This window comes from Diadema antillarum, unplaced genomic scaffold, assembly GCF_040938485.1.
Source record: "Diadema antillarum isolate AM-2024a unplaced genomic scaffold, OU_Dant_1.0 seq00000615_RagTag, whole genome shotgun sequence".
Taxonomy (NCBI): domain Eukaryota; kingdom Metazoa; phylum Echinodermata; class Echinoidea; order Diadematoida; family Diadematidae; genus Diadema; species Diadema antillarum.
In genome coordinates this window covers 82,972-155,060 of record NW_027271539.1, presented here as the reverse complement: position 1 = coordinate 155,060, position 72,089 = coordinate 82,972, and the positions used below count along the sequence as shown (strand labels likewise).

Sequence of the window (72,089 nt, the reverse complement as noted above, 5' to 3'; positions counted from 1 at the left end):
TTTGCATTAACATGCCATCTGAAAGGGCACTGAAGAGGCTTATCATGACCACACATAATGTTAAACATGTACAAGGTAATAAAGTTTACTAGATTAAGGGAATCGTAGAAAGTAAATACAGTTGTATTATACAAATGATGCACAGGATAGAACGAAATAATCCTGTGCTGTGCATCATTTGTTTTATAAAATGGGTCGAAAATTCGAAAACTAACAGCATTTTTCAGCGTTTTTCACGTACCTTTGTGGGTCAAGACGTCCGAAGATGTTCGTCCCAAACATTTACGCACGTCGCACTCGGAAATCCCGCACATATAAAAAGTATGATGGGGGGTTGGGTTTCCGGACACTTAAGTTCCCGCATGAAAACTTACTTATTTTACATAGAATATGCACCCTTTACCTTAAAGACTTGATATAGACTCCTCATATAGGCCTACTAGACAACATACTCTGAAAACGGCGTGAGAATTAACCTGCTAAATCGTTGGATTTGCCCTTCAAAGTGACTCCATGTACGCGTCCGCTCCCACAACGCTTGGTCTACTGTACTGTGGCGAGAACACCCTGAAATTCATTTTTTTTTGAACTTGTATGTGTACATGCCACTACAACGAGACATGGATAAAGACTATGTATGAGTTCATTTATACTGACCTATGCCTACTCGTTAGATTGTGTACGGTACGTAGAACTTACGTGTGTACTGTGTATACGAACCCTTACACTGCGAGTCCACAGATACACTGTATACACTGCTGTCACTCGTACAGCACATGAATCTAGGTTGCCTTGTCTATTAACAAGTAGGGTGGTAATAACAGTTAATATACGGAGGGACGAATTAGAGATTTATATTTGTAGGTACTTACCTGTTTTTTTTGGCATCTTTTCTGGTGATAGTTGTCATAATTTGCAGTCCCTTTTTGTATTGTTAACGTAACTTACGATAATTCTTCTTCATAGTTGCAAGAACCCCTATGTGTGTAATGAATCAGTCCATATGCAGCTGTGAGAAGGAAGTTGCGCTGAAGTAGCGCTGTGGTAGCGCATTCGCGTTACACTACTAATGAAGAAGTAAACAATACGCGTAAATAGTGTAGAGTACGCGCTAGAGTAAAGGGGCCGACGGGTATAAAAACGCGCATATGCAGACGACTGTTTACTCGACACAGCTGATCTGTTATAATTCAGAAGTTACAGATTTGTTTTCCCTTTTTATACTCGGTGAATCCCAGCAACGTGAGTAAGAAGATGTTAGGATTTATAGTTGGTGCTGATAGCTAAGAGATAATTAAAGGCCCTTTAGGTGTTAAAATAATATATCTGAATGGTAAGGGATTTTAGTTCACGCAGAACGGGAATATTTATTGGGGTGAACATCTTTTGGGTTTGCTGTTGTTGTATAATTGCTGTATGTTATAATGTGGGTTGCATAGGAAGAGTGAGGGAAGATTTGAAAAAGGGGGTTAGAGAACAAAAATAAATGGTAAAATATAGAATTGTTAGATAATTTGTGGTTATTATGATAGGAAATAATATTCCGGTTAAGATGATATGTTGTTTGGGGGAATTTTATATGAAATTGCAGAAATTATGATTTTTGGCTCTCTTTACCATGTTTTGGGAAATTGTAATACACAGTGGCATATGGAGTTGAAGAATAAAAATTTTAATTAGTACAAATTGGGGGTAGAACTGGAGCTTAGATTGTTCTACACAGTATGCTAATTGTAGTAGTACATTGTGTGTCTCATATCTCTGAGTAGAAGTGGATTTATTGATTTTTGAAGCTCTTTACCAGGTTTTGAGAATTAATTGGTGATTTGATGGGTGACCTTTCAAGGTCCTATACAAATTTCAAGAATATTTCAAACAGAGTTATAATTCATATATAGGAAGATACAGCTGGCTTTGCTGAATTTTATGATGTATATTTTGTCTAGAATCTTCTTTGCATACTCCAGTTAGGGATTTTTGGAGCTCTTTTCCATGTTTTTCTAGAATTATGATCTTTGGTAGATATAAATGCCTTTTGATGGATGTTTTAGAGAAGAAATATTTGATGTATTCCCGTGACCTTATTAGTTGATTTTATACTCAAATATGCAATATGGAAGTATAACAACAAATAGAATTATTCTAGTCTTTCTTATGTTTATTTGCCAGTCGAACCAGATAATTGACAACATGGAGGTGGAGTGGAGGGAGTACCCTCCACCTATTACATAGTATGTCTTTGAAATAAGCCAAGCGTACCCTCGATAGGTATACAATGTATTTATAGGGTAATCATTATATAATTTTGTAAATACGTGCACTGTTGTGGTTATTGATCGCTATAGTAAATTGAGCACAGAGATGCTCATCGTGTTCTTTTTATGATGTGTATACCCTTTTGTGTAAATATCAAGATGGATGCTTAATGCATCATACCAGCTTGATGTCGAAGTGACAGTTATTGTGTAATAGGTAGTAAACATGACCAAGGTTCTAATAAGAAGTACATGTATAAGATTTTAAATATCAATAACTGGTTTGATTATTTAATATGAGGAAAATATTAAGTAATACTCGAGTGAGGGAATAGGAATTGCTTCCCCACCCTTCCCCACTCCCCTCATCCCCTGCAACCGTGGCCACTACGTGGATGAGCTGGGAACTGAATGGACTAGCTGGCGGACCAGGCGAGGCCTAGGAGAGAGTGACAATGTCAGGGTTTGCAGCCAATAGAGAGGGTCTCTCTGGTCTGGTAATGCAGTCTACACCTGGGGAAAGCCGCGAAGTCAACAGATGGGTGCTACTGTGCCAGTGTCTGAGGGCTGGTGTCCACTACCTTCCCCTACCCCTTCCCTTTCCCTTTCCCCCCCCCCCCCCCTTCCCTTTGGAGTGCTGACACCACCCACTGAGGGCAACAGTGCCGGAGCTGTGTTTACTTATCTGTATCTGAGGGTTCATGGTGACAGACTAGCAGGCCTACTTGCTGCTGGACTGAGCTGGTGACACTGATGTCTACTGGGGAACGACAAGAAGCTGTTTACCAGACTGAGTCCAGATCCTTTACCATCCCCCCCCCCTTCCATCTCTTTCAATTTCCCCACCCTCAGTTAGTAGCAAGCTCCATTCCTAAACACTTAAGTAAAGGTTATCTTTCAACTTGGCCTGTTAGTAATTAAAGACTTATAATAGTCAATATATAAGAAAGTAAGCTAATTTGTTGAGATAGCAAAATTTCTTCTTTTTGTTTCAAGAAAGTCGCGGGACGAGTCATGAGCAAGTCGACGTGCTTAGAGGCTTAATGGAAACACTGTAGAATTTTGTAGGCTTTTTGGTGGCAGGGGTAATTTGGGAGTCGTTAGAGACTTGAGGCCAAATTCTGCCGGTGAAGACAGACAGCGACGCGTGGCCACCGACATCGTGTGTGGGGCGCATAATGCTCTTTTGTGTGGTGCAGCAGTTTTATGTTAAGGATTGAAATCCCAGAGGGGTGACCGGAGTGGTTATGAAAGGAATTTATTCTTTATTGCTTTATTCTTTATTCTATTGGAGAGAGTAATGTGCACTTACTTAGAGATGTTATTCGGAAAGAGACGGGTAGGAAGACTTGGAGTCTAAGTGGGTCTACTGTCTACAGGAGTTCGCTAGTAGGATGAGGTTCGCACAGGTTAGCAGGAACAAAAGCACGGAAGAAATTTCACTTTCTGACAACAAATTGGGTCTCAAAATGAGATGTCTCTAAATAACATTGTAGTGGAGTAGTATTTCTTACATAGTAGTCTCCATGATAAAGAGGCAGTCATTATACTTAATTATGGAGAATTATATTTACAATATTCATGTGACTTTGAATGTAACGAGTGGTCTAACTACAGTACCACGTCATATGTGGTACGTTCTGAGCTGGGATATTGTACTCGGTCTACAGCTTTAATGAACCTTGGTCAGATTAAGCTGGGAAAATATTCAAGTTGGTTTTTGTCTCTAACAGGAGATGTTTGAAATGTTGTAAATGAAATGATTTGTAAATACCTGTACAAACAGAATTTAGACTTATTAAAGTCTAAAAGTTACAAGTTAAATTCAAACGTTCGGACATCAAGTTTGTAGTTGTACTGCCTGGATGCTGGAATGAATGCCTGTAGACGATACGTGAACAGTGATCAGTGATTGAGGTTGTGGATATGAGATTTAATTAAGTATTGTAGATTAATAAAGACACTGGACAAATCTTTGCACCACGTTCATATACTTTGAACAAACGAACCGCACATCGAAGCCTTTTAAACACGTTACCAACAAACGCGAGGTCCTAGAACTCATTGGATAGCCTTGGTGATTGGAGGGAGAGTGAGTGCCCGAGATGTTTGGTATCTGTGTGTGTACACGCATGTAGAAGTCTAGCAATGACAGTTAGAGACTGAGGCTCTACTTTAAATGCTCACTTACACATGATTTATGTTAATTTGGATACAGAGAAGGTTAGAAGAATTCTGACTCAGCTTACCCTAAATGCTTGGTTGATTTTTTGAGGTATTTCCTCGTATAATAGATGAATAAGATGAGTGAATGATTGCCGATGCTAGTTTGTGTGGGCTGTGTTAGACTGGAGTACTCAACTGAGAGTGGTGCACATGCTCGAGTGGCGCGAACATGAGGTATGCGCGCATGTGAGATGCAGTGTGTGCGTGCGCATTCTGTACTGACACTGGTGATGATTAATTATAGGCGTCAAGGTTATACGCAAGAGGAATACCAGTATGTAATGTACACATGCAGCCACAACATTCTTTAGCATAGACATTGTTTACATATAGGGACTCACTCAAGTTACAGATCTCTCTCTCCAAACACGTTAGCTGAGGAAGTTAGTTCTCGACTTCTCAGCAGGGAGTGGTACACCCAAAAATTACCTGGTGGCAGCATACTACAGGATTAGGAGATGTGGATATTCTCAGATGCTCAGTCTCTATTTATTTCCCCCCCCCCTTCTCGCGTTACATTTTTGGTGGCAGCGGTGGGATTGGTATTTTGTCCGGTGGGATGGTGTTTCACATTTTTTTTTTACACTGTATGAGCATATGTTGTTGAAATGGTATTCTATGCAACCAGGCAGGTACTATAAGGAATTTTTCTATTGAATATGAGTATTTCAACGAAAATAGATAGTAAGACGTACAAAAGAAGTGTTAGCAAATTGCTATCATCATGGATTTAGTTTCCATGGAGAAGTATCCATATGTTGTACGTAATATGCAGTTAATATTTAGCTATTTATATGAAGTCGTACTTCTTACAACATTGTAAAGGGTACGCTTGGTACAAAACAAAACCAGATGAAAGACATTATTGTCTATCATTATACACATAATATGGTAGACCAGAGATGGAAGAAATTGATGCAGTGAGTCCTAAAGTTTTCTGAGCAAATGGCCGCGGGTGATGGTCATCATGACGACAAAAATACAGACTCGGTGGGCTGTTGACTCAATCCGACCCGGAGATTGCAGTTAGAGGAGAATTTGGAGACGCGATTCCAGCTGAGCGACGTCAGACGTACACATCACAAGGCTACAGGCAATCACTGCGATATACTCCAAAACAGGCAAGCTACTCAATCCGGCAGTGGCGTGATGAGAGTTGGAAGCTGTCCGCGATGTCGTGCCAGAGAAATATGGAGGGAAGATGCCCTGGGGCTGATTATAAGCGACACTTTGAAGCCTGTTTGCAACTTAATGGATGGTCTGATTTGGAGGCTGGTCAATACTTGGCTACACGACTACATGGTCCAGCACTGAAGGTGTTGAATAATCTTTCATCTACTACCTGCATCTCTTATGCTGAGTTAGTGTCACAGTTAGAGAGAAGATTCGGACCTGGGGAACAGGCGGAGAACTTTCTGATGGAGCTCCGTACCCGGCGTAGACATAAGGGACGAATCACTACAGCAGCTTGGGCAAGCTATTCGTGACTTAACCGGTCTGGGCGTACCCGGAGATGAGTGCCTCTGCTCGTGAGCGCCTTGCAAAAACTCATTTTTTCTGAGGCGATAGATGAGGGCTGAGATCAGGGCTGGAATTTTTTCGAGCTCATCCCATGACGCTAGACGATGCCATAAGTGCTGGATTGGCGACAGAATCGTTCCTCAAAGCAGGAGAGGGCTCGAGAGAGAATCAGGCCATCTCGACTTGTTCGTGCCGTTGATAATATGCCGTCACCCAAGCCAGAACCTGCAGATGGTGAAACAAAGAAAGAAATTGCTGAGCTGAGAATGGCGTTGCGACAACTCACATCCAAGATAGAGAACATGGCATCACAGTCAAATTCGGTTGTCTGCTACTGCTGTAATAGGAATGGTCACATCGCTAAGCAGTGTCCCTACAGAGAGAAGGTGGGAAACGAGAACAGGTCTTCCCAGTGGGCGAGGGCAAGGCCTCAGTACAAGTAGGGCCCGTGCCGCTGGACCATCAACCTAAGAGGAGAGCACAAATTTGTACAGTAAAGGAAATCAAACAAGGACTCTTCATAAAAGGGATAATTGATGATGAGAGACTGGACCTGCTAATCGATACTGGATCTTCAATTACTATCATATCACATCGAGCTTTGTGTAGAATGACATGTAAATTAGCTGACTCGATGGAGGAGTGTGATATCAGACTGCTACAAGCTGACGGTACACCAATTCAAGTGTATGGCGAGTCTAATGTGAGCATTCAAATTGGGGTGAAATCATATGACATCAATGCTGTCATAGCTGACATCGACCATGATGGTATCCTGGGGATGGATTTTCTTCAGCGTACTAATGCATCAATCAACTGTGAGATGGGAACTATTGACATCAATGGTGAGAGGATCCACTGTACAGACATATATGGTGCGCATGAGCTAGCAAATATCCAACCATCTCTGAAAATGGTTCCTGATCATCTACAAGACATCTATAACAGAACATTGGAGAATGTACAAGGTCATGAGGAAGAGATATCAGCTTTGCTGGTAGACTATCAAGATGTCTTCTCACCGGGTGACCACGATATCGGCAGAACGGATGTTACCCACCACTCTATTCACACTACTTGCCCTGCACCCATTAGACAACGTCCTCGTAGACCTCCCATGGGGCAGCGAGAGGAAATAGAACGTCACGTGAATGACATGCTTCAACGTGGTATCATCAAACCATCTAACAGCCCATGGTCAGCACCAGTTGTACTAGTTAAAAAGAAGGATGGGACTATGCGATTTTGTGTCGACTATCGTCTCCTGAATGAGCACACTATTAAGGATTCTTTTCCCCTTCCCCGTATCGACGAATCCATTGATGCACTCGACAGAGCTGTATACTTCTGTACACTCGACCTTGCCTCAGGCTATTGGCAGATTCCACTTGATGAGGATGCGAAACTAAAGTCAGCATTCGTAGTGACTGGGGGGCTCTTTCAGTTTGAAGTTATGCCGTTTGGATTGTGCAACGCTCCATCTACATTTGAGCGCTTAATGGAGACTATAATGGCTGGCCTGCAATGGAAGATCTTATTAATCTACTTGGATGACATCATTGTTTTTGGCCCCACAGTGGAAGAAGTACTGAGAAGACTAGAGATTGTGCTGCGGAGGCTGCAAGCAGCAAAACTCAAACTCAAGCCAAAGAAGTGCTTTCTGTTTCAGAAGGAGGTCTTGTATCTGGGACATAAGGTATCGGCAAAAGGCGTGAGTACTGATCCTGCCAAGATTGAAGCTGTGCAGAAATGGCCACGACCTACCAATCCCACTGATGTGCGAAGCTTTTTAGGATTAGCGTCGTACTACAGGCGATACATCAAGGACTTTTCGCGCATTGCTAAGCCACTGACGGCTCTGACTGAGAAGCATGCCATTTTCTTGTGGACCACAGAGTGTGAGCAAGCTTTCGAAGTCTTAAAGGAAAAGTTGACCTCTGCACCTATCCTTGCCTACCCAAGACTAGGAGACGAGTATATACTTGACACAGATGCAAGTCAATTCGCTATTGGGGCAGTATTGAGTCAAGAACGCGATGGGCTTGAACGAGTTATAGCTTATGCTAGTGGGACATTGAACAGGGCTGAACAAAACTACTGTGTCACGAGACGTGAACTACTCGCCGTGGTGAACTTCTTGAAACACTTCCGGCATTACTTGTATGGTCAGCGAGTCAGGGTGAGAACGGATCACAGTTCACTGAGGTGGCTGCTTAATTTCAAGAATCCGGAAGGACAGATTGCAAGATGGATCGAAGTGATAAGTCAATATCAACTCACCCTCGAGCATAGAGCTGGACGGATCCACTCAAATGCTGATGGACTGTCTTGCAGGCCCTGCTCACAGTGCGGCAGACTGGAGGATATCTGCGAAGACAATTAGTAGATTTAAGTGTAAGACATTTGGAAGCATGGTGTGAATGTTGATTTTAATTATATGTGTACATAATTTTATACTGTTTTATGTAGTAAGCTGACGGAAGGAAGAATAGAAGTGTCAGGCTAAAGATGGATGACGAAGCTGAGCTCGTAAGAAGACTGAATGCAGTCACTGTTTCACCTAATACTACTCCTATGGAGATAAGGAGAGCTCAACTGCAAGATGCAGATATCAAGCACATATTGAAGTGGAAGGAAGAAAGTGGGGAAAGGCCATTATGGGGTGCTGTGTCAAACTTGTCATCTGCAGTGAAGTCGTATTGGATAAATTGGGGTCTTCTAGAGGTAAAGGACGGTGTTCTCATGAGAAGGTGGGAGTCAAATGACGGTAAAGAAGTTAGGTGGAAAACTGTGCTACCACGCTCTCTGCGAAAAATTGTGTTGGCTGAATTCCATGCTGCGAATACAGCATGCCACCTGGGGATAAACAAGTTACTTCACAAAGTTCAACAGAGATACTGCTGGGTTGGACTAGCTGCAGATGTTAGATCAACAGTGCGAGAGTGTACAGTCTGTGCACGTTTAAAGAACCCACCTAAGAGAGCAAAGGCCCCTCTACAGAGATATCAAGTAGGTGCACCACTTGAGAGAGTGGCCATGGATATTTTGGGTCCCTTACCAGAGACTGACAATGGAAATCGCTACATCCTAGTAGTGGGGGACTATTTCACGAAGTGGATTGAAGCATACCCCTCACCAAACCTAGAGGTAAACACTGTCGCTCGAGCTTTAGTGGAAGAATTCATTTGCAGATATGGGCTACCTAAGGAACTGCATAGTGATCAGGGCAGAAATTTTGAGTCAAAGTTGATGCAGGAAGTATGTGAACTTTTGCATATTAAGAAGACAAGAACATGTCCCTTACATCCCCAAAGTGACGGATTTATAGAGAGGTTCAATCGCACACTGCTGTCGATGGTAGCGTCTATACTAGATGCTGACAGAAATCAGGCAGACTGGGATGAGCGGGTTCCGTATGCTATGCTGGCGTATCGTTCTTCCGTTCAGGAATCAACTGGTGAGTCTCCTGTTATGATGATGCTCGGGAGAGAGATCACGCTTCCAGTAGATGTCACGATCAGTCAACCTGAAGTATCAGAAGAAAATGAAGAGACTGGAGATTATGTTCAACAACTGAGGGATAGATTGCAAGACGTACATGAAGCAGCAAGACATAAATTACACCTAGCTCAGAATCACCAGGCCAAGCAATATGATCGCAATTCTACACTTGTGAAATATGAAATTGGAGACTGGGTCTGGCTACACAACCCAACTAGACGGAGAGGTGTGTGTCCTAAACTTCAAGTGAAGTGGGATGGTCCATTCATGGTAACACACAGACTATCAGATGTGGTGTATCGCATCCAAGCTTCACTGCGTACCAAGCCTAGAGTTGTACATTCAGATCGTTTGAAGCGCTACACTGGACCACCACTTCGTGATTGGCGTCAGAATGTTCGGCGAAATCCTGTTAGAGTTAGATTACCACCCAGGCGGTTCAGAGACGAGTTGTAAAAGAGGGCTTCCCAGCCTCAGTCATCATCTCTGGTTTACAACAAGAACAAAACAGTAACAACAACAAAACAAAAGCAAAACTTTAGTCGAAGCAGTAGAATTTAGATTCTAGTACGATAACAATGTTTTGACAAGCAGTTGATTACAAAATTGCCGCTTCTTCGATTTTCTTTTTAGCTTTGTCCTTTCCACATTAACTTCAATCTTTTGTAGATGAGGTGCGAAATATGTGATCTTGACATGGTAAGCCATGTAGGCTACGTCCGTCATCTGGAAGCTATTCACAGTACGACGCTGACAATAAGGTGTGAGGTCTGTAATAACGAGGGCATACCAGCTTCGTTGGGAGAGGGACTGGCACACTGCAGAGGACAGACGGTGGAGTTCCAAGGGAGGGGGACTAGCAGCACTAATTGACGAAATGGAGAGAGATCTGAAGGAACAAAAGGAGAAAGAAAAGAAGAGGAAGGACGAAGATGAGCAGAAGGCAGAGAAGGAGAAGAAAGACAGGGAGGAGAAAGAAAAGAAGAGAAAGGACGAGGCCAAGCAGAAGGCAGAGAAGGACAAGAAAGACAGGGAGGAGAAAGAAAAGAAGAGAAAGGACGAGGCCAAGCAGAAGGCAGAGAAGGAGAAGAAAGACAGGGAGGAGAAAGAAAAGAAGAGAAAGGACGAGGCCAAGCAGAAGGCAGAGAAGGAGAAGAAAGACAGGGAGGAGAAAGAAAAGAAGAGAAAGGACGAGGCCAAGCAGAAGGCAGAGAAAGAGAAGAAAGACAGGGAGGAGAAAGAAAAGAAGAGAAAGGACGAGGCCAAGCAGAAGGCAGAGAAAGAGAAGAAAGACAGGGAGGAGAAAGAAAAGAAGAGAAAGGACGAGGCCAAGCAGAAGGCAGAGAAGGAGAAGAAAGACAGGGAGGAGAAAGAAAAGAAGAGAAAGGACGAGGCCAAGCAGAAGGCAGAGAAGGAGAAGAAAGACAGGGAGGAGAAAGAAAAGAAGAGAAAGGACGAGGCCAAGCAGAAGGCAGAGAAAGAGAAGAAAGACAGGGAGGAGAAAGAAAAGAAGAGAAAGGACGAGGCCAAGCAGAAGGCAGAGAAAGAGAAGAAAGAAATGGAAGAGGAGGTATGGAAGGAGGCCATACGCCAGGCTGAAAAGGAGAAGAAAGAAAGGGAAGAAAAGGCGAGGGAGGAAGCCAGACTACAGGATGAAAAGGAGAAGAAAGAAAGGGAAGAAAAGGCGAGGGAGGAAGCCAGACTACAGGATGAAAAGGAGAAGAAAGAAAGGGAAGAAAAGGCGAGGGAGGAAGCCAGACTACAGGATGAAAAGGAGAAGAAAGAAAGGGAAGTACAGGCAAGAGAGGAAGCCAAGCTAGCAACAGGAGTAGAGATAGAGGAGAGAGAGTCGGACAATCCAAGAAAGAGAAAGTTAGTGGCTTACCTTTCTGACAATGCCGACGATGAGGAGGATGAACTTGTGATCAGTGTTAAGCGCCCGAGGATTGGGTTTCGCGTAGTAAAGAAAGTCACGGTTGAGTCCGAATGGTACACAGAAGTGTATGGCCAGGTTCATTTGATGAAGCGAGTAGTGGAGACCACCTTTCCGGAGACCATGCCTGCATATAGTGAGGAGTGACGTTATTGTGGACAATGTTATCGTATCGACGAACAGTTTGGATTTGGACAATTCTGATTGCATTGTATATATGTGGAGGCACTTCTGTGATAGTGCAGACAATTGACGAACAGTTTGGATTTGGACAATTCTGATTGCATTGTATATATGTGGGAGCACTTCTGTGATACAGTAGTGCAGACAATGGTTTTTGATAATTAGCAGAAGCAAATTGAACATGTACATGTATAGGCCTATATGTTGTAATTCTACTATGAATGAGTATTTTCACGACAGTGCACATTTAAACCTATTGGTCGCTGGGACAGCGACTTGGTAAGAGGGGGGGTAATGTGGCGAGAACACCCTGAAATTCATTTTTTTTTGAACTTGTATGTGTACATGCCACTACAACGAGACATGGATAAAGACTATGTATGAGTTCATTTATACTGACCTATGCCTACTCGTTAGATTGTGTACGGTACGTAGAACTTACGTGTGTACTGTGTATACGAACCCTTACACTGCGAGTCCACAGATACACTGTATACACTGCTGTCACTCGTACAGCACATGAATCTAGGTTGCCTTGTCTATTAACAAGTAGGGTGGTAATAACAGTTAATATACGGAGGGACGAATTAGAGATTTATATTTGTAGGTACTTACCTGTTTTTTTTGGCATCTTTTCTGGTGATAGTTGTCATAATTTGCAGTCCCTTTTTGTATTGTTAACGTAACTTACGATAATTCTTCTTCATAGTTGCAAGAACCCCTATGTGTGTAATGAATCAGTCCATATGCAGCTGTGAGAAGGAAGTTGCGCTGAAGTAGCGCTGTGGTAGCGCATTCGCGTTACACTACTAATGAAGAAGTAAACAATACGCGTAAATAGTGTAGAGTACGCGCTAGAGTAAAGGGGCCGACGGGTATAAAAACGCGCATATGCAGACGACTGTTTACTCGACACAGCTGATCTGTTATAATTCAGAAGTTACAGATTTGTTTTCCCTTTTTATACTCGGTGAATCCCAGCAACGTGAGTAAGAAGATGTTAGGATTTATAGTTGGTGCTGATAGCTAAGAGATAATTAAAGGCCCTTTAGGTGTTAAAATAATATATCTGAATGGTAAGGGATTTTAGTTCACGCAGAACGGGAATATTTATTGGGGTGAACATCTTTTGGGTTTGCTGTTGTTGTATAATTGCTGTATGTTATAATGTGGGTTGCATAGGAAGAGTGAGGGAAGATTTGAAAAAGGGGGTTAGAGAACAAAAATAAATGGTAAAATATAGAATTGTTAGATAATTTGTGGTTATTATGATAGGAAATAATATTCCGGTTAAGATGATATGTTGTTTGGGGGAATTTTATATGAAATTGCAGAAATTATGATTTTTGGCTCTCTTTACCATGTTTTGGGAAATTGTAATACACAGTGGCATATGGAGTTGAAGAATAAAAATTTTAATTAGTACAAATTGGGGGTAGAACTGGAGCTTAGATTGTTCTACACAGTATGCTCATTGTAGTAGTACATTGTGTGTCTCATATCTCTGAGTAGAAGTGGATTTATTGATTTTTGAAGCTCTTTACCAGGTTTTGAGAATTAATTGGTGATTTGATGGGTGACCTTTCAAGGTCCTATACAAATTTCAAGAATATTTCAAACAGAGTTATAATTCATATATAGGAAGATACAGCTGGCTTTGCTGAATTTTATGATGTATATTTTGTCTAGAATCTTCTTTGCATACTCCAGTTAGGGATTTTTGGAGCTCTTTTCCATGTTTTTCTAGAATTATGATCTTTGGTAGATATAAATGCCTTTTGATGGATGTTTTAGAGAAGAAATATTTGATGTATTCCCGTGACCTTATTAGTTGATTTTATACTCAAATATGCAATATGGAAGTATAACAACAAATAGAATTATTCTAGTCTTTCTTATGTTTATTTGCCAGTCGAACCAGATAATTGACAACATGGAGGTGGAGTGGAGGGAGTACCCTCCACCTATTACATAGTATGTCTTTGAAATAAGCCAAGCGTACCCTCGATAGGTATACAATGTATTTATAGGGTAATCATTATATAATTTTGTAAATACGTGCACTGTTGTGGTTATTGATCGCTATAGTAAATTGAGCACAGAGATGCTCATCGTGTTCTTTTTATGATGTGTATACCCTTTTGTGTAAATATCAAGATGGATGCTTAATGCATCATACCAGCTTGATGTCGAAGTGACAGTTATTGTGTAATAGGTAGTAAACATGACCAAGGTTCTAATAAGAAGTACATGTATAAGATTTTAAATATCAATAACTGGTTTGATTATTTAATATGAGGAAAATATTAAGTAATACTCGAGTGAGGGAATAGGAATTGCTTCCCCACCCTTCCCCACTCCCCTCATCCCCTGCAACCGTGGCCACTACGTGGATGAGCTGGGAACTGAATGGACTAGCTGGCGGACCAGGCGAGGCCTAGGAGAGAGTGACAATGTCAGGGTTTGCAGCCAATAGAGAGGGTCTCTCTGGTCTGGTAATGCAGTCTACACCTGGGGAAAGCCGCGAAGTCAACAGATGGGTGCTACTGTGCCAGTGTCTGAGGGCTGGTGTCCACTACCTTCCCCTACCCCTTCCCTTTCCCTTTCCCCCCCCCCCCCTCCCCCTTCCCTTTGGAGTGCTGACACCACCCACTGAGGGCAACAGTGCCGGAGCTGTGTTTACTTATCTGTATCTGAGGGTTCATGGTGACAGACTAGCAGGCCTACTTGCTGCTGGACTGAGCTGGTGACACTGATGTCTACTGGGGAACGACAAGAAGCTGTTTACCAGACTGAGTCCAGATCCTTTACCATTCCCCCCCCCCTTCCATCTCTTTCAATTTCCCCACCCTCAGTTAGTAGCAAGCTCCATTCCTAAACACTTAAGTAAAGGTTATCTTTCAACTTGGCCTGTTAGTAATTAAAGACTTATAATAGTCAATATATAAGAAAGTAAGCTAATTTGTTGAGATAGCAAAATTTCTTCTTTTTGTTTCAAGAAAGTCGCGGGACGAGTCATGAGCAAGTCGACGTGCTTAGAGGCTTAATGGAAACACTGTAGAATTTTGTAGGCTTTTTGGTGGCAGGGGTAATTTGGGAGTCGTTAGAGACTTGAGGCCAAATTCTGCCGGTGAAGACAGACAGCGACGCGTGGCCACCGACATCGTGTGTGGGGCGCATAATGCTCTTTTGTGTGGTGCAGCAGTTTTATGTTAAGGATTGAAATCCCAGAGGGGTGACCGGAGTGGTTATGAAAGGAATTTATTCTTTATTGCTTTATTCTTTATTCTATTGGAGAGAGTAATGTGCACTTACTTAGAGATGTTATTCGGAAAGAGACGGGTAGGAAGACTTGGAGTCTAAGTGGGTCTACTGTCTACAGGAGTTCGCTAGTAGGATGAGGTTCGCACAGGTTTAATAGCAGGAACAAAAGCACGGAAGAAATTTCACTTTCTGACAACAAATTGGGTCTCAAAATGAGATGTCTCTAAATAACATTGTAGTGGAGTAGTATTTCTTACATAGTAGTCTCCATGATAAAGAGGCAGTCATTATACTTAATTATGGAGAATTATATTTACAATATTCATGTGACTTTGAATGTAACGAGTGGTCTAACTACAGTACCACGTCATATGTGGTACGTTCTGAGCTGGGATATTGTACTCGGTCTACAGCTTTAATGAACCTTGGTCAGATTAAGCTGGGAAAATATTCAAGTTGGTTTTTGTCTCTAACAGGAGATGTTTGAAATGTTGTAAATGAAATGATTTGTAAATACCTGTACAAACAGAATTTAGACTTATTAAAGTCTAAAAGTTACAAGTTAAATTCAAACGTTCGGACATCAAGTTTGTAGTTGTACTGCCTGGATGCTGGAATGAATGCCTGTAGACGATACGTGAACAGTGATCAGTGATTGAGGTTGTGGATATGAGATTTAATTAAGTATTGTAGATTAATAAAGACACTGGACAAATCTTTGCACCACGTTCATATACTTTGAACAAACGAACCGCACATCGAAGCCTTTTAAACACGTTACCAACAAACGCGAGGTCCTAGAACTCATTGGATAGCCTTGGTGATTGGAGGGAGAGTGAGTGCCCGAGATGTTTGGTATCTGTGTGTGTACACGCATGTAGAAGTCTAGCAATGACAGTTAGAGACTGAGGCTCTACCAAAGAGATTATAACACAAGAGGGCGTAGTCCAGTGGGGAGGCAGCCGCGCGAGGTAGCTGCCATTTCCCGTTGTGGGAGCCGCCATTGCACGGATCCTGGCAGCGCACTGTTTAATGCGCTCGACTTGAATATTCGGCGCAGTGACCTTGCGTTGCTTTATTGTGACGTCACAATGGTCATCTTTAAGCGTCATAATGGTGCTGAGGTTGTTTGATTTCATGGCTTGAGTGGGAATGTACGCGAAACAAACGTCATAATGCTCAAGTACTGTCTAGTCTACACCCAAGTTCCCACTCTTTATTTTGCGAACAACAAAAAAGTCTGGACTCTACCAAATGGTTCAAATGATGTGATACCATCGTGGAAACTAATATTCAAACAATTAACGACATTGTGATTCTGAAAATGAAAATGTGTAATGAAGAATAAGAATCATTCCAGATATGATATGAGAAGATATGACTTGAACGTAGACTTAGATCCAGTGCCAGGAGCTGAGTGTGCGCTCCCTCTTCAATTTTGGACGCACTATTTGTACGCACGCGTATGGCGACTACTTACTCTATAGGTATAATCTCTTTGGGCTCTACTTTAAATGCTCACTTACACATGATTTATGTTAATTTGGATACAGAGAAGGTTAGAAGAATTCTGACTCAGCTTACCCTAAATGCTTGGTTGATTTTTTGAGGTATTTCCTCGTATAATAGATGAATAAGATGAGTGAATGATTGCCGATGCTAGTTTGTGTGGGCTGTGTTAGACTGGAGTACTCAACTGAGAGTGGTGCACATGCTCGAGTGGCGCGAACATGAGGTATGCGCGCATGTGAGATGCAGTGTGTGCGTGCGCATTCTGTACTGACACTGGTGATGATTAATTATAGGCGTCAAGGTTATACGCAAGAGGAATACCAGTATGTAATGTACACATGCAGCCACAACATTCTTTAGCATAGACATTGTTTACATATAGGGACTCACTCAAGTTACAGATCTCTCTCTCCAAACACGTTAGCTGAGGAAGTTAGTTCTCGACTTCTCAGCAGGGAGTGGTACACCCAAAAATTACCTGGTGGCAGCATACTATAGGATTAGGAGATGTGGATATTCTCAGATGCTCAGTCTCTATTTATTTCCCCCCCCCCTTCTCGCGTTACAGTACTGTACAAAGTGTACGTATGAAAGAGTATACGTACGCCACACATGTTATGCACAAGGGAAGAAAGGCCGGCCGGCCGGCAGCCCGAACTAGAAGTTGTTTACAGGATTGACAGCGCGTATGCATCGCATGCAATTCAAAGGAGCCGCCGCGCGCACAGACGATCGGCAATAGGATTTAACACGCAGTGCAATGGGACTAGAATAAAGGAAGCACACGTGACTCATTTCAGCGCTTCCTATTGGCTACATTCTTGAACCCATTTTATAAAATGTAGATAATGCATGGCACGTGTACTGGGTGGTCAACATATCTTAGACAAAAATTACAAGAAGGTGGATAGCGAGGGTTACCTGTTCTGACACCACACGATATATATGCCTTGGTTAATGCACATTGTAGACTAATATCCCACTTGATTCCCAGTTTAAAATTAAAAAAAAAAATCAAAGAAAACTTGTAGATCATACATTTCAGAAGCTATATGCCATGGAGAGCGTGTTGAGTCAAACTGTCAATAGCAATATCAATAAATGATGCAAACATTTCCTCTGAATGCTCACACTGTTTGCAGCATACCAATTATTTTGTAATCTTCTGGTAGCTTGCATGAAAACGATGGCTTTGTCACCTGCTGTAGCAATATCAATGAATGATACAAACATTTCCTCTTTAAAAGTGCTCATATAGTTTGCAATATACCAATTATTTTGTAATCTGTAGCTTGCATGAAAATGATGGCTTTGTCACCTGCTGTCGCTGAATACCTTTTTAAACCAGGCTGGGATACCAACTTGAGTGATGACTCCCACATGCAGACTGAATTAATTCATGAAAGACCTAATTTAGAAAGAACAAGCATTTAAAAACAAAAATTTAGAATTGCTAGATGCAAAATTATTTGTGCATAAAATATAGAGGGATAGTGCAGTAAGCCAGTTACATCTAGATGATTCATCAACATTCAATGTTCATTGCTTTGCAAGATGTGGGGAACAAAAAGCCTTGAAATGTCACAATTTTCAAATTACTGTCCTTTAGCGCAGTCCTCTTATCTGTAGGAAAGATGCATTTGTCTCCATAATAAGAAACAATCAGGTTTGAAGTAAGAACTTAATGAAATGAATACATGTATTTAAAATAGTGTTCCTGCTACACACAGTGTAGGTGATATATGACAGTCCTGAAACCGGACATGTCAGTCATACATTCTGTATAAGGCCCAAAAATATATAATGTATATAGAAACACATACAATTTCTGATTCATGAAAGTGTTACGCAAAATTTCAGTGAAATACATGATGTAGCTGCATTCCCTCAGTTTCCATTCCTGAAATATAAGGAATGTTGAAGTGTAAAGCATAGGAATATTAACTTGCTAGCAGATTTTGTTAAAGTGTCCACTCTCTTCAAGAAGCTTGTAGGAACATTTTGCATCATCATTGTCATACTTGACATTAAACCAATCTGGGTAGCTAGGGACCTGACTTACAACTTTGCCACTGAATTCACTGTCGGTGAATATATGACGAATCTAGATTACAAATTATGAAAAGCGTGTGAAAGAAATCAGCATCCCTGTCATACCAATTAAAAACAGAACAGAAAATAAGTTGCTGTGGGTGTGCTCTTTGGCCTTGTAAAATCAAATCTGAAAGAAAACTAACAATATTGATAACTTAAAAACTCGTACAAAAATGATACCCGGTATATAGCTTTGTATTATCACATGCTATGATACCGACTATCTGTAATCATCAACGTACCATAAGTTACAAAATCCATAGACAAATTCAGGAATAGGTTTAAGAGCGCTCCAACAATTGAGCTGTATCGTGACTTACATGGAGACTGTAATATACAATAATCATTGGTAGGATGAAGTCGGTATAATAATTCCTGTTAAGAAACAGATGAAATCATCAATTACAAAAGCCACAATTAAGTTTCTCACTGAAATCTAAACAGATTTGAACGTGCAATTATGAAATTGATTGTATAGTACAAATGGGTAATAAGATGACATTGTCAATCCATTTGTAGAAAATAGAATAAAATAAAATCAGAGTAAATTGACTAAAGATGGAGACATTAAATCATAATATTCGCTATAATTTATCATAATTTCAGATAGAATAACCCACTAATTTCTCTAAACACCAGTGTAAGTGAAACTATTATCAATTAGAAAGATAATATGAAAAATGTCTTAGAATCCTCGTCATGACTTATTCCTCTCTTTCTAGGAAGAATGAGTGACCGTTTAGAATGGATAAATCCCTGTTCAACCCTTCCCGTTAAAAACTCTTACTCTTCACGATTACTCGTTTTCTTTTCTATGCTGATTTGTAACCTCCCCCGAAAGTGCACACTCTGACATCCGGCAGTGAGTGGCCGGGGAGGTAGAAGTGTTTGGCAACGCGAAGGTCGTTCCGATTTTTCAGGATGGATGATTTGTGATTATTAAAGCGCATCCGGACTTTGGTGCTGGTCTCGCCGATATAGACAGCATCAGGGCGTTATGCTCACATAAGATGATACAATACATTACTCTACTGGAATCGCAGGTAAAAAGTCTCGGACGGAGGATGACATTGTTGGAGATTTTAACCCTGGTGTTAGTAACAAGGTGTTTACAAATTTGGCACCTAGGTTTAGCACATGGTGTGTTACCGCTCGGTGGTAAAGGTGCTGGGAGTTTGGTGCTTACAAGCAATTTTCTGAGATTTGGGGGCTGACGCTGGGCGTGCAGAGGTTGATCCCCAATCAGTTTCCCTAACTCAGGGTCGAGAGCCAGTGTAGACCATTCTTGCCTGACTTGTTTCAAGGATTTGGTAGCAGGGTGGTACATGTAAGTCACGAATGGAAGGCGTGCCTTGTTTTCCTCCAACTTAGTTAGGTTGAGGAGATCTCTTCCGGATTTCCCTTTTACTCTACGAATTGCATTCCTGATCATTTTTGGAGGGTATCCTCGTTTGATAAATTGTCTACCTAGCGTAAGGACCTCTCTGTCAAACACATACTAGTCCGAGATGATTCGACGGAAGCGAAGCATCTGACTATAAACAATCGATTGTTTGATGTGGTGTGGGTGAAATGAGTCAAATCTCAAATATGAGAAAGATTCGGTGGGTTTTCGGTACACGGATGTTTGTAGCGTTTGGTTGTCTTGGTCTATCGACACCGATACGTCCAGGAAATGGATCTTGTGAACTTTCCATAGTGATTTTGATGCTTTGATGGCATGAATTGTGAATGCCTGGTGAAAAGCAGCCAGTTCCTCAATAGAGTGATCCCAACGGCGTAGCCAGGATTTCATCTTAGGGGGGGCGGTTAGTCTGCGAGGGAGCGAAGCGACCGAGCCCGAGCGAGCGGAGCGAGCGAGGGGGGGAGGGTGTGGGAGGGGGGTGTCCCCCTCCCACGGTAAGAACTTTTTGCATTTTGATGTTGTAAATGGTGCAATTTGATGCATGTTTTTGCGCGTTTTATCGACATGAAACAGTCCCACTTGTTTAAGGTAGCAGTTTATTTTGATGCGATTATTATTGAACAATTTGCCTGTAAAATTGTATAATTTAAATACACTTCTTGTATCAATTCTTTTCACTGAATCATGAACGCGACTGAACCCGAGCGAGCGGAGCGAGCGAGGGGGAGCAGGGTAGCAGGGGGAGAACTTTTTGCATTTTGATGTTGCGAATAGTGCAATTTGATGCTTGTTTTTGCGCGTTTTAACGAGTTAAAACAGTCCCACTTGTTTAAGGTTGCAGTATATCTTGATGTAGATTATCATTGAACAATTTGCCTGTAATATGGCATGATTTAAATACACTTCTTGTATTAATTTTTTCATGAATATCATGAACGCGACTGAACCCGAGCGAGCGGAGCGAGCGAGGGGGAGGGGAGGGTGTGGGAGGGGGGTGTCCCCCCTCCCACGGTAAGAACTTTTTGCATTTTGATGTTGTAAATGGTGCAATTTGATGCATGTTTTTGCGCGTTTTATCGACGTGAAACAGTCCCACTTGTTTAAGGTAGCAGTTTATTTTGATGTCGATTATTATTGAACAATTTGCCTGTAAAATTGTATAATTTGAATTCACTTCTTGTATCAATTCTTTTCACTGAATCATGAACGCGACTGAACCCGAGCGAGCGGAGCGAGCGAGGGGGATGGGAGGGTGTGGGAGGGGGGTGTCCCCCCTCCCACGGTGAGAACTTTTTGCATTTTGATGTTGCAAATAGTGCAATTTGATGCTTGTTTTTGCGCGTTTTATCGACGTGAAACAGTCCCACTTGTTTAAGGTAGCAGTATATTTTAGTGTAGATTATTATTGAACAATTTGCCTATAAAATGGTATCATTTAAATACACTTCTAGTATCAATTCTTTTCACTGAATATCATGAACGCGACTGAACGCGAGCGAACGGAGCGAACGAAGGGGGAGGGGAGGGTGTGGGAGGGGGTGTCCCCCCTCCCACGGTAAGAACTTTTTGCATTTTGATGTTGTAAATGGTTCAATTTGATGCATGTTTTTGCATGTTTTAACGAGTTGAAACAGTCCCACTTGTTTAAGGTTGCCGTATATCTTGATGTAGATTATCATTGAACAATTTGCCTGTCATAAATTATGGCATGATTTAAATACACTTCTTGTATTAATTTTTTCACTGAATATCATGAACGCGACTGAACCCGAGCGAACGGAGCGAGAGCGGGGGAGGGGAGGGTGTGGGAGGGGGGTGTCCCCCTTCCCACGGTAAGAACTTTTTGCATTTTGATGTTGCAAATGGTGCAGTTTGATGCATGTTTTTGCGCGTTTTATCGACGTGAAACAGTCCCACTTGTTTAAGGTAGCAGTATATTTTGGTGTAGATTATTATTGAACAATTTGCCTATAAAATGGTATTATTTAAATACACTTCTAGTATTAATTCTTTTCACTGAATATCATGAACGCGACTGAACCCGAGCGAGCGGAGCGAGCGAAGGGGGAGGGGAGGGTGTGGGAGGGGGTGTCCCCCCTCCCACGGTAAGAACTTTTTGCATTTTGATGTTGCAAATGGTGCAATTTGATGCATGTTTTTGCGTGTTTTAACGAGTTGAAACAGTCCCACTTGTTTAAGGTTGCAGTATATCTTGATGTAGATTATCATCGAACAATTAGCCTGTAATATGGAATGATTTAAACACACTTCTTGTATTAATTTTTTTCTCTGAATATCATGAACGCGACTGAACCCGAACGAGCGGAGCGAGCGAGGGGGGAGGGGAAGGTGTAGGAGAAGTTTTTGCATTTTGATGTTGCAAATGGTGCAATTTGATGCATGTTTTTGCGTGTTTTAACGAGTTGAAACAGTCCCACTTGTTTAAGGTTGCAGTATATTTTAGTGTAGATTATTATTGAACAATATGCCTATAAAATGGTATCATTTAAATAATCTTCTTGTATTAATTCTTACACTGAATATCATGAACGCTGTCTGTTCAGCAATCAAACAGAAAAAGCATGCACACGAGGGTGTAGATGATAGGGGCATATCCCCTCCCACACGAACGTGATTTTGCGTTTTCAGACCTGAAATTCAGCGATCTGGTGCAAATTTTTGGTGCAATACTTTTTCATCGAAGTGTTAAAATCACGGAATTTAGCTCTTATTCCGAATGTGCACCATCTGTGTGTGTGTATAAAGTCTAGTGAGGTAGAGCTTAGGGGAAGGGGGATTTCCCCTCCCGCTCGCGGAGCTTTTGCGTTTTTAGAATTGAAATAAAGCGATCTGGGTATAGCCACAGTCTACTTCTATGCATGGCGGAAGGGGGGGGGGGGAGGGGCGGGCGAGCAGGGAGAAGGCGTGGGCGAGTGTTATCTCCACCCTTCCCTTCCGATGGAGCTTTTGCCTTTTTGAGGTTGAAATTGAGATATCTCGTATACGCATATTTGATGGAATCAACATTTGGGAAATCACCAAAAAAAAAAAAAAAAAAACTGATGGGGAGGGGGGGGGGGACTGAGGGAGGAAAGGGTCGATTAAAAGGGGAAACTCCCCTTATACATGAGGGAACCTTGAGTTTTCGGAATATAAGTGATAAGTCTTGTGCACTCAGAATTATTCATAATTTTTGTGCAAATCTAAAAAGTGTACTAAGCTATAGGGAAAGAGGCACAGAGGGGGAGGGTTTGGGAGGGGGTTTCCCCCTCCCAAGCACGAGAGATTTTGCATATTTTGAATTGAAATTCAACGATCTGGTGCACAATTTGAGTGAAATATTCAAAAAAATATCTTATTTGATGAAAGGTTGCAAAGGAGACCCGCTTCATGTGCATGCATACAGTATACACGCATTTTTTTTTTCCGCCTCCCAAATCCCCGGTCCAAATCTTAGGGGGGGCGACCGCCCCCATCGCCCCCCCCCCCCCCCCCTGGCTACGCCAGTGAGTGATCCACATAATGACTATGTCATCAATTGGAAAAATGTATTGCAATATACATTGTAAGTTTCATCAGATTAATGATAACAGAATAAAGCAATTTAATTTCAAGCTTTTTCATCGAATACTGCCCAGTAAAGACAATTTGTTTAAATGGGAAATTTTGAATGATAATTTGTGTACTATATGTAATTGTAAAGAAACCACTTGTCATTTTTTGCTGAAATGCAAAAAAAAAAAAAAATCAAAATGTATTGGAAAGTGGTTTCGGTTTAATGCGAAATATTTTTGATTTTGTAATAGATATCAAAGAAAAAGTCATTATTCTCGGGCTTGATATAGGTAACAAAAAGATGAAATTAGTAAACTTTTTTTCTGAATTATGCCCAATTCATTGTCTACAGGAATTATGTCAGAGAACGCAATGAAAGAAACAAATGTTTGTTCAATTTACACCATTTAGTAGAAGATTTGAAAGCGGAATTAAGATTTTGTATCAGTTTGAAGTGCAACCAAACAAGATTCTATGATATCGGATTAAGAAGAATACGCGATTATTTTGGTTGGTATCATTGATGTACCCTTTAATTATTATTTTTTTTCCTGTCATTATGATAATGTTGAACGCCTTTTGGATACTTGCAGATAAAGCGATTGTAAATATGCGAAGTTATGTGGAAAAATAAAGTACCTCGGATGAGGAAAATAGAAAAAAAAATGTCATCAATGTAACAACATATATTGTAGGTTTCTGAGGATAGTTTGACAGAAATTCCTTTTCCAGGGCAGCCATGTAAATGTTGGCGTACGCCGGTGCCATCTTAGTCCCCATCGCAGTGCCCTTTTGCTGCAGATGATACTTGTCAAACTGGAAAAAAAAAAATTGTGTTTCAGAATGAATTCTGTCATATGAGCTAGTGCGTCTATATCTACAGCCTTGTCCTCAGCATGGTCATGGAGGAAATGGCGTATTGCTTGTACGCCGTCCTCGTGTGGGATGTTAGTATGCAGACTTTGAACATCCGTGGTGACGAGTGTCGAACCAGGGGCAACTTGAACCGATTCTATATATTGTGAGAAGTCCGTCCGTATCTTTTGTAAGAAGTCCGTGAATATTTTTGTTTAATCATTGGGAGGACGGTGAAAGTAAAGTCGGAAAAGATTTGTATGCAAAATAGTACACATAAATGCAATTTTCCATTGTTCTTGTCTGTAATAAATTATGTCTCAAGAATTTATAAACAATGGTAATGTATTTGACAAAACATTTATGTTCATTGACACATTAAACTACCGATTTACAACAAACCCTGATCAATCAAACACGTGATCCAAAAAACCTGACGCAAAACGTCCGACATCAAATCCTATATAGTCATTTTAGAGCAAATACGCATCTTAGGGAGTTCTCGTGACTTTAGCCATAATACTGAGCGCATTTTATGTAAGTAAGAAGCAAAATGTATAAGAAACGAAGATAGACCGTTCATGTAGATCATTAACTTCATTTGCTTTGAAGTTGACAACATAAAGCCGGTACCAGACTTCAGCCCGCAAAGTCCTTCTGACTGATTTCACAAACATAAAATAACTGTGATTTAAAAATGAAAAATAAAAAATAACGGCTTTGTAAAGTATCTGACGACCCTTTTTGTAAATGCCACTATTCTAAGGGATACTACACTTCTAGTTTAGATGGGGATTCAAGTTTCAACTGTTTCAACGAGGTAATCGAAGCCCACTTATATATGAAATATAAGAGCATACAATATTCTATGACGAAGTTTATTTGATGAAAAATGGTTTTGAAATGGCTGAGATGTCCAAAATAAAGTAAAAGAAAAAGGTCTTAAATGAAGTATGTAGATGGGCCATCACATAATTTTTTACGTTTGTCGTCGGCGCTGTTTAGAAATGTTGGATCGTCCTCCTTTTCTCCATAAATTCTTTCTGAATTTCCGCTCGCGTTTTCCCATTTTCATCTACAAGAAGTAGAGCCGAGGTTGTCAGGTTAAATCTGCGTGCCGAAGTGTGTCGTGGTTAAGCTTGCTGCCCGATTCGTTGTACTCTTATACGTTTAATTAGTAACGAATATGATCGTAACGTATGTGATGTGCCGCTACCGTTCTCACACTATATTCACAAAATAATGATTTTATTACGCAATTTCTTTTGTGTGATTAAACATTACCCTAAGTATTCAAAGGTACCTGAGCTTTGCGTTTGTTAACTGCATACTTTTTTTCTGAAGCAAAATTTAAGTAACGTATCTGATATCACCTCATGAATAATAATAGGTTTCCAAGGTTTCGGATCTGTATATGTTTTCGTAATGATGATAATGATGATGATTAATACTACTAATGATGATAACGATAATAATGATAATAATTGCATATATATGGCACTTTATAACAAGAGATTTAATGAATAAATCATAGTTCCATATATGCATGAGATTGACTTTTTTTAACACATTGAAATACACATTATTCACATATTCAGTCTCACAAAATTATATACGCAGGGTATAGCCTGGTTCAGAGGCGAGTGGTCTAGAGCCTTGTGACGTAGAATTGCATTGCCGAATGATGGGTTTTAGCAATATTGAAAGTGAACAACACATAAAACACTATAAGCAGATGTAAACATTAAAACGTTTTGAGGATTGCAGCCATAAATATGATAAAGGAAACCATGATAACACACAATTAAATTTGGAAGTGTTATAAGCATAAAACCATTCCGTAAAAAAGAGATAAACAGCGAGGATAAAAATCTTGGAAAATATAAATCAGATACTTAGATTTAAAAAAAAAAGTATGATAAACAGAATAATCAACATATCTTGAGTAAGCAAACAGTACGCTACACGTTTGAATAAAAAATACCAGGCATGAGACATGAAACAATAGCAATAACACTTCTCCATACTTGTCTGAAGCTAACGGTATACTGTACCTTCTATGGCGAAGCGATGTACAGCTTAAGATTTACAAGAACAGAAATAGTACAAAAATGTTAATATTTTTAAATAAAAAGGCATTAAATATTGACATGAATATTGATTGATAATAAACAATGTTTCAAGTCTATGAATCTTGAACATAATACGGGTAGAGTTAAAAAAAATAAAACGTGCAATTTATATTTATGAAATGAATCATTTGTTTATAATCAAGTTTTGGTTTCAAATACATTGTAAAGGGGATTATGTTCATAGCGTATTTTGTGTTATATTGCACATCGTGATTAGAAGCAGTATAGCTCAGATATGTTGATCCAAGTCCATTCCTGATTTTGTACATCCAGACAGTACTGATACTTGACTCTCTGCTTAACAGTCTGTGAGTAGTAAGACGCTTCTTTTGGCTTTTGGTGGGTCCAAATCAGCGTTTACCACTAATCGGGCGAACTTATTTTGACTTCTCCGAAGTATAAAAAAAAAAATCTCATTCTTAAGTCAATGTTTTCGAATGAGAATCCAAGATATGTGATTCACTTGTAATCATAGATAATAACAAATTATTATTGTGTCAACATTTTCATCCTCAGTAGCAAGCGAATCCTACGTCGCAAGCAGTAGATCATGTTATTTTTCAAATATTTGCCAATCTTTAGATAATTGGTTAATAGTGATGTCTTGTCCAAATCCTCGCTCTCTTTCCCCTAAAATGAAGGCAACACCATGACAACGGCTTGTCAAGGGAAGAGCAGTGTCATTTGTTATAGATAGTGCTTTGGCCTGCCATGTTTATCTTTATTTTGTTTGTCTCCCCATTTGGTTGTTTGTATTTGGTTTGGTTTGTTTTATTTTTCCTGAGCATTTGACATCTTTGAGATGTGAGATTTTGTCGCCCCAGCAGCGATGAATACAATAATTTCATGTCTTGCAAGGTCTAAACGCAGTCATTTGAATGCCGTCACTGCGTTCTTTACTTCCTATCTTTTGAACTTTACGACACTTCCATGAAGCAGTCAAACCATGTTGATCTCTCTTCTTGAATTTCAGTCCACATTGTATGTGCACACACAAAAATTCACACGATTCGAACCGTGAGTTTATCACTGCACGAGTTGAAATCATTGTACCTAAATGTTTTAAATGGCTTGACTGAGAAGATCAGAGATGCTGGCACTGGTCATTTTGACACTATCAAACTCAGATACGTCTTAAAAGGCTAAGAAATATTTTGAAGGTACCATGAATCCACTGAAGTCAGGTGTTGGAGGTGCCGTATGCCTTACAATGTATGAATATTCAGTAAGAAGACTGGATCATCTAATCTCCCATCAGACAGTATCAACAAGTCTCTGCGTATCAACACCTTTCAAATTCATTAAGAACTCTGCGAGAGGGGTAACCTGCACATACGTAAGCTAGCCCAGTGTTCTGTTGATGATCAAAAGTAGTGCTTGTACTGGGACAGCATTTACGTGTAACTGATTTCTTGGCATGGGAAAGGGACACAGATGGTCACATTCTTGGGTTGCAGTGTCACCATAGATTGGTCATTGTCTGGAAACGGTTGGCATTTGCAGCTATAGCTTTACAAGCTCTTAAACCATAACCACACAAAATGCATATACTGAACTCTGGTGGATGGATTGTCCCAAAATCCATCCTTTCTTCGAATGGATTAGAACATAGTAGTTTCCATAGTGTCCTGATTCAGACGAGACGCCAACAATAAATGAAGACTTGCCTTCTCATTCAAATCTTGCCAAAGATGTGATACGCATGAAATATTTAACTTCCATGCTTTCACGAAGAATACGTTTTTGGATCTCGGCACTTGCAAGCTTTGAAGTATCAATTATGTACAGGTATGCGTGTCTGGAAGAATGATTCATGTGCAGAATTATTATTATTGGTTTTCTTTTGTTTTTGTTTTTTTTTACACAGGTCTCTTCAGTTCCCTGGGGTCCTTCTTAATCTGATATGGAATAAATAGTAATGGTAATACTGGTGATAATGTAATGATATAATGATGATGATGACAATAATCATAATAATTATATAAAATTCATAATAAGCCAAATCCATTCTGTGAAGTGTTCTTCTATAGGCGCAAACAGGCTAAACAAAGAGGTTATAAATAATAGCTAAAGAAAAAAAAAAAACCCGGAGAGGAGAAGTAAAGTAAGTGGGTTTTTAAACCCACTTAATTTTTTTTGGGGAAAAAAAATCTGCTGTAGGGCAGTTTCTTAAAACTGAAGGTAAGTTATTCCATAAGGTGGGATTGGCGTGGACAAAAGTTGTGTGCTCCATAACAAGTTATAAAATAATGTTGGAATTACAAGAAAGTCAGAGTTGGATGAACGTGACGTAGAGACCTAAAAGGAGTGTAAATAAATTGATGAACTGAATCAACATTATACAGCGGAGCAATGCCCTTCACACAATGTAAACTCAAAATCTCAAAAATAGTGCGATCTCTGATCTGTAACCATATATAAATAATATATAAATGTCAAGAAATATCTTGAAGATACCATCAATCCACTGAAGTCACGTGCAGAGGTGTCGTATGCCTCATGATGTTTGAATATTCGATAAGAGGACTGGATCATCTTCTAATCTAGTATCAGACTGTATCAACAGGTCTTTGCATCTTTGACACCTCGTGTTTTTATACCCTTTCATATGCATACTGTATATGTCTGCGAGAGGGATAACCATGCAACACATGAGGAAGCGCAGTATTCCGTTGAGGATGATCAGAGGTAGTGCATGTACTGAAAACGATATTTCATGGAACTGATTTTTTGGCATGGGAGAAGGGCACAGAAGGTCCCATTCTTGTGCTGTTGGTCAAAGTTTGCAGTGTCACCATAAATTGGTCATTGTCTGGAGAACGATAATGGTCATTAAGATAATGGTTTTAAGAGTTCTTTAACCGTAACCACACATTAGTCAAATGCATATCTGAACTCTGGCCGATAGATTATCCTAATATCCACCTTTTCGGCGAATGGTCAAGAATGTATTTTCTACAGTGTCCTGATTCAGACGAGACGTCAACAAGAAATGAAGACTTGCTCTCTCATTCAAATCTTGCCACAGTTGTGACACGCATGGAAAAGCTAACTTCCGTCCTTTCACGAACAATATGTTTTTGGATCCCAGCACTTTCAAGCTTTGGAGTACAGGTAGGCCTATGCATGTCTGGAAGAATGATTCATGTGCAGACTTATATTTGGACATGTATTGTGTCTCTTCGGTTTCCTTGGCTCCTTCATAAATCTGATGTTGAATGAATAATAATGTTAACAATAAAGATGATATTGATAATGATAACACTGAATTAATAGAATTTATTCATAATGAGCCAAAACCACTCTGTGGAGTAATCTTTGCGCAAACAGATTAAAGGAAGAGAAGGTTATAAATGGTAGCTGAAGAAAAAAAAATAATCAAAAGAAGATATGAAGTAAGTAGGCTTTCAGAACGCTTTAAAAAGAAAAATCTGCTCGAGGGCAGTTTCTTAAAACTTGGTGTAAGTTATTCCATAAGGTGGGACTGGCGTGGACAAAAGTTTGTGTGCCCCATGCAAGTTGTCATGAAATTTAAATGTTGAAATTAAAGAATAAAAGCCAGAGTTGGAGGAGCGTCACTTAAAGACCTAAAGGGATTGTGAATTATGAACTGAGTCGAAATTATACTGTGGGGCAGTGCCCTTAACAGTGTTAAGCCTTAGCACAATAAAAAAATATCATCTTATAGCTAAAATAATCTCTGACATGTAACAAATAGAGTGATTTAAAGACAGGGCGGATGAGAGTTCAGAATCAAACAGACTATCGACCATCTACAAATTCTGCTATGCACTGTCTCACCTGGAAACTTTCCGAGGGTTGAATAGGTGTAAATTCAATTTTCGGAGTTGATGTCAGGTTTCATGCAAGCATCCTAAAATGAGTGCAACAAGAGTTACGAGATAATTATCATTTCAGTTGATAAAATTTAGCATTCAATTCGAACCATGACAATACCAGAAGCGCATTACATGTCAGGTTAACATCAGAGGCACGTATACAAATACCTCAATAAAACAAACTCTAAGAATATTTCTTCAGTAGTTAGTAAGACTGAAAACATTAAAAGGATATTCATCTCACTTAAATTCTTTTGTAGACCCTACATCAAATCCACAATATCATGCAATCGACTGGGCACATCCCGGGGTACATCTCTTGTTAAAATTGTGAGGCCCCATGTAGGACCTTTATAGGCTGTTGGCCCCCACCCACTTTATGTCTCGAAAATATTCATATCACAGAATTTTCATTTTACCAGTCATGATAGTAGTGGTAGCAGTAGTAGTAGAAGTAGTAGTAGTAATAATAATAACAATGAAACAAACACACGTAGAGGTCTTGAAAAAGTTTGTTTAGCTCTCCCTTGATCAACTATACAGTGATCTGCAGTAGATGTGATATTAGTGCGTCTGAAAAGAAAAACAGAAAAAGAAACATCCTATTTCAAATAATGTTGCATTATTCGTTCTGGATATGAAAAAAGCAAACCTCTAAGTAAAAGATATGTGATACTTTATGAAAAAAAGATCACTTAACACTGCAGAAAAATGATATGAAATCCGACATTTTGTTCAGGTTTTTCTTGACACGGTCATGTATGTTGTTTAAATGGCACCCTGAATACTGAATCTTAGGCTTTGGGGATCTATTGCGACTTCATACTTCAAATGAATAACTTGTCGTTTTAAAGACCAGATAGAAAGTTCACTATGTTTCAGATGGTTTAACAGTTTAACAGGATGATAATAATTGAAGATCTTACTGCAAAAATCACTAAGAATTTAGACAGTTTGTGTAAAACAAGAAAAACTCAGAAATTCATGGGGTGGCCAACTAAACTCATAAAATTCATATTTTTGGGCTTACAGTATGTTACAACATTTTAAGTCGGCCTAAAACTACTCCTTCGCATCAGAAGGATGACCAGAATTTTCTCTTTCTTATACATTCCAAACATGAGAAGAAAATATTTTACATCATATTTCAACCAAAGAATGATAAATCTAAGTCTAAATTCTATCCCTAAAGTTATCAAGTTGACTTATTTGAATAAGTTCAAATACCTTTGTGATATCGCATAGTCTATATTTCAATTCAATCATAGTTTATTTCCAATCAACGAAAATCAAAAACATAGTACAATGTATACATGTCATTAAATGATATTGTTCAAACGCTTGCAAAAGATTCATGTAATATACGAGACAAATTATAGAACAACATATATGTACAATAATAAAGAGGAACACTGTACAAATACTACGTGGGCGAGCGGAAAATAAATTCGATCATGGAAAATAGTGATCCACTAAAAAGCAAAGCTTGTCGGACGTGGATCGCTAGATAAATAATGAGTGAATGATATACTATTCTATAACAATATGTAGTTATTTTGAGATACACAGGTCGGGAAAAAGATATAGAATACCAATGCTATAGTGCCCGGACACTGTTCATTGAACCACGTGTACCGGGGAATATGACAAGGACAATACATTCGTACACACATTCAATTACCCACACGCATATACACTGTTGGACGCGAGACAGTACCGAGAGGAGAGAAGACGGTAACAATATACAAGTCTACGAAGAACAATAGACGAGAAAGGAAAAGGAGAGAAGAAAGAAGAGAGGTCTGCACACAGAACACGCCAAGTGCTGCGACATCAGGACAGGTGAAAGCTCAAACAAATTATAGCAATTTAAATTATCTAAGATTATAAGTAGAAAGTAAATGTTTTCTGAGTTTATATTTAAATGTGACAAATTTGGGGGAATCTTTTAAACTATTATCTAAATTATTCCAAAGTCTGGGTCCGGTATAAAGAAATGTATTTTGGGCATGTGCGGTTCTCATTAACGGAAGATGGAATTCGTCGGATCGTCGCGTGGGATAGTTATGAACATGACTGTTTCGATGAAATAAATCGTGGAATATTTTAGGTAAAAAGGTACTATTGTAATTAAACATAAACTGACCAAGTTGAAACACATACAAATCATTTACTTTTAATATTTTATGGTCAGAAAACAAAGCATCTGTATGTTCTCGGGTATGTAAATTAAAAACAATTCTAAGCGCTTTCTTTTGCAATAAAAGAAGTTTATCAAGTAACATCTGATATGTATTACCCCAAGCAAGAATCCCGTAGTTTAAATAAGGGAGTATCAAACTAGAATAAAGAGTTAATAATGCAGATGAAGGAAGATAATATTTCAATCTATTCATTACGCCAATGTTACGTGAAATAATTTTACATATGTTATCAATATGATTCCTCCATGAAAGCTTGTTATCAACGCAAACACCAAGAAATTTAAAAGAAGAAACTTCTTCTAAGGGAGTAGTATCAAATGTTATATTGCCTGGGAGGCTATCTAAAGAATTACTAAAAAGCATAACTTTTGTTTTTTGAATATTTAATGACAATTTGTTTGCGTATATCCATTGTATAACCTTTATCAATTCTTCATTGACTGTTCTTATTAAGATATTTGGGTCAGGGTGGGAAAAAAAAAGATTAGAGTCATCCGCGAATAATATGAATGATAGTTTCTCCGAGGATCTATATGAAAATCATTAATATAAATAATGAATAACAATGGGCCTAATAAACTCCCTTGTGGAACACCACATGCAATTGTTTTACTTTGAGAGTCAAAGCCGTTGACATGTACAAATTGGGATCTTTCTGATAGGTAACTCGTGAACCACTCCAAGGCCTTTCCACGTATTCCATAATGAGACAGTTTGGCGAGAAGTATTCCGTGGTTAATCGTGTCAAAGGCCTTGGAGAAGTCCAAGAAGATACCTATTGTGTGTGAAAGTGTGTCGAGTGCGTGTGTGACTTTGTCGATGAGGGCAAGTAGTGCGTGTGTTGTGCTGTGATTTTCCCTGAATCCAAATTGAAAGTTTGAAAATATGTCGCAGGTTTTAAGAAAACGTACTGTCCTGATGTAGACTATTCTTTCAAGAATCTTAGAAATAGAAGATAATAAAGATATGGGTCTATAGTTATTGACATCATCCTTCTCCCCTTTCTTATAAATAGGAATTACTTTCGCAATTTTCATGCTATTTGGCACATGGCCAGTTGCAAGCGATGAGTTGATAATATGTACTAAGGGATCCACTATTTGAGGAATTATGTTTTTTATCAAATGGTTGTCAATTCCGTCATGGCCAGGACTTTTACCTTCTTTCAAATTGGCAACAATCTTTATTATTTCTTCTTTATATGTTGGGTCAAAAAATATAGTTTTAGAGTTAGGTGTATCTAAAAAATCACTAAAAGATTTACTAGAAAGAGGAATATTTTGAGAAAGATTTTTTCCAATTGAAGAAAAGAAGTCATTAAAAATTTCAGCCATGCCAGTCTAGGGTAGCTCCATGCTCCAATCGAGCTGTGCCCATGGTCATTCTTGACCACCTGAGGCACATTTATATTTAACAGCATTCTATAGAGGCCTAAATTGTCTGAATATTGTTACTGAAGACCTGAAAGGTAATAGTTTTGTCTAAAGGTATAAGATCATTATTACCCTGAGCTGTATGTTGCATGTTCTCTGGCTGGCTGATGAACGCACCATTTGGTTGTTCAATTACTAGTGATATGTGTGTGCGTAATATGGCGCCATGTAGTGTGCCCTGATTCATTCATTCATTCATTCATTCATTTTTTTTCTTTCGTTTTCATTTCCAACAGATTTGGTGAGATGTCACTGCTGAACGTCGACCGGGGGATATATTTTTTTTTCTGACAAATTTGCTCTCGCCCAATCAGATGTAAGGGTTTCATAAGCTTTCAATGGTTTGTCAGACGAAAAAAATTGAAAAATGATTGATGAAATGCCACGCCACCCCTAGACCCACGCATTACTCATTCACAACGGCACCCCCCTCACAGCTGATGCCTGGGATCTCAGCCATGGAGATGTGGACTGGATAAGTCGACCTCAACATAATCCGACATAGACAAAACGACCTGAAGCCTGGACAGCTCTACCGGGTCGCGCTGGGTGCAGAGTTGAGTTTGCGCTGAGACAACTCGACCCAATTTTTAAACATTTTTTTTTTTTTTTTTGGGGGGGGGGTAAAGAAACATATTAATTGCATGTGTGTGTCTTAAATTGGATGATTTGTGTCACAAAAAGCGTTCTACTGAATCGTTCAAGTTACTCGTTTTTGTTCTCCGACATTGCGAAGTAATAATTGATTTCATACATTTTTCGTAGAGCTTCCTTGGCGGCAGCCGATGTGCCTAGATGCAAATTGATAAAGACTTTCCCTCAAATAATGACAATAAAGCCATCATGGATGATGATGTTATAGATATATCTGATATCTGATATGTCGTTACTCAAGTATATGAATTGTTTTTATAGCCAGTGAACTGCTTGTTTAGTTCAGTTATCCATTTATAAGAGGGCGAACCAAATCGGCTTAAAGGACGAAAGAGCCATTTATATTTTTATGAAGACGTTTGCTATACAATTGCAGCTTAATCTAATACAGAGGGGGTGCGCCCCCTCCCCCCCCCCCCCCCCCGGATCCGCCACTGCTTGTGTGTATACGTGTATGGAGACAGAAATTTATTTCAACCCATGTTCTTGTCTTTTGTCCCAATTCTTTCGGTCATGCTCGGTTTTTGTTGCGTTAATATTGTAAAAGTGGGTTCATTTTTACGGGCGATGGAAACCGCGTTCAATATCATTGAGTTATGCTTTAGGCGTTGCTACCACGTTATTCATTTTTTTTTTAAGGGTTTTTCCGCGCAACTTCTGTAGGTGCCACAATTTTCAAAATGAGGGCAAAGAGTGCACGATAAATGAGCATTCTATAACTTCTCTTTTAGCACTACATGCAAAAGATAGCCAGCGAGACAGTGATAGTCGCGCAGGCATGCGAATCTACGCCAAGTAATGGACCAATTCTGGCTAAATTTGAGACTCTGCTCCTCATGCGAGTTTCGATTACGCTCCGTATAATGTTTGAAAGTAACATTTCCACCCTCTCATGAATACTACTATTGGCCTATACAAAATTTCACAAGATAATTGTCTTCCGTACATTATTGCCTAACAGAGAGAAAGATATTCTGCTGACTAGTTTCTTGACGGTTAATTTGTATCATACTTTCACTGTCTGTCATTGTGGTCTCCCTGTGGCCCTTTGATGGTTTTAGCCGCAGCCAACGAGATTTTTCTTTCTTTTCAGATACTGAGAAAGTTGTTTTTAGGCCGCAGCTTTTTTTTTTTTCACGTTGCTGCGACATTCTAGGTACATGTATATGCCTCACTAGTTTTTATATACTGGTAGCGCATTTCAGACTTGTTAAGAATGCCAATGCGCTTTACAGACTAATTATTGCCCCAGTCATTTTACGGATACATTAGGCCTATTTTCCAATCAGTACTGAGAAGTACTCACCCCTCCCATTTCAGAGCATTTCAGCTATGATGAAAGAGGCACACATCAAACGATAATATTCGGTCAGTGAGCTGACAAGCGAATCAGTTCGCATCCTATGTGATGCTATTGACTACTTGCAAAAATGTGAAGGGACACGGAATTGTGGATCGGAGCAAAGGAAAGAGATCTAAGAAATGAAAATCGGGAATGAAAATTCAAACACTTGCCGTTGTTGCTAGGTAGACTATTTTATAGGCCACACAGTAGTTAAACTAGACAGGAAACAAACAAGAACTGCGCGAAATTCACTTTCCATGCATCACTCGTCTAATCTGAAGCACTATGCCCCCCCCCCCCCCCCAAAAAAAAAAAAAAAACAACCTTCAGGTAGCACCTTAACTTGGGTTGAGTTGCCCGAGGCCGAGCGCAAACCCTACCGTGGACAACTCGACCCGTTCGCCGAGCTCATGGTGCTCATGGCGCTTCAAAAATAAAAAGATATCATATATTCACATGCATATACATATTCAAACATTTCAACAAAGAAGAAAATGGTAAACAAAAAAATATATATACCAAATAAAGAATACAATATACCAATTAGAAATAAAGGGGGGGGAGCGTGCGCCCCTTGCGCCCCCACCCCGGATCCGCCACTGCAGAGTACAACGGTTGATCTTGCACCAAAGATCGGATCTGTGCTCGCACCCACTTGAAACTGTGGTGGTGTCATGGGGCAACTGAATCGGGACTGAAGCTCCAGCTCCAGACTCAGTCCCCACGCACGCACACTAGCGGACGACCCCGGCGGCCCTGGGACCTTCGGGCTCATCACAACACAAACACGTGTGCGGTCTGGCTCCTTCGTGGAGTGACACTACTGCCTGTCACGATCTGAGAGAGAAATGACAGTTAATGCGTTTACGTCGACGAGTTTGACCTGTATTTCGGACAAACACCGATGTTCACAGCTCAGGAAGATGACGATTTAAATTTTGTTGCTTTCGTGACTGTCTATTACGTCTACTGACCTGCTGACTGTTGCACTGAACTGCATGTAGCTGAACGTGCATATATGCCATAGTCCCATGCGTTGTAACTGATGTGAGTTCAGTCAGCATTGTGTCTACGCTGTTTGTACACCCTCTACACTCTGTCTCTATTAAAGCTCTAATTTACTTTAGTTTTACATTAACCCCGTCGCGGGGCGCTGTAACACAGTAACGGTACGTATTTGTCCGTATGGGGTCGCTGCTGCGGTTAGTTTTACATGAACTGTCACTGTTGGTATTGGATTCTTATTTTTATTGACACCGGTAGTGACTAGTGTCAGTGATTTTGATATGTTCCATTATTACTTTTACTATCATCTTCATCATAACATGACATAATTTTAAATTTAATCTTTTTTTAGATCTAACGAAACGTTAGACAGACACTCTTCTCCTGTAGGCTGTAGGATGTACTAAGTCGTTGGTACTAAACTACTATGTAAACCCTGGTGCAGGGTGCTGTAACTAGTGTTGGAGTCGCAGGTGCGGTTAGTACACTGTTAAGTGTACTGCTTACTGCGTTTCACAAAGAGATAAATCGTTGTGCCTTATTAATTTTGACTTGCAGCTTTCATTTGTAATAATATTGAAACGAAATTCTGTTATCATCAAACAACGGGGTCTAGTATACGGTGGGAACTGTGTCGTATGTTTATTGAATACTTGTAAGCTGAGATGCTACCCCATTGGTTTTGTTTGAACTTTAATAAAAGGTAATAATTAAGTAGTCTGAGAAGTTGTTAAAGTTTGTATTTTCATGCGTTAATAGTTTGAAAACTTGTATGAAAACTTAAAGTTATAGTTTGTTGTTCCAAAGGTTTATTTATTCTGAAGGTGGGTAAATTAGAAGATGAATTATGAAATACAAGGCTCATTTACCAATAACAAAGATTCCTATCACTTTTGGATGAGGAACCTTTGTAGTAATGAACCTTATTTCATTTTGTGCAACATCTACAATACTGATATTGTCAATGTGAAATATTTTGCAGTGTGGAAATGTTCACAAATTCTGTTCTTAAAAATATTGCAAATTCATAGACACTTGTATACTTTGTATACTGGTATCTCAAATTACATAAAAGAAGACCTCCGAATGATTTTTTAGACTAAATTTGGTTATATTGAGTGCAGAGCTTCGAAATTCATGATAGGGATGAGGAAAAAAAAAATGTTTTCAAAGTTAATGATTTATCACAATGAACAAGGATGATGACATCGTAGCTTCACATAATGCATGATTGGGTACTCAAGGAAGCAGAAAACAAGAAGCATGCGTACATTTTATGCAGGTGAACATGCTGAGCAAGTGATATTGTAGTGGATTACATTGCAACATTACTTGAATTTGTGGACCTCCTAGTCCTACATTGTATTTCACCATTTTTCAGTGTAGTATGTACCGGTATTGCATTTTTTTACCATACCTGCTCACAATGAATTCTGCAAATCTATACATGGCACTATCAATTTATATGTACGGTACTACATGTATAATTATATACCCGTAAATCGTCTAGAATACCCGTTTGAATGCAAAACAACCATCTGCAAGTAATCAAGCAAGAGCCTGAGAATTGACTTGGTGCAGAATGATAAATGATATACCAGGTACCGGTAAGAGTTTTCACGTTTAAATTGAGTTACTGATTCTCCTTGCAGCATTTCTCTTCCTACCTGATGAATGAAGCCAAGGCTGCAGAGGAGAACTTGAGACATTTTTCCTGGCACGATGAAGAAGCCAGCATCTCCATTTCAATCCCAGAGGTAAGGCCTGCTAAAGTGTAGTAGGAACACAGATGCATTACATTGCACTCCCGTTATTTTGATCAGTTATAATGAAATTCTGGTTTCACTGAAGTTGAAATTCAGGCCCCTACATTTTTATTGTTTTGTTTTATAACAATTTCTATATAACAAAAGTAAACTGTCGGTCCTGGGGACTTTGTTATTACGGGAGTCGACTTTACATGGTGTCACTTTGGGACCAAGTCCAACAAGTTGTGTAGAATGGACCACTTTACCAGCTTTGTGCTTCCCTCATTGTGGAATGGGCTTTTTTTATGTGTGTGAGTCACAGTCTTTATAATATATATAGAGGGGGCCCAGTATGGTTAGAAAGAAGCTGATTTCTCTCCTCAACCCCTAATTTGCATCTGTTAAAGCTGAATGTATGATGCTAGGTTAATAATAGAAATTCACGATTTTTATAAAATGCTTATTGCATTAAAAGGTCTTTAAATGCTGAAAGATTGAGGGAAGCTCAGAATTACAAGATCAAACAAGTATGTGTACCATTTGAAGTTAAGTTGCCAGTTGCACATTCCGTAAATTTTTCAGTCATTATGCTGATGTGAGGTATTTAATTGTTTGCATTGTCTGTCTCACATTATGCTTTCTCATCAGGTCATTGACCCTGCCTATGGAATGTACGTCTGGCCCTGTGCCCCTGTTCTGGCTCAGTACGTCTGGCACAAGAGGGAATGGATTCAGGGAAAGAAAGTCCTTGAGGTCTGAAGCTACTGACTGCTTACAGCCATTTGTTATTTATTTGTGCTCATTTCATCTTACTTCTCTGAATATGCTGGAATTTTATTTCAAATGAGTATGATATTCTGTCAAGTCATTTCTGAAATGTAGATCAAGGCTTTGTAGGAGAGTTTTCATTTTTGTATGGAAGGTCTCTTGGTGATTTCTGTGTCTAGTAGAAGAAAGTTTGCATTTTCAGGTATTGAGTGCCCATTTCAGAATTACTTTGAAATTATTCGTATTGTCAAACCACCACGCAATGTGATGGAACAAGGAGAGCAATCACTCCATTTTGAATCAGCCATTTTTTTTTATGTCTCTGTACAAAATTGATGGTAAATGTGGTACCTTGTTAGTCTTACCCTTCCACATTTATTTCCCTGTGAGTCTGGCAAACATTTACATGTGGATTCTGTATGACCGTCAAGTGGCATGTACCAATTAATACTTATGAGGCATACATTGTCAATAGGCGTGAATGTTGGAATACATACAGAATGCACCTAAACTCTATCACGCATGGAACAGGCCAGTAGCATGTATAGTTGTAGCTGTGTATGAGGTTACATAATATAGATCTAGGCATTGAGACACCATTTGAATGTTCAGATACTACATTATTTAAATATATCCTGACCCAAGAAAGCTAAAGTATTGCTCTTTCTTGATAGATAGGTGCTGGAACCAGCCTCCCAGGAGTAATGGCAGCAAAGTGTGGTGCCCTGGTCACTCTGAGTGATGACTGCCAACAACCAAGAAGTTTGGAGAACTGTAGACAAAGTTGTCGTGCCAATGGTCTGGCAGCGTGTGAGGTGATAGGCTTGACCTGGGGACGTGTCTCTCCTGCTGTGGTCACACTGGGCAAGGTTGATGTCATTCTTGCTTCAGACTGCTTTTATGATACAAAGGGTAAGTTAGGGGGAAAAAAATGCCCATTTATCATGATAAAAGTCACTAGGAACCTCTCTGAATACCTGCCAACATCTGCAGACACATTCAAAGAAATTATGGCTTCAATGATTTTCTAAAGAAGTCTTTTGTTCTTGATACAAAACTCTTTCATAGACGAACCGTAAGCGGTGACTGCTCTTTAATACATTTTTACATTGATGCCATAATTTCTTAGTAGGATGATTCACACGACAATCACAAACAACTTTATTGTCCAACACCAGCTCACACAGACTTATTCCTTCCCTTCTCATAGTCCATTTTATAAAATGAATAAAATTATATAGTGTTAACATTATGATAATCATTCAATCTAACTTGTACCTGGACGTGGCTTCAATGGATAAAAAGAACAGATGGCAATTACTTTTCAAGAGAAGTAAATTGGTGTCTAGCACAAGGATCTGCTGGCATTGGGGGCGGTCGGAGAAGCGGGATCTGGAGGAAGTTGATATGAAGTTCAGGGACCATGCTCAGAAGGTACACTCGAATCATGTGACACATTTGTGCTCGGCTGTCAGTTGCCGATGAGCCTGGTAGGGGGTTCCTCCCTAGTCACCTTTTCCTCTTGCTTGGCTGACCACGAATCAGAGAGTGGCTGGTGGTGCACTTCTAGGGAAGGCTTGCGTTGGAGGGTGTAGTAGTCGGGGATGAGTGAGAACATTGCTTCCAAGATGTTCCCTTTCCCTGCTGCCTTGGTATTCCTCCAAAGTATCTCACTGAGGTGCCCCTCAAAGTTACTGATGCTTGTCCCATTGATTCTACGGATATGGTCTTTGGTGATCTTTCATGATCCTTCTGTAGTGTTTGTATGCACCATGGTCTCTTCCCTGGTTGTCATCTCTTGGACGCTCTTGTGCTCCATGATGAAATGGCGATAACCGCGGACATTGAGCGATGAATATGCTCTCCATCCATCCGTGTAGATTGTTGTCCTTTTCTCTACGTGCCTCTCGATGAGGGGGATAAGAGTATCCTCATCTCTATTGTCAACAGGATACAGGATTATTCTGTTGCTTCCTCTCTCGACCATACCGAGAATCCACACTTTCTGTTTCCTTGGATCACCACAATTAAATTTGCACTGACATCCAAACAAACTCTTGTCGATTTCTCTATGCCCTGCAAACTTTAACTCTCGACCTCCGTAACACAGGTCTTCAACAAATTTCTGTGTTAAATCCCAGAGGATAGTTGCCCATTTAACTGAAGTCTGCTTATAATTCAGGTCAGCTTTGATTGCACGGTGGTGAGAGAAGACTCAAGGGCCCATTCTCTGATAAACACCAAGAGTTCCCAAACATTGAATTGTGATGAATGGAGTATGTTTTGTCACGTTTTCACGCAACACTTCCCTTGCATCTCCACACTTTCTTCCCTATCCTTGAGCTGTTGGAGATCAGCTTACAAGGCCTTATGCAAAGTTTGCCGCGCGTTGAAGATGCTATGAGATTGTGCTGTTGGAACCAGTAATATAACTTATCGTCGTCCAGCATAAGTAAACTGTAGAAATCGAAGGGATTTCGCCAGTGGAAGAAATCTTCAGTCAGTGGATCCCCCCTGCCTCTTGCTCCAAGACATGAAAAATGCAGGAAGGGAATTCATGTGAAGGCTACAATGCTGACTGGAGGAAAATGTTACATGAGTAACATGTACTTTGCTTAAATTATAGAATACTCTTCACTCATTGGTTGACAAAGGTTTAGACCCCTGTATTGCTATTACTGGTGTGTTTTACTTGCCCTCTAATTGATAATACAGAGGTCTTCCATCAAGGTATTCATACCTTCTGGTTGAATTGTTCCAGGCTTATAGAGTGTAAATCCTCTCGTCTTGAAAAGGTTGAAGAGAGCTTGAAAATGTCTAAAAGTAGCTCCATCCCTGCACATTCCTATGAGCTGCGACCACTCTAAAAACATGATCCAGTTCAAAACATTCACATATACAAAAGCGACAATCCCGATTCTATTCCAGTGCCTGATGTTTTTGCACCAAAATAATCTCCGAATTTGAACTAGCAGTTATCTAGCATCTCCAATGATATCTTGTGTGTCAGTCCATAACAAATATATTCGTCGATTCCCAGTTAGAGGTATGCCTTATACAGGTATTGTGCTGATATAATGATATAAATTTGCATGTGATGAAATGTACCGAAATCCCTTTATGTTATATCTAAGACGCCTCCTACTTTGCATATATTCTCCCCCAGAGAGGAATTTTAATCAATTGGTAATTGACCCTAAAGTTAACATGCCAGTGCATGCCAACACTGGTGCAAAGTACATAATGATTGACTGCGTCAATATGACACATCATGCTCAAGATAATGATCTGTCATGTGGCGTATTGCATCATTAAATAACTGAGATAGTTTGCAGATTATATAAAACCATATAATCATTCGTTTCTAATTCAAGTTGGAATTATTGAAATGAAAATGTTTTATTCCAAAGTTTTAACGAATCAAATCTTTGAGATAAAATAGGGCAACGGTGTTACATATCTTACAAACAGTGAAAAGGATTTTAACCCGTTGAGGACGGTTTGATTTTACTACAGCACGCATTTCCCATGGATACCTGACCAAGTATACTGGGGACTCGTCCTCAACGGGTTAAAGGTGATACGTTAGGGGAGCCAGTGGAGGAATAGGAGAACTGGAGTAATGTGGCGAGATCTTTTTGTAAGGGTCACAAGCCTATCATCTGAATTTTGAATTCTTGTAGTGGTTCGATATTAAAAGCAGGGAGGTCAACAAGGAGGGAATTCAATAACCATGATAAGAAGATACAAAATGTACAAATGAGACGTTCAGTAGACAGTGACGTGCACAGTGCAGAGATACAATCGTGCACAGTATGGCTCATTAGCTTCAGCGCTATTCACTTTCATAATTCTACACACAATGAAATAAGTCACAGAGAATTTGAGAGAACTTTGGGCATGTTTTAGCTGATATCCACCAATGGGCTTCATTTCAACGAGGCACACGTTTTCAGGCTCTGCCCCTAGAAGACCAGCCCTGCACTAAGCATGCAAAATTAAGAATGACTGTGTGCACTGTGGTGATATTGCTGAAATAATAGAGTGAGTTGATGCTAGCACTGGGCTGACAGTGAAACCCAGAGAATTAGTGGTAGAATGTGCCCTTGGATGCTTTGTTACTTGCTGGCATCGCTTTATTTAGTTTACTCTTAAGAAGAAAATTGTCATATAAACAGTTCTTCCTGCCAACTATTTAACACCCCAAGATCTTTCCCTCAACCTATTCAAAGTGGATATCATGTAACACTTAGGGTATTTTTGTAGTTCAGTATGTCTGTAATAATGTGTGCCACTTTCACATGAGCAACCGTTTCACTCTGCAGCAAATTGCCACTTACCAATGGGTGCATTGTATGCACACAATGTAGGTGTATGTACAGGTATAACACTTACACCATTCTTTTTCTCATTCACAGATTTTGAAGATGTTAATGAACAGGGTTATAATGAAATTCCAGTTACAACAAAAGAAAAATTCAGGCTGCAACATTATCATCTCTATGTATTTTTGTTGTTTCTTTGTTCGCTTATAACAAAATTTCGATATAACGAAAGAAAACTTCCTTTCCCAAGGACTTCGTTTTAATGGGAGTTCACTTTACACCAATTTGTGATGCCTACTACATAGTTAATGTACAACAGATGGGCCAGTGTTGTCATCAGGTATATGTTTATGTCATGACTATAAATTGAATGTTTGATCCAAATGAGCCTGGTGAGTGGTCACTTTATAATGTTGCTTGTATGAATTTCTATGTGGACTATGTGTCACAACAGCATTAGAATGAAGGTTTTCCCCTTTAATAACTTAATGCTGTAAGTGAAATAAGTGCAATGACATTTTTAGATTAAATAGTCTTTGACTCCTCAGTAGATCTTGCCTCAATTTGTTCTCCTTTTTTCTATGTTTAATCATTCAGTTCAGATAGAAGCATTGAGCACTGTTGAAAAAAATGGCATCTGAGCTGTAGCCACATCCCGCTGTGTTTGTTCAGCGCTGACTCCCCAACTCTTGGCAACTCCAGCCTCCCAGGCAATCACACCATTAGGATGATGGAAATCACAGCAGAGGCATCTGCAACCAACTCCACGTAGCAAACCGGTCACCATGGAAACCACATCTTGTAGATTGTGGAGTTACATTCAACTGAACATCCAGCTACCAACTGTAGCCCTGTTACGTTTCCATGGGAACCGCATCACTTGGATAACTGAGGTGGAGAGTAAGGAGCAGTGCTTTGCTTCCCATCCATTGGCTGGAGCCCATAGGTGACAAGATCCAGACAAGATCCAGCAATCAGCCTTAGCTGCTGGTGCTGTAAGAGGTTGTATATTAGTGTCAGAGTTATACTGCTGTAATGATGAATGAGTCATACATGTACATCTAATGACAGTGATGAAGGTTGATACTAGGGTGGTGGCCACCCAGAACTCATGATACACTTATTGCAAGGGCGGTCTGTAGAGTTTATTCTGCCAGCATGCTGAAATTATGGGATTACATCCTACAGACCTGTAACATTCTGAGCGCCATTCTCGGAAATCGTCAAGCTGAAAGAAAAGAGTCAAATAGTTTTAATAGCAGGGAGAATGGTACTTAGCATATGAAGACATGTTACTTTAGGAGAAGAATGCTGCTTGCACAATATGATTATGTCCAGAGACTTGGTGTATGTACACCACCTCTTTCCCTCTACTGCCCATTTGTGGCCTATTTTGAGTAGCAAGTGCACTCCATTTGACCTGTGAACAGTGTCACTATTGCAGTTTTCTGGCTAGGCATGTCTTTCCAAGTGACCATATGAAAGAAAGCTTTCATTGTACAGTGTACTCATTTTCATGGTACAATGTACTTGTAAATGCAGGAATTATGTGGTATTTAACCTCGCAACTGTACCTGTAGTGGAGTAAGGTCAGCAAACATTGAACATGATACAGAATTATCCTGGACATGGCTGTAGAACCCAGCCATGTCCAGGAAGCTGAGCAACTCTTATTATTATGGTTTGGGGTATTGGGAAGTCCAATATGACTTCAGCCTTTACCTCTGTTGGTAGTACTTGCTCTTGACCCACTGCATGACAGAAATACACCACACTGGCCGTTTGTGCCAAATTAATCACCAAATTTGCCTGATGGTGACGATTAAAAAGTGGCCACAAGTGTGTGATGTAATCATCCCAAGTGTCCTTTACACCAAAATGTCATTCATGTACACCACACAATGGTCAAGCCTAGCAATCACTTGATCTGTCAGCCTTTGTGGAAATTTTGTGGTGCATTTTTCATACCAAAAGGCATTACTTTGCACTGAAATAGGCCATCTTTGGTGGCAAAAGCAGAAATCTCTTTGGCTTTGTCAGTGGCACCTGCCAATAGCCTTTGAGCAAGTCTGTCCTCTGACTATGCAGATTAATGAAACCCTATTAATGCCGTCCTCCAATCTACATAGGTGTTGGGAAGGAATCTGTTATGTTCACTGCATTTACCTTGTGGTAATCAATGCCAAATCTCTGTGTCCCATCTGGATTTGGTACCATGACAATAGGCAAACTCTAAATGCTCTGACTTGGGTCTATGATGTCCTTATCTAAAATATAATGAACCTCTTTGCTTAATTTTTCCACTTTGCTTGGATTGAGTCCGTAGAGATTTTACTTGTTGGGATCAGCGTCTCGTAAGTGACATAATGGCATGTATGAAGGTTGTGAATTAGGAGCAGGACAAACTTGCAGTTAGTTTTATCGTGTGTACTTGAAGTTGAGATACTTTGTTCTGTAATTTAGTTACACACAGATCTATTTCATCTATTATGTTTGCAAGTCTTTGTGCAGATTCTTCCTCTAGAATTTTGTGTGAATGCTTGCCGGGCATCGTCATTGCGCTCATCAGGTACATCTAGATTCTTTTCCTTCCTGTTCCAAAGTTGCTTCAAGTTTGGAGGAAACATCTGTGAGACACCAGCTTTCAAGTTGCTTTGGTCTCTTTGCATACCTCTTTCTGCTTTATATGTATGGTGAGTTATTGGGCAGCTTTTCAAGGTCATCTGTTTGAAAAGGAGTATCCTTTGTTCAGACAGGGAAGTGTTTTTATGCCTCCGCCACGAATTGGTGCCGGAGGCATTATGTTTTCGGGTTGTCCGTCCGTCCGCCCGTCCGTCCGTCCTTCCGTCCGTCCGTAATGAATTTTGTGGACAGGGTAACTATCAAAACCTTTTGAGGTATCCTAATAAAACTTGGTATGTATGTGTATTAGGGGGTGAAGTTGTGCCTATGAACTTTTGGGTGCACATGCTCAAGGTCAAAGGTCAAAAGGTCAAGGGCAAATACATAAAATTTCACTATTCCTACCATATCTATGCAATGCCTGAAGATATTTTCTTGAAACTTAGTGTATACATGTATTACCCAATTAAGATTCTCTGGTGAAAGTATGGGTCATGAGGTCAAAGGTCAAAGGTCAAAAGGTCAAGTGAAAATGTTAAAACTTTACCTTTTTTCTCTGTACCTTGGAAATTGTTCAAGGTATCTTCATGGAACATAGTATATATACATGTACTGACTGGCAGTGATTATCTAGAAAATTTAGGGTTCATGGGGTCAAAGGTCAGGGGTCAAAGGTCAAGGGAAATACTTTGAAATTTTACTATTTCCGTCATGTTCATGCAATGCTGGCAGGATTATTTTTTTTTACACTTGGTGTATGCATGCATAACCTAATAGAGATTCTTTGGGAAAAAAAATTTTCTTTTGTTTTTGCCTTAAAGGTCAAAAGGTCAAAGATCAAGTGAAAGTGCTGAACTAAACTTTTCCTCCATATCTCGGAAGTGGCTCAAGTTATCTTGAAACGTACCACATATTTATGCATGTTCTGCCTGACGGTGATTATTTTATGAATTCTAGGGTCAAAGGCCAGATGAAAATGGTAACAATTTACTATTCAATACAGAAATTGCACTTTTTTCTCCGTACCTTGAAAATAACTCAATCAATGTATAAACATATGAATGGGTCAAAGTCAAGTTACCGTAAAGTCCTTAACTCCCAAATACATGCTCTCCTATTCATCCAATTAAACCTAGGTCAAGGAAGGTGAACATTTAACACATTTGTGACAAACTTGTCGTTTTGATATTTTAAAATGACGGGCGTGGTTGGGGTGAGATGAAGGCTCAAACCGGGGTTGAGAGTGAGTATATATATATCTCTCACCATACGTGAGAGAGATATAAAGATAGTACCGTGCTTTTTGTGAAAATGTAATCACACATTGTCCACATGTACTCTCTGGACCTATTAGGACAATCATGCATTATGGCGGAGGCATACCAGTCGCCATAGCGACATTTCTAGTTGAAAACTACATCCAACTTGCCTGTGTTAGTAGAGGCATCTGTAGGACTAAGCAGCGAGCTTCTTGAACACTAACTTCTACAAAGTTCAGGCATTTATTTCCAGTGTGTCTGACTTGTTTCTGTAAGTCAATGTTCCCTACAGTTGCTTCTGAAGATGCTTTCTCAAGCATGGAGCTGATGCCTCTCTTAGACTTGCTGACGGAAGACACAATGCACATAGCACATGCACACAGGTTAAGATCAAACTTATGTCTTCATTTACTTTCCAAGCTTTTGCTATCCGTGTGCGTAAAAATTCATATACATTTCAGTTAACAGTTCAAAATCATTTATTTGACATGACCATTGGAACATATTGTGGCAGCCCTTAGCGTGAAGTTTATACTTTGTTTATATCTGCATATGCGTCATCTACAAGTGTATCTAAATTGCCTTGTACACATTTTTTTTCCAGAATCTTCACAACACGTACCTTTGAAAGATTCTTCATAGTCATCAGACTTTTCTGTTTTGTTCAATGTATAATCTATCACAATTTTTTTCTCTTTTATTTTGTACATCTCTCTTCCATTTGGAATCTATTTTTGTTCCAGAATCGTTGTGAGATATCAGCCACTCCAAAGCTTAAGTGACAGAGACTGGTGTCACATTTTCTGTGAAATGTGCACATTTGTGAGATTTCTTTTTCTAGTTTGATAGCTATGGCCATGTTTTCATCCATTTTTCTTGGCGAGGCAAACAAGCATTAATTTTGTATCAACAGGTACATGGACAATATTTCCCTCTACTGACAACTGCCCCTCCCCCCCCCCCCCCCCCCAGTAGCTCACGAATTTGCTTGAATGGTATTCTCAGAGCTACAACTCTTTCTTCATGAGGATAAAGATTTGATGCTTGAGGTTTCTCTGGCCATTCCATACTATTCATAGCACACAACTGTAGAACTTTATTTTCTTTGAGAGCTTTTATCATTCAGGGACATCGTTCTCTAGTCTCCTCACACATCAACCAAGCCATGTTTGATGGCAGCGTGTACAAACATGATACTGGACCTTCGCTTGCACTTCTGTCGGAAGTAGCCATACATGGTTCAGAGGGTTTCTCCCAAACATCTTTTCAGACATAGTAAAATTTCATGTTCTCCAAATACCATCTTTGGAAGACTTTGTCTTTGTGTCTTCAGATTCTCCATTATTTAGTCAGTATATTTTCAATCCCACATGCTCTAGCTGTCCTGGGATGTTTCTTACTTTCCTCTTAGATCTAAGTGAGGTTATCCTCTCTCCTTAACTTCTTCAGCATCTCTTGTCATGGAAATGCAACAGCTGCCATGGAATGCTTACAAAAGTTGATAAGCTGGACATTTTTTCAAGTACTCTTTCCATGTCTCAGCCATCTGGTGCAGACAGATCATCAAGTCCATGGCAGGAGTTGGAAAAAAAAATGGGTTGCCTACTGCTGCTCAACAGTGATTGCATATTCAGTCTTTTTTCATGCACTGATGTATGAACCAGGTTGGTCGATCTGTCAAATACATAATCATGGCTTCATGGAAGGTCCTTTCAAAGCTTACCAGCGTATCCCCATCCCGATATCTTCTTTCTCAATAGTGACTGCATGTTCAGCGTTATGCATGCAGTGCTGTACAAAGGAAACTGATCTACCTCTTGAATGCAGATGCATGGAATCATGAGTGGTCCTTCTGAGGGGGTATATTTCCTGTATCTTGATGATGTCTTCTTAATTGCTGGGCAGTGTCTTCATATTCAGCATACTTCATGTGGTGCGATATGAATGAAGCTGGACTATCTCTTAATTATATCTGCATGCCTTCATGTTAGGTCCCTCAAAGACTTCCATGTTACTTGCATTTGTCAGGACAGACCCTGAAATGCCAAGAGATTTCAAAGGAGAAATAGCTTGCTTGGATTTCTCTTAGATTAGAGACAGTCTTGAACACCCTAATACTCAAATCCTGCAGACCATGCATGGTTGGATAGAAGATACAATTGGTCTACTAATGCCAGTTGCCAAGGCAGCCATGGCTGAATTGTCCACACACACAAGTAGTTGTGATCCTGAGCACAATCTACACAAGCTTGCTGATACCTAGTGCTCACATTGCCTATTTCTGAATTTCTGTAGTGATGGATGTAGAACTACTTCTGCTTCACCATTTCAATGCAGGTTGTAAAATGTAGCTCACTGGTCATGTTTTGTCTTCCCACCAGAGTGGTGCTAAGTGCATTGAATAGGCAGTTACTGTCACCAGTAACATGTACAGAGAACTGTAGCATTTGTTTGCCATTCCTGAATGAGAGAGTATGTTGTATGACATCGTATCTACCTCCATGCTGTTTTCTAAGTCCAGCTCTCTTCAAAATGGCCCAAATGGGGCTGTATCACAGAGAAAGATTTCTTCATGAGCAACCACTCATCGTAGGGTGATCATATTATAGAATGGTCTTTTTAGAGAATGGTTGAAACTGAAAAAAGTTATGAAATAACATTAAAATTTAGGCACATAATATTCCAATCTGTTAAGATAAAACTGGTTATACAGGTTAGTGGGACTGAATAAACGAGAATATTAATTGTTGCTATTTTGTACTAAATTCTGCTAATAAATACTGTAAACATGTTGGTGAATATTCATTTACATATTTGTCCCTCAATTGCTTTCTGTTTGACTTTGCTCCTACTGGCGAGGTCACCCCACAGAACAACTTTGACTTTCGATTCCCCACCTCCCATGGTCAACATCCTCCCCTTGAACGTTGGGCCTTCTATAAGCTCTCCAATCTATAATCAAAAATTCTTTAACACAATAAAAAGAAAAAAAGAAAATGGTTGAAACTGAAAAAAAGATAGGAAATAACATTAAAATCCAGGCATATAATATTCCAATCCATTTAGATAAAACTGGTTTGACGAGCCGATGGGACTAAATGACTAAATAGTCTTTGTGGCTATTCAGTACTAAATCCATGAAAACAAACGTGTTATGCATATTAGGTTTTTGTCTCTCAGTTGTTTTCTGTTTGTCTTTGTAAGCCAGAGCCTGTGTCTTTAGCTCCTGTCACTTTTTTTTCTGACATCTTGCCAGTCTACTTAGTCCTCCATCTGCTCTCAGTCTCCTCACACATCTCTCCCAACCTTTTTTTTTTTTCTGTTCCTCCACTGAAAATAAATTAGATTAGACAAATTGTATGAAGTCTATAGATATGCTAAAAAAATCAAACTTAAAGGCACAAGTTAACATAGTTTATAGTTTGACAAATCAGAGCTGCATTGGTTGAAATGTCATCAGAATGTCTGATGGGGTGGACAAATTAACGTGTATAAAAATAGAATAGATTGCACTTTAACAATACTTTTAATCCACATCCACAAGATATCGTCTCGGGGTACCTTGCTTGGAGTTGCCTTGAATTAAACACAGTGTTGAGCACCCTGACACCCAAATCCTGCAGGCCATTCATAATTGGATAGAAGATGCAATTGGTCTACCGATGCCGGTTGCCAAGGCAGCCATGGCGGAATTGTCCACACACACGAATAGTTGTGATCCTGAGCACAATCTACACAAGCCTGCTGATAGCTAGTGCTCATGTTGCCTATGTCAGAGTTTCTCGATATAGAAATGCTGTGGCATCACCATTTTAATGCAGGTGGTAACATGCAGCTGACTGGTCATGTTCTGTTGTATGACATCGTATCTTCATTCATGATGTTTTCTATTAAAGTTCAGCTCCCTTCAAAGTGGGCCAAGTGGGTTTGTATCATGGAGAAGGATTTCTTCATGAGTGACAACCCATAGTAGGGTAAACATATTGTAGGCTGGAGTCTTATCAGAGAATGGTTGAAACCGAGACAGCAAAATCATGTTAGGTGTACATTTAAAACACACTTACATGAGAGTTGTGTTATGCGACAAATTTCTTTCTTTCTCACATAAGTTTTAACACCTGAATTGAAACCAATTGTTCCAGTTACACATTAGATTGAATCTGTGACGTCATTTTGTTGCACTGTGGACATGACCATTTCTTCTTTTGTTGTGCTCCGTGTAAAATATGAAATAATGAAAAAATATGAACCATTTTATGCTTCTTTTGCTCTTTCTACTTACTTGCTCATTAAACCTTCTAGACATACATGTAGATCTTCCTCTTTTCTAATTCTTATAACATCCTTTCATATTGAATCAAGAAAAGACTTGAAACATTAGTGACAGAATTATAAAGACATGATTATGAGTTCAATGTCAATGGTCATCAAGACCGCTAACATCAATAACCATGAACTCCCTTCCAAGGTCATCAAGACCAAAAAAGAGGTGAATTGACAAGAGCTGTTCCATACCTTATTGTCTAATGCCTGTCATGGTATAGTAACAGCAGTCTCGAAACAAGTCATGTACAGAACGAGATTCATTTTGGAACTACTATTTACCAGGGGACACCTTTTCTTAGCTTGAGAGATTAATCTCCTCATGTCTTGGATTGTGGCATGAATGTCCTTGTCTGGTAGGTTGTTTGTACCCGCATGTAGCACAATCATATGGGGGTCTTCAACGGCATTAAACCCGGCCAGCTCCTGGCGAATGTGCGCCAGTTTAGCACCTGGTGTGCAGTTGATAACATATCTAACGGAGTCGTCCTCCACGGCCACAGCCCCTGACACTGCAGACCGCAATAGGCTGTCGCCGAAGAACCACACCACCTGCACGAAGAATCATTTTATTAATCAGTGCATTTTCTACTAGTTCCAAGTTCAAGTTTATTTAACCAATTCATTAAACATTTGACATTTTACAAAAGGATACAGCATTAAGAATAATGAATGGTTTGGGAACCCAAAAGAAGCAGAGCTTGTAAAAAAAGGGGTCCCGGATAAACATATAAAACAAAACATACTAAAGTTTTAAACATATTAACAAGAAGTATAATAGTAACATATTTACATAGGACAGATGCAACACAAGCACACACACACACACACATTCAAACACACAAACACGTGTCACAAAAATGCTCATGCACATACATGTAGTTCACATGAAATTGCAGAAAGATACTTTATATTTTACTATACTTTTAAATTCAGCTTCCCTGATCAATTCTTGTTTTACAAATTTCCCTCAAGATAAATGCGACATGTACGTTTAAAGTTGGATAGTGTTGAGGCTGACCTAATTCTCAATGGCAAATTATTCCATTCTCTAATACAAACATATTAATACAAATGAATTTTGGGCAGTTTTAGTTCTTACAAAGGGTTGATGAATGAGTTTACTTTTACGCGTATTATAAGCATGAACGGTAGAATTTAACACAAACGCATCCTTCATGAAAGATTTCGGATCACCTTGTGTCTTAAACATAAAAATCAAGCAACTCAAGATAACTAATTTTTCAAATGGCAAAATATGAAGTTGAATAAACAATGGCAAACTTCGACTTCTATAGTTTGAATTTGTAATATACCTTACAGCTTTTTTCTGAAGAACAATCAACTTATATATATGAGTCTTATAAGTATTTCCCCAAGCTACATTACAGTACATTAAATGAGGCATAACTACGGCATTTTACAGAGTAATTAAGGTTTCTTTTGGTAAATAGAGACGTAATTTGGATAAGATACCAACACTACAACTAAGTACGAGAAACTTAAGTACAAACGTAACTGATGTGGTCTTTCCACGATAAATATTCATCGGCTATAACACCTAGGAATCGTACATTATGGCTTCGATCAATCTGGTTACCGCCTATTACCAGTGGAACAATGTCATTTTGGATTCTTTTCCCTCTTAATCTAAATACAACATATTGAGATTTACTAGTATTCAATAATAGTTGATTACAACAAAACCATTCAAATATATTACCAATTTCATCATTTACAGAGTTTATTAAGGGTAGCAAATAGTTGTGGTGAGCAAGTAAGCAAGTGTCGTCTGCAAAAAGCGAATAAGTAAACAAGCTCGATGAATTGATAATGTCATTAATGTAAATAAGGAACAATAAAGGGCCTAGGACTGAGCCCTGTGGAACACCACATGTTACTTGCTTCGACTATGATTTAACTCCATTTACCGCTACATATTGCTGTCTATTTTGCAAGTAATTTTTACACCAAGCTCGAGCAACCCCACGAATACCATAATGCTCAGGCTTACACAGGAGTATCGAATGGTCAATAGTATCAAAAGCCTTCGACAAATCTAAAAATATACCAATACAATACCTGCCACTATCAATAGCATTAACGACAGTATTCACTAAAACTACTATTTACCAGGGGACACCTCTTCTTTGCTTGTGAGATCAATCTCTTCATGTCTTGCATGGTAGCGTGGATGTCTTGGTCTGATATGTTATTTGTACCAGCATGCAGCCCAATCATGTGAGGGTCTGGTCTGGCATTGAACCCGGCGAGCTCTTGGCGAATGTGAGCCAATTTAGCACCAGGTGTGCAGTTGATGATATACCGCACAGAATCGTCCTCCACGGCCACAGCCCCTGACACTACAGACCGCAATAGACTGTCATCAGAATGTCTGATGGGGTGGACAAATTAACATGTATAAAAATAGAATAGATTGCACTTTAACAATACTTTTAATGCTTCAAAAACTACAAATCTAATACAGCATCCATCTCTGTCCTTAACTCTTTCATTCAATCAATCATAATGTTAAACAGATGGATCCTATGGGGGAGACATTCACATCCACAAGATATCGACTCAGGGGTACCTTGCTTGGGGTTGCCATGGATTGAACACAGTGTTGAGCACCCTGACACCCAAATCCTGCAGGCCATTCAAGATTGGATTTAAGGAAACAATTGGGTCTACCAATGATAGTTGCCAAGGTACCCATGTTTTCGTTGTCCACACACAGAAGTAGTTAGGCATGGCCAAATCTTCTTGTTGTGCTCCTTGTAAAATAAGAAATAACAGTAAAATTCATGCACATAATCCAATCCATTAGGATAAAACTTGTTCGACAAGCCAGTGGGACTCGATGACTAAATAGGGTAATCATCGTGGCTATTAAGTACTGAATCCTGCTAATAAATACATTAAACATGTTATGCATATTCATTTACGTTTTTGTCCCTCAGTTGTTTTCTGTTTGTCTTTGTAAGCCAGAGCCTGTGTCTTTAGCTCCTGCCACTTTTCTTCTGACATCTTGCCAGTCTACTTAGTCCTCCAGCTGCTTTCAGCCTCCTCACTCATCTCTCCCAACCTTTTTTTCTGCTCCTCCACTGAAAATAAATTAATGTGACAAATTACATGTAGTCTACAAATATGCTGATAACAAACTTAAAAGCATAAGTTAACATAGTTTATAGTATGAAAAAGCTGAACTGCATAGGTTGAAATGTCGTCAGAATGTCTGATGGGGTGGACAAATTAACATGTATAAAAATAGAAAAGGTTGCACTTTAACAATACTTTTAATGCTTCAAAAACTGCAAATCTAATACAGCATCCTTTTACTACACCTGTGTTCTTAAATATTTCGTTCAATCAATCATAATGTTAAACAGATGGATCCTATTGGGGAGACATTCGCATCCACAAGATATCGACTCTGAGGTAACTTGCTTGGGGTTACCTTGGATTAAAGACAGTGTTGAGCACCCCGATGCCCAAGTCCTGCAGACCATTCATAGTTGGATATAAAGATACAATTGGTGGACAGACAACTGTGGCATTTGTTTGCCATTCCTGAATGGTGAGAGTATGTTGTATGACATTGTATCTACCTCCATGGTGGTTTCTAAGTCCAGCTCCCTTCAAAATGGCCCAAATGGGGCTGTATCACAGAGAATGATTTCTTCATGAGCAACTGCTTACTGTAGGGTGATCATACTACTGTATAACCTCTGATAGTGAAAATGAAGCCTACACTGCAGTGCATTAATATCATATGGTATGAGACATTAAAATAGGGCCTATGACAACTTTATAAAAAGCTGATGTACATGACAGATTTTTTATCTTGATGTAGGCTCGTGGACTATAGACTATATATGTCATACTTGTATGTCTAAATATATCGGTATCGCAATAAGATATGACCAATAAACAATAATGCAGTGACTACAATGTAAAGGGAATACCTAGCCACGACGTTGGAAATCGTGTAGTCAGGGTTGCAGATTAGTTGCATGTTGATTGAGTGTCTGTGTTTTCGGTTGACATAGACGCGCTCATTTTCCCCGAGTTTGGAGGCATGCAGGCCGACGTGGGTACAGTCTACTGCCCCGGTCACCCTGGGACATATATCCCGCAATCTGAAAGAACGTATCTTGGATCTTGGCCACTCTTGCAGCTCCTCGGGGGAAACGGATGAACATAGTGAAGAAGGGTTATAAGTAGTGGAATTTAACTCGATATGAAGTAGACATTGACTCTGTTTATAATTTCAAGGGTAGGTCATACAGTCAGTCAGAATCTGACTGACGTTAGACTATTCACCTGGGATATCGGGTTTCTTTTCGTGTAGGCAAGCAACAGACAAATCTAAAAATATACCAATACAATACCTGCCACTATCAATAGCATTAACGACAGTATTCACTAAAACTACTATTTACCAGGGGACACCTCTTCTTTGCTTGTGAGATCAATCTCTTCATGTCTTGCATGGTAGCGTGGATGTCTTGGTCTGATATGTTATTTGTACCAGCATGCAGCCCAATCATGTGAGGGTCTGGTCTGGCATTGAACCCGGCGAGCTCTTGGCGAATGTGAGCCAATTTAGCACCAGGTGTGCAGTTGATGATATACCGCACAGAATCATCCTCCACGGCCACAGCCCCTGACACTACAGACCGCAATAGACTGTCATCAGAATGTCTGATGGGGTGGACAAATTAACATGTATAAAAATAGAATAGATTGCACTTTAACAATACTTTTAATGCTTCAAAAACTACAAATCTAATACAGCATCCATCTCTGTCCTTAACTCTTTTGATTCAATCAATCATAATGTTAAACAGATGGATCCTATGGGGGAGACATTCACATCCACAAGATATCGACTCAGGGGTACCTTGCTTGGGGTTGCCATGGATTGAACACAGTGTTGAGCACCCTGACACCCAAATCCTGCAGGCCATTCAAGATTGGATTTAAGGAAACAATTGGGTCTACCAATGATAGTTGCCAAGGTACCCATGTTTTCGTTGTCCACACACAGAAGTAGTTAGGCATGGCCAAATCTTCTTGTTGTGCTCCTTGTAAAATAAGAAATAACAGTAAAATTCATGCACATAATCCAATCCATTAGGATAAAACTTGTTCGACAAGCCAGTGGGACTCGATGACTAAATAGGGTAATCATCGTGGCTATTAAGTACTGAATCCTGCTAATAAATACATTAAACATGTTATGCATATTCATTTACGTTTTTGTCCCTCAGTTGTTTTCTGTTTGTCTTTGTAAGCCAGAGCCTGTGTCTTTAGCTCCTGCCACTTTTCTTCTGACATCTTGCCAGTCTACTTAGTCCTCCAGCTGCTTTCAGCCTCCTCACACATCTCTCCCAGCCTTTTTTTCTGCTCCTCCACTGAAAATAGATTAATGTGACAAATTATATGTAGTCTACAAATATGCTGATAACAAACTTAAAAGCATAAGTTAACATAGTTTATAGTATAAAAAAGCTGAACTGCATAGGTTGAAATGTCGTCAGAATGTCTGATGGGGTGGACAAATTAACATGTATAAAAATAGAAAAGGTTGCACTTTAACAATACTTTTAATGCTTCAAAAACTGCAAATCTAATACAGCATCCTTTTACTACACCTGTGTTCTTAAATATTTCGTTCAATCAATCATAATGTTAAACAGATGGATCCTATTGGGGAGACATTCGCATCCACAAGATATCGACTCTGAGGTAACTTGCTTGGGGTTACCTTGGATTAAAGACAGTGTTGAGCACCCCGATGCCCAAGTCCTGGAGACCATTCATACTTGGATATAAAGATACAATTGGTGGAGAGACAACTGTGGCATTTGTTTGCCATTCCTGAATGGTGAGAGTATGTTGTATGACATTGTATCTTCCTCCATGGTGGTTTCTAAGTCCAGCTCCCTTCAAAATGGCCCAAATGGGGATGTATCACAGAGAATGATTTCTTCATGAGCAACCGCTTACTGTAGGGTGATCATACTATTGTATAACCTCTGATAGTGAACCTCTTTAAAAAACCTTTTTATTTTTGCAACTGAAGCCTACACTGCAGTGCATTAATATCATATGGAATGAGACATTAAAATAGGGCCTATGACAACTTTATAAAAAGCTGATGTACATCACAGATTTCTTTATCTTGATGTAGGCGCGTGGACTATAGACTATAAATGTCATATGTCTAAATATATCAGTATCGCAATAAGATATGACCAATACACAATAATGCAGTGACTACAATGTAAAGGGAATACCTAGCCGCGACATTGGAAATCGTGTAGTCAGGGTTGCAGAATAGTTGCACGTTGATTGAGTGTCTGTGTTTTCGGTTGACATAGACGCGCTCATTTTCCCCGAGTTTGGAGGCATGCAGGCCGACGTGGGTACAGTCTACTGCCCCGGTCACCCTGGGACATATATCCTGCAATCTGAAAGAACGTATCTTGGATCTTGGCCACTCTTGCAGCTCCTCTGGGGAAACGGATGAACATAGTGAAGAAGGGTTATAAGTAGTGGAATTTAACTCGATATGAAGTAGACATTGACTTTGTTTATAATTTCAAGGGTAGGTCATACAGTCAGTCAGAATCTGGCTGACGTTAGACTATTCACCTTGGATATCGGGTTTCTTTTCGTGTAGGCAAGCAACAGACGAACAATGTCAAATATTTTGACTTACTATCCCCTGGCTCTACAAGAAAATCTGCAACAATCAGGACCATGGTAATAGCTCTAACAATATTAACATTATTACAACTAACTGTTTACATGTAAGCCTACAGAAGGTATTTTGATTGGTGCATGGTGAAGTGATATAACGTATGGTCGTAAGATCTAGCTAAATGAAAATATAAGGTCTGCTAAATCGTACTGTCAAAATTTCTACCTCATTCCTCCGTTTTACAAGGGCCAACGTCACCCTGCGAATCGCACGGCTGGTAGTGGCAATGCTGACTCGATGCATCCTTGCTATGTTGCCAAGCAAGGATCCAGATGCAAAATATGCAAGCGTAATAAACACCATCAAGCTGGCATCTAATGCACGAGATCTCCTCGTGGGATGCTGGATGTCCCCCCTGAGCAAGTCGATTATGTAGAGAGTTTATTTACAGAGTTTATTAAGGGTAATAAATAGTTGTGGTGAGCAAGTAAACAAGTGTCGTCTGCAAAAAGCGAATAAGTAAACAAGCTCGATGAATTGATATTGTCATTAATATAAATAAGGAACAATAAAGGGCCTGGGACTGAGCCCTGTGGAACACCACATGTTACTTGCCTCGACTGTGATTTAACTCCATTTACCGCTACATATTGCTGACATATTGCTGTCTGTTTTGCAAGTAATCTTTAAACCAAGCTAGAGCTACCCCACAAATACCATAATGCTCAAGCTTACACAGGAGTATCGAATGGTCAATAGTATCAAAAGCCTTCGACAAATCTAAAGATGTACCAATACAATACCTGCCACTGTCAATAGCATTAACGACAGTATTCACTAAAACTACTATTTACCAGGGGACACCTCTTCTTTGCTTGTGAGATCAATCTCTTCATGTCTTGCATGGTAGCGTGGATGTCTTGGTCTGATATGTTATATGTACCGGCATGCAGCCCAATCATCTGAGGGTCTGGTCTGGCATTGAAACCGGCGAGCTCTTGGCGAATGTGAGCCAGTTTAGCACCAGGTGTGCAGTTAATGATATATCGCACAGAATCGTCCTCCACGGCCACAGCCCCTGACACTACAGACCGCAATAGGCTGTCATCAGAATGTCTGATGATGGGGTGGACAAATTAACATGTATAAAAATAGCATAGATTGCACTTTAACAATACTTTTAATGCTTCAAAAACTACAAATCTAATACAGCATCCATCTCTGTCCTTAACTCTTTTGATTCAATCAATCATAATGTTAAACAGATGGATCCTATGGGGGAGACATTCACATCCACAAGATATCGACTCAGGGGTACCTTGCTTGGGGTTGCCATGGATTGAACACAGTGTTGAGCACCCTGACACCCAAATCCTGCAGGCCATTCAAGATTGGATTTAAGGAAACAATTGGGTCTACCAATGATAGTTGCCAAGGTAGCCATATTTTCGTTGTCCACACACACAAGTAGTTGGGCATGGCCAAATCTTCTTGTTGTGCTCCTTGTAAAATAAGAAATAACAGTAAAATTCATGCACATAATCCAATCCATTTGGATAAAACTTGTTCGACAAGCTAGTGGGACTCAATGACTAAATAATCATCGTGGCTATTAAGTACTGAATCCTGCTAAGAAATACATTAAACATGTTATGCATATCCATTTACATTTTTGTCCCTCAGTTGTTTTCTGTTTGTCTTTGTAAGCCAGTTCCCTTGTCTCTAACTCCTGCCACTTTTTTTCTGACATCTTGCCAGTCTACTTAGTCCTCCAGCTGCTTTAAGCCTCCTCACACATCTCTCCCAGCCTTTTTTTCTGCTCCTCCACTGAAAATAAATTAATGTGACAAATTACATGTAGTCTACAAATATGCTGATAACAAACTTAAAAGCATAAGTTAACATAGTTTATAGTATGAAAAAGCTGAACTGCATAGGTTGAAATGTCGTCAGAATGTCTGATGGGGTGGACAAATTAACATGTATAAAAATAGAAAAGGTTGCACTTTAACAATACTTTTAATGCTTCAAAAACTGCAAATCTAATACAGCATCCTTTTACTACACCTGTGTTCTTAAAAATTTCGTTCAATCAATCATAATGTTAAACAGATGGATCCTATTGGGGAGACATTCGCATCCACAAGATATCGACTCTGAGGTAACTTGCTTGGGGTTACCTTGGATTAAAGACAGTGTTGAGCACCCCGATGCCCAAGTCCAGGAGACCATTCATAGTTGGATATAAAGATACAATTGGTGGACAGACAACTGTGGCATTTGTTTGCCATTCCTTAATGGTGAGAGTATGTTGTATGACATTGTATCTTCCTCCATGGTGGTTTCTAAGTCCAGCTCCCTTCAAAATGGCCCAAATGGGGCTGTATCACAGAGAATGATTTCTTCATGAGCAACCGCTTACTGCAAGGTGATCATACTACTGTATAACCTCTGATAGTGAAACTGAAGCCTACACTGCAGTGCATTAATATCATATGGTATGAGACATTAAAATAGGGCGTATGACAACTTTATAAAAAGCTGATGTACATCACAGATTTTTTATCTTGATGTAGGCTCGTGGACTATAGACTATATATGTCATATGTCTAAATATATCAGTATCGCAATAAGATATGACCAATACACAATAATGCAGTGACTACAATGTAAAGGGAATACCTAGCCACGACGTTGGAAATCGTGTAGTCAGGGTTGCAGATTAGTTGCACGTTGATTGAGTGTCTGTGTTTTCGGTTGACATAGACGCGCTCATTTTCCCCGAGTTTGGAGGCATGCAGGCCAACGTGGGTACAGTCTACTGCCCTGGTCACCCTGGGACATATATCCTGCAATCTGAAAGAACGTATCTTGGATCTTGGCCACTCTTGCAGCTCCTCGGGGGAAACGGATGAACATAGTGAAGAAGGGTTATAAGTAGTGGAATTTAACTCGATATGAATTAGACATTGACTTTGTTTATAATTTCAAGGGTAGGTCATACATTCAGTCAGAATCTGACTGTTGTTAGACTACGTATTCACCTGGGATATCGGGTTTCTTTTCGTGTAGGCAAGCAACAGACGAACAATGTCAAATATTTTGACTTACTATCCTCTGGCTCTACAAGAAAATCTGCAGCAATCAGGACCATGGTAATAGCTCTAACAATATTAACATTGTTACAACTAACTATTTACATGTAAGCCTACAGAAGGTATTTTGATTGGTGCATGGTTAAGTGATATAACGTATGGTCGTAAGATCTAGCTAAATGAAAATATAAGGTCTGCTAAATACTGTCAAAATTTCTACCTCATTCCTCTGTTTTACAAGGGCCAACGTCACCCTGCGAATCGCACGGCTGGTGGTGGCAATGCTGACTCGATGCATCCTTGCTATGTTGCCAAGCAAGGATCCAGATGCAAAATATGCAAGCGTAATAAACACCATCAAGCTGGCATCTAATGCACGAGACCTCCTCGTGGGATGCTGGATGTCCCCCCTGAGCAAGTCGATTATGTAGAGACATCCTCTTCAACTGAAGCGGTAATCTTTTCTTATCTCTGCATCAGAGAGCTCTCTCAGAGGATCCTCCCTCACTCTGAATAATCTTCGTCCGATATAGATACGTTGTTCATGCTGTGCAACTGCCATCTTGGATTGATTGTTGCTATGGCCTAGCCATAACCAGTAGTAGGGAATAGCATAAGTCTGACTATCATATTACCGCAACATCAATTTTTTTAAAAAATATCTTTAAAAACTGTAATAAAAAGTGCAATGACCGTAATAACGTAGTTTGGTGCACTTGTCCGTAATAAATTACAGAGAAACCGTATATGTTGGCATCTCTGTTACACACTGTTAGATTTTTTGACATCACTGACTTTGAATAAAAACCTCCACCCCACATTGAACATCTCATTGATTTACTTAATACCCAGGTAGGGATTATGTAACGTTGAATTTTCAATTATGGATTGTCAAAAAAAAAAAAGAATGTGAAAGATATCAGCTATTTATTCTTCAGGTCAATGGGTAACGTGAATAATAAGTAACAAGTAGATGAAAATAACTGCAATGTCCTCCATGCCCCTCATTTTCTTGACTGCAGCATTCTATTCTATTTTATTGGGCAATAAAATTCTCCTCGGCCACGTTGATTTGTGACGAAGTGCGTGCACGCTGTGGAGTGAGGAATTTGCCTAGATTCTTCCCTTGTTTTGGACGTCCCATACTGTAGGCAATGTAGTGCACTGGTATGCTAATACTGCAGGACAATCCCCAAAATGAAAATTACAAAAAGCTCAAGTTTCATAGATCCAAGAATGATGAAACATGTCCAGAAGGTTCCTGAGGCTATAACCATCCAAATATGCCGGTATGATGTACCATCTCCAGTAATGACATGGACAAATTAGCCCACATTTGGAGAGCAGAACAGTGCATGACTTGTGTGTCTCACTACTGGCTCAAGAAGTTCAGACACTGGATAATGGCGTGTGACCTGTCGGTAAGCAGACCTATTAAGTGTGCATGAGCTCATGAAACTTCCTTGATGAACTATGAGCTCTGTGATGAGCACCCTTTTCTGGCAATCCTCTGTTTTGCTCAAGAAATCTTGGCCTTCACTGTCCTGCTGTGAATACATCCTGTCATTCTTTGTTTGAATCCTTGTATGAGGCATGGTAAATCCACTTAGTGACTGCTGTACAATGTATTCTTGTGCTGTATGACTTCAAAGGATAGATGGCCATTCACCTTAAGTTGGAAAATGAAAAAAAGATTGAAATCAGGAAAACTCACACAGCTGTTATTATGTGTCAGGACACTGGTCAGAACATGCTTATGATTTAAATGAAATGCCATGTTAAGCCCACACACACTACACGACTCAAGGTCGTACAATCTTAGGTCCATGAGATCGGGTCATGCGACCTGACCATTGGACCTGCAGCTGTACTAACTGACCCTACCTGTATAAAGAGGCTAGCAATGAAATTTTGAGACAGATTTTGGTCTATAACTGACCTATCAGTAGGCCGAGGCCGAATGCTCGTTTCATCTGGCCAGGCACAAGGCAGGATACCACCCTGGAGGGTGCTTCGCAAGTGTTAGCTAGCATACGATAAGTGGGAGACTAGTGCGTCTCGACTTTTCGGTTTTTGAAATTAAAATGCACAATGACAAGTAGGGCCTACATCCAAGAATATCTTATACTTTATTTATTGCCTTGAATTTAGTGTCCCCCTGATCATGTACGAGGGGTCAAAAACGGCATATAAACAATTATTTTCTGCCCACGATTCCACTAATTGCTCATAAAGTTCTTGGATCCAAGCATAGCTCCCCATTTTGGCGGAGAGTGGTACAATGTATCAATGAAATACTTAATCATAAGGAAATTCTTTCAAATAGTTGCTTACAGCAATAGAATTTGCATTTTGGGAAGAAGTAATTTCAAAGTGTGCAAGTGCTATAATGGCTATAAATATCTAATGAATCTAATTGCTATTTCACATCAATAAGGAGGATTAATTCTATTAATTTAGTTAACAAACCAACTCATCATAATGCATACTGTTAAAACGGGTTAAAACCATGCTGAATTGATAACATTAGCTGGCTGAATTGACTGGCATGTTAGGTCAGTTGTTGCAAGTCTCGAACTGTCAGCACTGGTGCATCTTCTACGCGCGCATCCATGGCCAGGGATGATGTGCTGCAGCTGCCTGGCAATGCAGGTATGGTGCGCCTTGCCAGGATGAGGGATATTTACTATAATACTAATGATCAGAAATATTCCAAACAAAATGTTTAACTCAATTTCTGATGATGTTGGATTTCAGCCGGGTAGACCAAAAAGGCCTTTTTGCCTTGCAGGGAAAGGCGCTTCAGCTCAGGGATTTTCTCTTTACATTACTGCCGGACTTTGACAGAATAATCATCTGACACAGCAAATTTCCGAGGGTTGCCATCTTTCTTGGCTTTGAAGTGGGTGATAAGTACTTTCCTGGTGCACTCTTTCTCTCTGAAAGATGAGAACCCAACTTGAATCGGCCTGGGACACTTGATGTGACTGCCACTGGTGGAATCTTGGCTGGTATTAGGAGGTTGCCCGGCTCTATGAGCTGAATGTCAGAAGCACCATGAGCTCCTGAACAAGAAGGTCTTCCACAAACATGATACAACAATTCTTTTCTTGACCCTCCGGAACTCTGTACGAGACGATGTTATTTCTATGCCCTCTATTTTCGGGGTCATCGATTTTGGATTCAGCATCCAGTTTCTTGTTCAAGTTAGGACATACCTTCATGCTCTTCTTTACAAACACCTGGGATGGCCACTACTCTCACATGCTGGTAAAGCTCCAAAAGCTTTTCTCACGAGAAAGTACAAATCCGGCATTGAAATGAAAAGAAAAATCAAACTGAAAATCAAAACCCAAAGTTCTCTTCCTCTGACCCCTCCATTTTACCTGCCACATCTTTTTCCATTGGTTTGACATTTGTTACAGTTTCTGGTGAAAAATGAGATTGTCATTGCCAGTGTAGCAGCAAGGTGCAGTCTATGAGAATTCAGGTTAAGTTGGTTTTTGTCGAGCCCACCGGAGGTGTGGGGAGACTAAGGGATCGCCTGCGGCGTCTGTCCGTCCGTCTGTCCGTGCGTCCGTCTGTCCGTCGTCCGTCCGTCCGTCCGTCGTCTGTCCGTAACGCTACAAAAACTTGAATAACTCTCTACTGAGGATTTCAATTTCAATCAAACTTGGATGGAAGAGTGGTTATACAAAGTTACACGTTTTATCAAACATGAAGGGCACCTCAAGGTCAAAGGTCACAGGCAGAGGTCAATGAACTTTAGGGCCCAATGTTAAGTTTTTAGGGCGCGTTTCGTTTATGGCTCGTAACTTTTGATGTATCTGTCTGTTTGTGACCAAACTTAGATGGTAGATGTCCCTTGGGAAGTTGAAGGTTACCACAAGGTCAAAGGTCACAGACAGGGGTCAACGAACTTTTAGGGCCCAATGTTAAGTTTTTATGGCGTGTTTTGATTATGGCTCATAACTTTTGATCCCTTTGTCCGTTTGTGACCAAACTTAGATGGTAGATGTCCCTTGGGGAGGTGAAGGTCATCACAAGGTTAAAGGTCACAGACAGGGGTCAACGAACTTTTAGGGCCCAATGTTAAGTTTTTAGGGCGTTTCGATTGTGGCTCATAGCTTTTGATCCCTTTGTCCGTTTGTGACCAAACTTAGATGGTAGATGTCCCTTGGGGAGGTGAAGGTCATCACAAGGTCAAAGGTCACAGAAAGGGGTCAACAAACTTTTAGGGCCTAATTGTTAAGTTTTTATGGCGCGTTTCGATTGTGGCTCATAACTTTTGATCCCTAAGTCTGTGACCAAACTTGGATGGTAGATGTCCCTTGGAGAATTGAAAGTCATCACAAGGTCAAAGGTCACAGAAAGGGGTCAACAAATTTTTAGGGCCCATTGTTAAGTTTTTATGGCGCATTTCGATTATGGCTCATAACTTTTGATCCCTTTGTCCGTTTGTGACCAAACTTGGATGGTAAATGTCCCTTGGGGAGTTGAAGGTCACCACAAGGTCAAAGTTCATAGGCGGGTCAATGAACTTCTGGGAGTTAGAAAAATATTAATTTCTTGTACGCGAATAGGCGAGACACAATTTGACACTTGCCTTGTTTACCATGAATAACCTTCATTTCATTTACAATGAGTAAGTTGCTTTTATCTACCAAAATTGGGCAATGTATGCATTTGATTTATTGTCAACAGCATGAGTTTGATATATTTCAAATGAAGAATATGTATGAAATGAGGCAAAAAAATAAATACATAAGAAGAGAAAAGAAAAAGAAAGATATTGAGATCTATGATGCATGCCTATACATCACTGCACAGAACCTCGAGAGTGCGGTTTTTTTCACCTTTGTTGTGGGCCTCCCAAGCCCTGAAGATTCAGCCTTCCATGGTCCTCATCAGCTGTCTCTGTCTCTTTACAATGAGATGATGATTGATCAACTTATGGAGAGGTTTTCTAGTTGTGCTTCCTCGTGGCAGTGGTGCCAGCTGGTAAGATCCCATACTTTTCCCACCAGTCTTCCTGTTGAGTCGATGGTTGTATCCTTGTGGAAACAGAAGTGGCATCACCTGTTGAAGTAATAGTCGCTTTTCTTCATCCCTGTTGTACATTGCTGCCAGCCCAAGTGCCTGCACTTTCCGAAACACTGCCTGTTTCCAGTGGAAGTTGCATCCAGGTAATTGTGCCTGAAATTCAAAAAACAAAAAACAAACTTAAAAATAAGAGTTTTATGCGAGATGAAAAAATTTATGGTACATTTGGAAAAAAGTTTATCTTTGAAGGAAATGTGAAATTCCAGCAACGATTGTAAATAAATCATTAATCTTACTCCAATTTCCATGCCTTACATGATGTTTGACAGTAACGTACATTTAAGTGAATGAAAACAAGATAGACCTTGAAGTATTGAACTTTACATTTAAAAGACTGGTTCCAAAAAAAGAGGATGAGGGAAGGTTCACCACTTGCCAAATTCATGTGTACAATACATGTGTTGGAAAATGTCCTTAGAAAAGAAGTTTGTAAGATCCAAAAAATGGCATGAATGGCAATGCACAATAACAATTTACTTGAATTACCCATGGAAAGATGCAAATAAAACCTTCCCCAGGGCCACCTTGAAGTCGATCATAATTTCTTCTACTGCAGCTGGCCCTGGAAATACATATCTCAGCTCCTTGAGGGCTTCCTGGTAGGCTCTCTTCTTACATGACATCAGCAAAGTTATGTAAGCAGGACTTGCTTGATCATAACTCCATTCTTATGATATGCATGGACCACAAGAAGTTGGTAGAAGAACATGAGGATGTAGTGATCATAGCACCGTTCTCGTTGTATGCATTGACCAGACGTTGGTAGATCGGCATGCGGATGCCTTGGAAGGTAGCATCTATAAACCACATCCAAACTCAAACTTAGCAGCTGCAGCTGTTGTTGGGTTGTGGAGATGAGACTCCTGTGGCCTTCACAAGTAATGTCAGTAATCAAGAAATTTGGAAGTGTAGAAAAGAAGAAGAAAAAATATGAGTTTCCAGAAAAACTGGAAGCACATTTCCAAAAATGTGCAGTGTACTTTTGAAGAGGGATGAGCTCAGGGCTTCACTAACTCCTCTGACAGGGCGGTGGTTTCTCCCTGCATGGATTATCGCAGGAGTCGACTCTGGCCTAGCAGACTTTTCAACCTCGGTGGATACCACAGGATTAGTATAATCTGCTTGGTTGATGCAGTGCAGCATGATTAGATGGACTTTCAGGATGTAAAAATTTAATTAGTTGGCTAATTTCGTATGCCTTTGTGTTCCCTATTAAATGAACAAGGAGAAAAAAACAGTAAAAATGTCACGTAGTGTTCATGCTCAATAGAAAGTTATTCATCAATATATTTTCGAAACATGATACATATTTTTTCCCCTTGTGACATAATTTACAAATGAACAATGTGATCAAGCCATTCTGAAAGAAAACATAGCTTGATATGTGGTTGATGAACTGAGGTCCATGTCTGGTCTGTAGAGTAAAGCTGCAGGGTTTCAGACATAACTACCTAGTTAACAGTTTCCACAGATATCATGATGATAGAACCACTGTCGGTGTCACTGGCTTGATTCATGTGGTGGTCACTTGGGACATATGTCACATCACACCAGATGTCAGAGATATTAGTTACAACATTGTCATTGGTTTGATCCATGTGATGGTCACTTGAAACATGTGTCACATCTTAGCAGGTGTCAGAGATACATCACTGTCATTGGCTTGATTTGTGTTGTGGTCACTTGGGACATGTGTCACATCACACCAGGTGTCACAGATAAGAATTTCATCACTGTCACTGGGTTGATCCACATGGTGGTCACTTGGGACTGTGTCAAAGGAAAGGTATGTGGAGGTGACAACTGAATGTCATCAACTTATCTGAATTAATGCCAGGCTGCAAGACAGTGCTGAAAAGCACGCTAATACAATTTGATTCAAGGTCTAGACAGACAACAAAAGGAGAGTAGACAAACAAGAAATTCAAAAAGTAAATGATGACAAAATAGCAGTCTTACACTAGAAATAATGTTGAATTATTTCTTCGCTTCTTCTGCCTTGAAAAATGTTTGCAGCTATCTGCATAATCCATTCTCTGTGACAGTATTCCGTGAATCCATGTTAGTCCAGGACTCGGGATGGACCGGTTCCCAGGGCCAGGGGCATTGCAAAATGCCTTTTTTTGTATGAAGAAATGTCAAGCTTTAGCACCAGCCAGATAATTTTCCCTGTTCCCTGCAGTGAACTTGGGATTGAATGTCTGTTTCCAAGGATGATACCATGTGAAATGGACTAATTAACAGGGATTCCACACTGCTGGAAGTGTTCAATATGCTATCAGTATGTGCAAATCACTTGACAAGGTGCTCAGAAATTTGTGTATTCAAAATAAATTTGCGTATCAAGTGTAAAGTTTGTGAAGGAATGTTTCTGTTCTCCTATATGTGTTATACAAAGCTGCCAAGTCTCCCTGATTCTGCAGGAGTCTCCCAGAAAATGTCAAAATCTGTTCATGTCTAAATTAGAGAATATTGATATCTCCCTGATTTGGGAATTATTTCCCCCATTTGAAATGCATGTAACACACAGATAGTTTCCTGATTGCTTTGTGGAATCTCCCTGATTTGGATGTGGGCATGTTGGCAGACCTGAATTTATATGATCGGCTCAAGCGTGGATGGCTATATAGAGCTACTATGTATACTGTAAGTCCTTTGAAACAAAGCACATGATTTTACAACAAAATCAAAGGTTGACATTTTATGTGGTCACTGTTTTGTTTTCTAGCTGCTTGAAGTGGTCTGTAAGCATCTTGAAGAATTTTATTTGGTAGAGAATTTCCTTCTACATGTGTAATAGTTTTTCTCTCATGTTGTGGACACTATCAATATCAATATCTCCACCTGATTTCCAAGTGTCTCTTCACCTTCATTTTGGGTCTATTTTATGTCTTTCTGTATTTACTACATTCCTCATGTAGCACAATGTGAAGGCTCTTGATACACCTGGTCTGTGTTTTTTTCCTGCATTGTTTTTTCACCCAGCGAGGTATGATTAACATCATTGGAGATTGTGAGTCACTATTCTTTGGTATTTGAGTAGAACTTGTCCTGTATTACTGATTCTTGTTTAAAGCGTAATGATAAAGTGAATAACATTGAAAGCAAAGACATGATTAATATAGGTGTTTGTTTGTTTGTTTTTTTATGTCAGTTTTGTTGTCAGTTTTACCTAGTCACCATGTATGTATTGTGTACATGTACCTTATTAAAAACTGCCTTAATGGAAATGCATATTACAAGCCCTGCTTTTCAGCTTCCCCTCCATTTTTAACATTAAGTAACTGTCATGTGACTTTGCTTTGCAACTTATTACATTGTGATTATATGTATCTTAACATATTTAGAATATGTATGTTTTGTGGTACATGTATTTATTAGCATGATATATTTTGTACATTTATCATTTTTGTTGAAAATGACAATGAATACATGAAATAAAAGGAAATAAAGATTTTCATCAGTGTGAATAAACACATAATATTGTGTTTGATTTATGTTGTGTTTTCATTTAGTTTTGCTTTTATTTTTACAACTCTACATTAAACCTTTGTTGACAGATGGCTAGAAAGGATTCATGTGTCATTGTAAAGATAACGTGACACAAAGACCAACCCGAGAATTGTGAAAACTGTATATTTATGACTATCATGCTTATTCCTGTAGAGGGCGCACGTGAAACCATTCTGATTAAATTATCACCTATGTACTAGTAGATAAAGATACTAGTAAAGTAATAGAGACGCGGGTCAGAAGCTATGAAAAACAAAGAGTAGTGTGACTAAAGGTGTGATTTCAAGTAAAACAGATTCTACTGTTCATCATGTAACTGCAAAGGAAAATATTAACAGTCGAAATGTCGGTATTTAGCAAACGTGTTGTTTGTGTCAGAAATACAATGTATATAGAAAGGTTTATGGAAAGGTTTATTTATTCGTATCATACCTCGTAGACCATAAGGGGCTAAATTGCGTATAACATTACAAACACTGTACAAATTCAAACCTTCAGGCAGTTACATAATGAAGCATTTATACGTATGATGAAAATTAGTGAGAAAATATCGTAATTACATGAATCAATAGATTGAGCAATATCAGATAAAATATGTCACATACACGATAAGGACGTATCCCACATTTTTCATAACAAACAGAATTATAAAGATGAAGACATCAACTTCACATGACCAATGATAGCCAAAAATAACATATACAGTCTGTAATTGCACAACCCCCAGATATATCAACTATGTGCATTTATATATTTCCTAACCAAATTTCATTCCAATGACCAGATTATCCCATAAAACAATTAATCAGGAACCCTAGCACTCTCACCCGACCCCGACCCATACTCTGAGACCCGGCTCGTGACCGAAATCCTTCTTTAAAGGGGATGGCGAGTAACTGATCAGTGGGAATGCTGGGGGATGATTGTTCCAATCCTTGTGGGATTCATTTAAGAGTACATTATAATATCTATTGTTGTGTGAAAATTATTTGCTTCAGAATGGTCTCAAATTCAAGTAGTGTACAGTTTAATGTTAACGTTTGCCCCGTCACTGTACAGGCATGCTGACCGGAAAACATTAAACTGCACATTCCTTGAATATGAGACCATTCCGAAGCAAATAATTTTCACACAACAGATATTTAATGCACTCTTAAATGAATCCCACAAGGATTCCCAAATAATAGCATCAAATTTACATGATTCAGAATTGCAAAAATATGGGGACAATAATAGCATTGTTAGAGTGATCCTCAAAGCAAATATCAATACAGAAAAGAGAAGAGATTCGAGAGCGATAGAGGGAAAGGGAGAAGGAGAGACAAAGATATAGGAATATGTAAATATGGGTATATACATGTAATACATATACAGGTGCACACATACATACACTGCTAAATCCAAACAGTTGTATGGGGGGGGGGGGCAAAGTGAAAAAAAAAAACATGTCCTACTTACCTTTCTCAATAAGATACATATCCTGGACCACACAAAGAATTGCAAAATTAAGGAGATACTTTGTACACTATACTCGGTAGTCAACAGCGATGTAATCACTGTCAGAAAGGAGTATCAGTGTAAGCTTTCACCTGACAGAGCAGATGGGAATGACAGGGTACAATGGGCAAATTACATTATTTTGATTTGTCAACCTATTCTTAAAGGGACTTTTCAGACGATTTTTATCATTTCGTATCATACAATA

The 72,089-nt window shown here is 39.6% G+C and overlaps 1 protein-coding gene across 1 annotated transcript; it reads left to right on the top strand.

Annotated features, from left to right (window-relative positions):
- The first annotated feature begins 36,769 nt into the window (after positions 1–36,769).
- Positions 36,770–40,511, top strand: LOC139735959 (histone-arginine methyltransferase METTL23-like). The gene is made up of 5 exons (XM_071646713.1): positions 36,770–36,958; positions 38,569–38,673; positions 39,313–39,417; positions 40,107–40,344; positions 40,501–40,511. Exons 2-5 carry the CDS (start codon positions 38,587–38,589, stop codon positions 40,509–40,511), a joined length of 441 nt encoding a protein of 146 aa, XP_071502814.1. The 5' UTR covers positions 36,770–36,958; positions 38,569–38,586.
- Positions 40,512–72,089: the final 31,578 nt, after the last annotated feature.

Bases quoted from the DNA above. Each gene is read 5' to 3' on its own strand.
- LOC139735959 (XM_071646713.1), top strand. From the start codon at position 38,587: ATGAATGAAGCCAAGGCTGCAGAGGAGAACTTGAGACATTTTTCCTGG. The intron at 38,674-39,312 runs GTAAGGCCTGCT...CTTTCTCATCAG, and splicing joins TCTCCATTTCAATCCCAGAG to GTCATTGACCCTGCCTATGG. The intron at 39,418-40,106 runs GTCTGAAGCTAC...CTTTCTTGATAG, and splicing joins AGGGAAAGAAAGTCCTTGAG to ATAGGTGCTGGAACCAGCCT.